Source organism: Herpailurus yagouaroundi, unplaced genomic scaffold (genome assembly GCF_014898765.1).
Source record: "Herpailurus yagouaroundi ecotype Mexico unplaced genomic scaffold, PumYag 322, whole genome shotgun sequence".
Classification (NCBI taxonomy): Eukaryota; Metazoa; Chordata; class Mammalia; order Carnivora; family Felidae; genus Herpailurus; species Herpailurus yagouaroundi.
The window spans coordinates 818,324-890,412 of NW_024412539.1; the positions used below are offsets into that span (position 1 = coordinate 818,324).

The window sequence follows — 72,089 nt, forward strand, 5'->3', positions numbered from 1 at the left end:
TGTCTCCCTCTCTCTCTGACCCTCCCCCATTCATGCTCTGTCTTTCTCTGTCTCAAAAATAAATAAACATTAAAAAAAAAAGAAAAACTTTCTTGCCTTTCTTAATGCCATTTTCCTTTCAGCGGCACCCCATTTCTTTGCTTCCCTTTATAGCAAATGCTTCAATCAGCTAATTGTTAATGCTTCCAGTTCCTCTCTTCCCATTCTCTCATAAACCAACTCCAATCAGGCTTTCACCCCCCACTATGCTACTCAGACTGCCCTTGTCAAGGTCACCAGCTGCCACATGGCTGAATCCAATAGGCACATCTTAGTCTTCTCCCCTGACCTATCTACAGCATTTGCAACGATTGGTCATTTCCTCCTCCTGGGAACACCTTCTGCACTTGGCTTCCTGGTCACATACTCTTAGCTTTCTTCTTTCCTCAATGGCTGCTCCTTCTCCATTATTTTGGCTGGTTCCTCTACTTCCTCTCAGACTTCTTCACTGGAAGTGCTCCAAGGTCCAGGTTTTGAACTACTTATTTTCTAATACCTCTGGTCATCTCACCTAGTGTTACAGTTTTAGAATGTCATCTAAATGCTGTTGACTCCAAATTTGTCTCTGGCCCACACCATTCTCTTGAGCTCCAAGCTCTTATACCCCACTGGCTGCTTGATATCTCCACTTGAATGTCATATAGACATCTCAAATGTTAACAACACTAAGCTTCAGATCTTTTGCAATGAATGAGATGATGCACTCCCCTTTCAGGACTGAGGCTCCCATTCCACTAGCTCACAGCAAAGCCCCTGCCTAGGAATTGCTTTCAGCTGAAAGCTGAAAGGAGCTGTCTTGCCTGATTGGAGTTTCCTTCCAATGCTCCCTTCCAGCTTCCTTCCAATGCCTGCTTGATGTGGGAGGTACACACAAGGGTACCTGGTCCCCTTGCCTCAATTTGAGACAGCTTTTTTTTTTTTTTTTTGAGAGACAGAGACAGAGCGTGAGTGGGGGAGGGGCAGAGAGAGAAGGAGACACAGAATCTGAAGCAGGCTCCAGACTCTGAGCTGTCAGCACAGAGCCCCATGCGGGGTTCGAACCCATGAACCCGCAAGGTCATAACCTGAGCTGAAGTCGGACAGCTAACCAACTGAGCCACCCAGGTGCCCCTGAGACAACTCTTAAGAGTCATCCAGCTCCACATGGGATCAACTGAGGCCTCTGTCAAACCTGGATCATTTCTCCCTCTGTCCAACCCACTTCTACTCCTGTTACAGGTGGGGTCTTGCAAAGCTAATCCCTGTCTCAGATCTCTTTCCCAGGGAATATGCATAAAAGAGTAAATATTGAGACTGTTCCTAGGAAACAGACTCTAAAAACGGATTTCAGAACTGGATTACCAGCCCTTTGGCTGGGTATGAAAGCCTTATTACTGGTGGTTGGTGGAGTCTGTGGTATAGTGGTTTTTAAAGCTATCATCATTAATTGTTCTACCAGCAATTGAGAGGGGTGTTGATGTCTGCTATACTTGTGGATTTATCTACTCCTCCATTCAGTTCTATCAGTTTTTTATGTTCTGTTATTAAACGAATACAGTTAGGCTTGTTATATCTTCTTGAGATATGATAGCCTTCTATCATTACAAATATCCCTCTTTAATCCTGGTTATGTATCTTATTCCGAAGTATACTTTGTTTCCCTTAGTCTTGTTTAGTGATGTGAGTCAGTAAGTTTCACTTTTAGTCTCAGTCATAGTTCCATATGCTTCTTTTCTTCTTCCTTGTTCAGGGCCCCCATTTAGATATACCTACCCTGAGAAGCTTCTGAAGACAGAATTTGTTATTACCTCCATTCATGTTGAGCATGGAATTTATTGAGCACAGATTGCATGTGTTTGTTTTAATTGTATTGAGCATGGAATTTGTATGTATTAGTTTTAATTATTGGTTGGCTGCTCATGGGTCAGACATATATCTATTGTCCAAAATATGTGTGTGGGAGTGCAGTGGAAGGGATGATATAACATGGCTACTCCTTAGTTAGGGGCCTATGGATGTCTCCCTCCCTTAATGAAAAGTAGACAACATATATATCATTGATGACTAAATATATGATGAACCTAAAATATAAGATGATTCCCCTATAAGATTTACCCATGTTGCTTTTTCCCCAGTTGCTGTTAAGGTGCTCGATCCTTCCAGGGAAGCGAAGGACGCACTGGGGTGAGGCACTCACTTGATTCTGCTCAGCCCTCACCCGCACCATGGCCTCCCTCTCAGAGCTCACCTGCACCTACTTGACCCTCATCGTGCACGGCTATGAGGTGATGGTCACAGAGGCCAAGATCAATGCCCTCATTAAGGCAGCAGGTGTAAATGTTGAACCTTTCTGGCCAGGCTTGCTTGCAAAGGCCCTGGCCAGTATCAACACTGGGGCCTCATCCTCAATGTAGGGGCTGGTCGACCTGCCCCAGCAGCTGATGCTGCACCAGCAAAAGGTCCTGCTCCCTCCACCAGGGCTGCCCTGCTGCCACCTAGGAGAAGAAAGTGGAAGCAAAGAAAGAAGAATCAGAGGAGTCTGATGATGACATATGCTTTGGTTTCTCTGACCAAGCCTCTTCTGTAACCTGTTCAATAAAAAGTCGAACTATTTTTTAAAAAGCCTTATCCATGTTGACGCATGTAGCTCTAGCTTGTGCACATCCTGTTTAATAGTGCATTATATGAATACACTCTAATTTATCCATATTTTGGTAGATATTCACATAGAATATGCCTTTCAAACTGGTATTTAAAATGCTTGTTTATTCTGCCATACAACAAATAAAATAGTGAGGTCATACTTTTAGAAAGAAGTACTAAATGTATGAATTTTTCTCTCTTCTCTCACCATTTCCATCAGGGATAGCTCTTGCATATCTAAATATTATAATTTGTTTGATACCATTTAAAGCTAAGTAGTCTTCCCCCACCTGAAGTGCTTGGTAGTTCAGAATAAAATAATTAAGAGTGGGCTGTAACATGAGACTTTGCAGATATCCTTCTTTTCTGAGTGGGAGTATTGCAAGAGAAATGAAAAAGATGTCCACGGAATACTTATACACAAATGTTTATAGCAGTTTTTTTCATAGTAGACCCAACTGGAAATGACCCAAGTTTCTATCAACAAAGTAAATGGATAAACATATTGTGGGATATTTATACAATGGAATACTAATTTGAATTAAAAAGTAAAATTATTGTCAACAGAATCTCAAAAACTGTTTTGTTTGTTTCTTTTTTAGAGACAGTGCATGAGCAGGGGAGAGGGGCAGAGAGAGAGAGAGAGAGAGAGAGATAATTGATCCCATGATCCTGGGATCATGACCCGAGCTGCAACCAAGAGTCTGATGTTCAACCAACTGAGCCACTCAAACGTCCCTGGTCGTATTTGGAAGATAACACCTTCACTAGGTTGTGAAAACTAAGCCAAGTGAAAAGGGGAGTGGGTTAGAGTAAGGCGTGGTTATATTAAACCAGCAAGAACAGGTTTTTGAGGAAGGAACATTTGAAGGAAGATCTTTAGAATGAGAATGAGCCAGACATAAAAAGAGCTAGGGGCAAGTACTTTGGGTTAAAGCAGCAGCAAGTGCAAAAGCCTGGCCACAGGAAAGGTCATGCTTTGTTGAAGAAGGGAGACCCCTTGTGGCTGAAGAGAAGACAATGAGCTAGGTGGAGAGCTGGTATGAGATTAGGCTAGAGACAGAGGCAGGAACTAGATTATGTACAGCTCTACAACCCATGGTAAGGCATATACTTTTGAAATCAGCTTCATAGGGGGATAATATGTAATATGATATATATTGTAAATATATATAATTTACTTATGTATTGGGGTAAAATGTATATTATATATCGAGGATAATATGTATTATTTATTTGTTATATATAATTTATTTATATATCATATATTGAGGCATCATATGTACTATATACGATAATACATATGTGTGTGTATGTGTGTGTATGTATACACACACATGTATATATATAAATAAGCTCTAGGCCCAACGTGGGGGTTGAACTCATGACCCAAGATCAAGAGTCACATGCTCTACAAACTAAACCAATGAGGTGCCCCTAGGATATAATGTATATTATATATTCATTTTACATATAATAAAAGCACTCATTTGAAGTATACAGTTTAGTGAGGTTAATTAACAATGTCAAATATGGTTACCTCGTAACCACAATCAAGATCCAAATAAAGAACATTTCCAGTACCCAGAGTGTTCTGTTCTTCCTCATTCTGGCCAACCTTCTCCATCCTCAGTCCTAAGCCAACCATTTTCTTTTTTTTCTTTTCTTTTTTTTTTTTTTTTTTTTTTGCCGTCTACAAAAGACCCATTTTATTTTATTTTATTTTATTTTTTTAATTTACATCCAAGTTAGCATATAGTGCAACAATGATTTCAGGAATAGATTCCCTAATGCCCCTTACCCATGTAGCCTATCTCCCCTCCCATAACCCCTCCATCAACCCTCTGTTCACCATATTTAAGAGTCTCCTATGTTTTGTCCCCCTCCCTGTTTTTTTAATTATTTTTGCTTCCCTTCCCATATGTTCATCTGTTTTGTATCTTAAAGTCCTCATATGAGTGAAGTTATATGATATTTGTCTTTCTCTGACTAATTTCATGTAGCATAATACCCTCTAGTTCCATCCATGTAGTTGCAAATGGCAAGATTTTATTCATTTTGATTGCCGAGTAATACTCCATTGTGTGTGTGTGTGTGTGTGTATATATATATATATGTATATGTATATATATATATATGTATATGTATATATATATACCACATCTTCTTTATCCATTCATCCAGTGATGGACATTTGGGCTTTTTCCATACTTTGGCTATTGTTGATAGTGCTGCTATAAACATTGGGGTGCATGGGCCCCTTCTAAACAGCACACATGTATCCCTTGGATATAGTAGGGCAATTGCTGGATCATAGGGTAGTTCTATCTTTAATTTTTTGAGGAAGCTCCATACTGTTTTCCAGAGTGGCTGCACCAGTTTGCATTCCCACTAGCAGTGCAAAAGAGATCCTCTTTCTCCGCATCCTCGCCAACACCTGTTGTTGCCTGAGTTGTTAGTGTTAGCCATTCTGACACGTGTGAGGTGGTATTTCTTTGTGGTATTGATTTGTATTTCCCTGATGAGGACTTATGTTGAGCATTTTTTCATGTGTCGGTTGGCCATCTGGATGTCTTCTTTGGAGAAGTGTCTATTTGGGTCCTTTGCCCATTTCTTCACTGGATTATTTGTTTTTTGGGTGTTGACTTTGATAAGTTCTTTATAGATTTTGGATACTAACCCTTTATCTGATATGTCGTTTGCAAATATCTTCTCCCATTCCATCAGTTGCTTTTTAGTTTTTCTGATTGTTTCCTTCACGTGCAGAAGCCTTTTATTTTATGAGGTCCCAATAGTTCATTTTTGCTTTTGTTTCCCTTGCCTCTGGAGACGTGTTGAGTAAGAAGTTGCTGCGGCCAAGATCAAAGAGGTTTTTGCCTGCTTTCTCCTCGAGGAGTTTGTTGGCTTCCTGTCTTACATTTAGGTCTTTCATTCATTGTGAGTTTATTTTTGTGTATGGTGTAAGAAAGTGGTCCAGGTTCATTTTTCTGTATGCTGCTTTCCAGTTTTCCCAGCACCACTAGAAGAGACTGTCTTTATTCCACTGGATCTTCTTTCCTGCTTTGCCAAAGATTAGTTGGCCATACGTTTATGGGTCCATTTCTGGGTTCTGTATCCTGCCCCATTGATCTGAGTGTCTGTTCTTGTGCCAGTACCATACTGTCTTGATGATTACAGCTTTGTAGTATAGCTTGAAGTCTGGGATTGTGATGCCTCCAGCTCTGGTTTTCTTTTCCAAGATTTCTTTGGCTATTTGGGGTCTTTTCTTGTTCCATACAAACTTTAGGATGGTTGTTCTAGCTCTGTGAAGAATGCTGGTGTTATTTTGATAGGGATTGCATTGAATATGTAGATTGCTTTGGGTAGTATTGACATTTTAACAATATTTGTTCTTCCTATCCAGGAGCATGGAATCGTTTTCTTTCTTTCTTTCTTCTTCTTCTTCTTCTTTTTTTTGTATCTTCTTCAATTTCTTTTGTAAGCTTTCTATAGTTTTCAGTGTATAGATTTTTCACCTCTTTGGTTACATTTATTCCTAGGTATTTTGTGGGTTTTGGTGCAATTGTAAATGGGATCGATTCCTTGATTTCTCTTTCTGTTGCTTCGTTGTTGATGTATAGGAATGCAACTGAGTTCTGTGCATTGTTTTTATATCTTGTGACTTTGATGAATTCATGAATCAGTTCTAGCAGTTTTTTGGTGGAACCTTCTGGTTTTCCATATAGAGTATCATGTCATCTGCGAAGAGTGAAAGCTTGACCTCCTCCTGGTCGATTTAGATGCTTTTATTTCTTTGTGTTGTCTGATTGCTGAAGCTAAGATAATAGTAGGTTAAATAACAGTGGCGAGAGTGGACAGCCCTATCTTGCTCCTGACCTTAGGTGGAAAGCTCTCCGTTTTTCCCCATTGAGGATGGTATTAGTGTTGGGTCCTTCATATATCGCTTTTATGATCTTGAGGTATGATCCTTCTATCCCTACTTTCTTAGGGTTTTTATCAAGAAAGGAGCTGTATTTTGTCCAATGCTTTCTCTGCATCTATAGAGAGGATCATGTGGTTCTTGTCCTTTCTTTTTTTGATGTGATGTATCACATTGATTGTTTTGTGGATATTGAACCAGCCCTGCATCCCAGGTATAAATCCCACTTGGTCGTGGTGAATAATTTTCTAAAGTATTGTTGGATCTGGTTGGCTAATATTTTGTTGAGGATATTTGCATCCATGTTCATCAGGGAAATTGGTCTATAGTTCTTCTTTTTCGTGAGGTCTTTGTCTGGTTTTGGAATCAAGGTAATGCTGACTTCATAGAAAGCGTTTGGAAGTTTTCCTTCCATTTCTGTTTTTTGGAAGAGCTTCCAAAGAATAGGTGTTAAGTCTTCCTTAAATGTTTGGCAGAATTCTCCTGGAAAGCCATCTGGCCCTGGACTCTTGTTTTTTGGGAGATTTTTGATTACTAATTTGATTTGTTTACTGCTTATGGGTCTGCTCAAATTGTCTGTTTCTTCCTGTTTCAAGTTTTGGTAGTGTATATGTTTCTAGGAATTTGTCCATTTCTTACAGATTGCCCATTTTATTGGCGTATAATTGCTCATAATATTCTCTTATTATTGTTTGTATTTCTGCTGTGTTGGTTGTGATCTCTCCTCTTTCATCCTGATTTTGTTTATATGGGTCCTTTCCTCTTTCTTTTTCATCAGTCTGGCTAGTGGTTTATCAATTTTGTTAATTCTTTCAAAAAACAGCTTCTGGTTTCATTGATTTGTTCTAGTGGGTTTTTTTTTTCTTGTTTCAATAGCATTAATTTCTGCTCTAATCTTTATTATTTCCTGTCTCCTGCTAGTTTGGGGTTTTATTTGCTGTTCTTTTTCCTGCTCTTTAAGGTGTAAGGTTATGTTGTGTGTATCTGAAACCTTTCTTCCTTCTTTAGGAAGGCCTGGATTGCTATGTATGAACTCCTCTTGTGAATTCCTTTGCTGTGTCCCAGAGGTTTTGGGCTGTGGTGTTACCATTTTCATTGGCTTCCATGTACTTTTTAATTTCCTCTTTAACTTCTTTGTTAGCCTATTCATTCTTTAGTAGGATGCTCTTTAGTCTCCAAGTATTTCTTATCTTTCCACATTTTTTCTTGAGCTTGATTTCGAGTTTCATAGCATTGTGGTCTGAAAATATGCACGGTGTGATCTTGATCTTTTAGTACTTGTTGGGGGATGATTTGTGTCCCAGCATGTGGTCTATTCTGGAGAACGTTCCATGTGCATTGGAGAAGAATGTGTATTCCACTGCTTTAGGATCAAATGTTCTGAATCTATCTGTTAAGTCTATCTGGTCCAGTGTGTCATTCAAAGCCATTGTTTCTTTGTTGATTTTCTGTTTAGATGATCTGTCCATTGCTGTAAGTGGGGTGTTGAAGTCCCCTACTATTATGGTATTATGTACCATATGAGTTTCTTTATGTTTGTGATGAATTGATTTATATATTTGGGTGCTGTCACATTTGGAGCATGAATGTTTACAATTGTTAGGTCTTCTTGGTGGTTAGACCCCTGAATTATGATATGCTTTTCTTCATCTCTTGTTACAGTCTTTATTTTATTTTTTTTTAATTTTTTTTTAATGTTTATTTTTGAGACAGAGAGAGACAGAGCATGAATGGGGGAGGGGCAGAGAGAGAGGGAGACACAGAATCGGCAGGTTCCAGGCTCCGAGCCATCAGCCCAGAGCCTGACGTGGGGCTCGAACTCACGAACCATGAGATCGTGACCTGAGCTGAAGTCGGACGCTCAACCAACTGAGCCACCCAGGCTCCCCTACAGTCTTTATTTTAAAGTCTAGATTGCCTGATAGAAGTATGGCTACTCTGGCTTTCTTTTGGGGACAATTAGTATGGTAGATGGTTCTTCATCCCCTTACTTTCAATCTGAAGGTGACTTTAGGTCTAAGTGGGTCTCTTGTAAACAGCATATAGATGTATCTTATTTCTTATCCATTCTGTTAACGTATGTCTTTTGATTGGAGCATTTAGTCCATTGACGTTTAGAGTGAGTACTAAAAGATAGGAATTTATTGCCATTATGTTGCTTGTAGACATGGAGTTTCTGGTGGTGTACTCTGGTCCTCTCTAGTCTTTGTTGCTTTTGGTATTTATTTATTTATTTATTCATTTGCATCTTTTCTCCCCTTAGAAAGTCCCCCTTAATATTTCTTGCAGGGCTGGTTTAGCGTCACGAACTCCTTTAAATGTTTTTTGTCTGGGAAACTTTTTTTTTTTTTAATTCTTTTTAATGTTTATTTATTTTTGAGAGAGACAGAGACAGAATGTTAGTGGGTTAGGGGCAGAGAGAGAGAGGGAGACACAGAATCTGAAGCAGGGTCCAGGCTCCAAGCTGTCAGCACAGACCCCAACGCAGGGCTTGAATTCATGAGCTGTGAGATCATGACCTGACCCAAAGTCGGATGCTCAACCGACTGAGCCACCCAGGCACCCCTGTCTGGGAAATCTTTAATCTCTCCTTCTATTTTAAATGACAGTCTTGCTGGATAAAAAATTCTTGGCTACATATTTTTCTGATTCAGCACGTTGAATATATCCTGCCACTCCTTTCTGGTCTGCCAAGCGTCTGTGGCTAGGTCTGCTACAAAGCTGATCTGTCTTCCCTTGTAGGTGAAGGACTTTTTCTCCATTGCTGCTTTCATGATTCTTTCCTCACCTGAGTTATTTTGTGAATTTTACTATGATATGCCTTGTTGATGGTTGGTTTTTGTTGAATCTAATGGGAGTCATCTGTGCTTCCAGGATTTTGATGTCTGTGTCTTTTCCCAAGTTAGGAAAGCTTTCCACTAAAATTTGCTAACATAATCCTTCCACCTCTTTTTCTCTCTTTTCATCTTCTGGCACCTCTATGATTCTGATGTTGTTCCTTTATAATGAATCACTGATTTCTCTAATTCTTAAATTGTACTATTTTGCCTTAGTCTCCCTCTTTTTTTCTGCCTCATTATTCTCCATAAGTTTGTCCTGTATATCACTGATTCTCTGCTCTGCCCCATCCATCCTTGGGGCCATGGCATCCATTTGAGATTTTAGCTCAGTTATAGCATTTTTTTATTTCATCCGGACTAGATTTTACTTCTTTTATCTTTGCAGAAAGGAATTCTGATCTATTTCCAACTCTAGCTGGTATTCTTATTATCGTGATTCTAAAGTCTGGTTCAGACATGTTGCTTGTATCTGTGTTGGTTAAGTCGCTGGCTGTCGTTTCTTCCTGCTCTTTCTTTTGGGGTGATTTCCTTCATTTCATGATTTTGAAGGGAGAAAAGGAATTAATGACATAAAAAAATTAAAATAAAAAAATTAAAATGAAAAAATTAAAAACAACACACACACAAATCAAATAAATGATGCTAGATCCTAGGTATGTTTTGGTCTGGGTTTTGAAAATGGCTTGATAGATTAGAGAAAAAATGGGAAAGGGAAAAAAAAGGAAATTATTTGAAAATTTGAAAACATGGATACACTGAAATACAATAAAATGAAATGATGGAAGTAAAAGGAACTTGAAAAAAATACACAAAAGTAAAAAATATAGTAGAAAAAAGTAATGAAAAATATGTTTAATAAAAATTGAAAATAAAAATAATTAGTTGCCTTTCTGTATTCAAGAAAAAGAAAGGAAATGAAAAAGAGAAAAAAAATTGAATAGATGGAATAGTGAACAGACTAAAATACGATTGAAATTACTTTGTTTTCCCCTTGAAGTCAAACTATGAAGCACTTTATAGTCCGTAAACTAAGCAGGCGGAGAGACTTGTGTTCCTGAAGAGTAAGGTTGGCCCAGTTGGGTGGGGCTTAGTGTAATGGCTCCATTCTCCACTAAATGGCACTGCTCAGCTTACTGGGATGGATTATTCAGACGCTTGTAGGTGTGTATGCACATGCGCGGGAGCCATGAAAATGGCGTCACCCACCTACCCAGTCTCTAGTATCAGAGCACTGTTATTCCTGATAAGCAATCGTGCACCCGTCCTTTGTCTCTGGCTTCCGTCTGGCTCCCCGCTTTTACACTGTCCGTGACCAAGCCGTCAGGTTGCCAGGTGGCACCTCCCTCCTGAGCTTTATCTCAGATGCAGCTGTTTTTCCTGACTCCTTACTTCTGAAGGACTGTGGCTTTGACTGCTCAGACCTTCTGGGGGAGGGTCTCACCGAGCACTGGCAGGGTGATGGTCGGTCGCGCCCAAGAACATTTGCAAGACCGTGCTGCTGCTGATGCCCAGAGACTGTGGCCAGTGCCAGCCCACCCCAGGAAAAGTTCACGTGATGGTGTAGCAGCAGCGTTTCAGGGATTATGGAAAATTGCAACACACATCTGGTGCCAGGCTTCACCCCCAGGGACCTTGTTCCAGCACCAGCAAATGTGGTTGTTCTCCCAGGTCCACTGGGGCCTTTGCCTGTATGGGGAGGCCATACCGTGTCTACCAGATGTCCTCCCAGCAGGGGAACCACCTCTCCCGGGGTGGCCTGAAGAGCCCCAGATCCCACTCTGCTCCTGGGGATTCACCCTTCCCACCAGAGCACTGCCAGATATCGAACTGTGGAGTTTCAGACTCCGCACTCCCCCTGTTCATAGTCTTAATGGAATTTAAACCTCTCCTTTTTCCTTTCTCCCTTTTTTTCAGTCCCTGCGGCTGTTTCCATTTTTCCATTTTCTCTCCGGATGCTTGGGGGGGAGGGGTGCTTTTCCCATATTCTCCCCCCTCCCCCACTTCGTCCTCTCTCCACAAGCAGAAACAGCTTCCTGCCCTCTGCGGCTTCTCTCTCCCCCAATTCACTTCTCCACGTTGTGTACCTGCTGAGTTCTGTGGTTCAGGCTGTGAAGATTGTTGTGTTAACCCTCAAATGAGTTTTCTAGGTGTGCAGGATGGTTTAGTGTTGATCTGGCTGTATTTCATGGATGCGAGACACACACACACAAAACTTCCATGCTGTTCTGCCAACTTGGCTCCTCCCTAAACCAACCACTTTCTTATTTCTATTATTATTGATTGGTTTTGCCTATTCTAGAATTTCATATAAAGGGAATCATAAGGAAGGTACTCTTTCATGTCTGGGATCCTTATCTCAGCACAAAGATGCCAATACAATTCAATAAGAAAGGGGTAATCTTTTCAACAAAGAGTGCTGGAATGATTTTATATCTGTAAGGAGAAAAACCAACCTTAGCTCTTACCTCACACCATACTCAAGACTTAATTCAAATTTATTTGTGGACCTAAGTAAGCATGGTAAAGCTATAATCTCATAACTCAGTGGCAGGCAAAGATTTCCTAGTTTGGACACTAAACAAGACAAGACCATTTACAATAAAATTGAACTTCATCAAAATTCAAAACCTCTAAAATGTCTGCTCTTCACAAGACACTGAATAAAATGAAAAAGCAAGCCACAGGCTGGGAGATAATATTCACAGTATATATATCCAACAAAGCATGTATAGAATATATAAAGAAGTCTTACAACTAAGTAATAAGACAAAAATCTAATAAAACTGGGCAGGAGATCTGAACAGACCGTTTGCAAAAGAAGATACGTGAATGGCCAGCAGGCACAGGAAAAGATGCTCTATATCTTGAATTCCTAGAAAAGGAAAAAATTAAAACCATAATGAGATATCAACATACACCCAATAGAATCACTAAAATTAAAAAATATTGACAGTAACAAGTATGGGCAAGAATGTGGAGCAACCGGAATGCTCATATATTGCTAGTGGCTGTGCAGACTAGAGCAACTGCTGTGGAAAACAATTTGGTGGTTTCTTATAAAAATATACCTACTGTATGCCCAGGAATTTAATTCCACTTTATCTCTACTATTTATTAGCTATGCTTTGTTGTTGTCGTTGTTAAGTGTTGCTCTAAGGTTTACAACACGCACTGTTACTTTATTATAATCTACCTTAGAATGCTATTATCCTGCTTCACAAATAATGTCTGACCCTTACAACAGAGTGCTTTCCTATCCTTTGTGCTGTTGGCATCACACATTTATTTTATCTCTATGTTTGCTATAGAACCCATAATACATTGTTAATGGTTTTGCTCTCAATATCCATTATCTTTGAAAGAAATAAAACAATGACAAAGAACATTGTTTTAAATTTTTTTTAATGTTTATTTCTGAGATAGAGAGAGAGAGAGAGAGAGAGAGAGAGAGAGAGAGCAGGGGAGGGGCAGAGGCAGAGGGAGATCCAGAATCCGAAGTAGGCTCCTGGCTCCCAGCTGTCAGCATACAGCCTGATGAGGGGCTTAAACTCACAAACTAGGAGATCATGACCTAAGCCAGAGTCAGATGCTTAATTGATTGAGCCACGCAGGTGCCACACAAAGAAAATTGTTTTAATATTTACTCATATATGTACCATTTCCAGCATTTCCATTACATGGATTAATCCGATTTTCACCTGGTGTCCTTTTTTGTTTAACATTTCTTGTTCACACTGGCTGATGATGAATCCTCCTAATTGTTTATCTGTTCACCTTTACTTTTTAAATTACCAATAACTTACTTATATGATTTAATATAATGCTGTCTAGATAGCAGGCTTTTAATAAAGGTATTTGACTTTCACATATGCATTAAATGGGCTTTTAATAATCTTCCATTAGTTAGGAAAAGCAAATTGTTTTTATAATTATTGCAAAGTAGAATCTTATTTTGAGATACTAATTATTTCTGATTATTATTAATTAAGTAACTAAGGGATGGCACCTTGAGAAGAAGATTGGTGAGGCAGAAAAACTGAGAGATTTCTTATTATTTTGTAAACATAAAATATTCGGGAGTGAACTTTTTTTTAAAGATTTTATTTTTTTAAGCAATCTTTACACCCAATGTAAGACTGAAACTCACAACTCTGAGATCAAGAGTCATGTGCTTTCCCGACCAAGCCAGCCAGGCACCCAGGTAGTGAGTTTAGTGATCACCAGATTGATAGACTAGTAGGTGAAACTGATTCTATTATAAATCCCAGAGAAAACAATTGATTCTTTAAAATGTGCATGTTTTGTTCTCAAAAAGGGCACAACTGTAATATATTATACTGCCAGACAGATGTAGATGCTTATCGACCAATTTAGACATGTAGAAATGCTAAGAAGGAATTAGGTAAAAGTTGTCACTTAAACTGAGACTCTTAGACTCCTGCAAAAACTGTATCAGAGGGACTTCCGCATTAATACTCAGGAGTTTTTTTTCTTGAACTAGTTTCACAGTGGAGAGAGGCTTTTTCTTTAAAAGTGCACTTAAAAGATGTTTATTTATTACACTTGTTTTTATTTACACTTCTGTAATAAAAATATATGTATATAAATACAATGTATAAAGTTACTATCATATATAACGTAAAATATATATTAGAATACATATAATATACAAATGTATATTTATATATCTGCTGTATAAATATAGCAAAAAAATGTGCCATGATGAGACCTTTAGACTTTAGAAAGATGACTGTCATTATTGTCAAGAGCAAGGAGTAAAAGCTGTGGGGTGTGGGGAGGAATGGGAAAGAGGATGGTAAAAAAAAAATCAATTGAGCAATTAAATGTAATTTGGGTCAAGAATAAACATTTTCTGAGGGCTTACTCTGTGCCTACAGGAAGATCTGTCTTTCAGGAGTTTATGATTCACTCAGGGAAACACCTAAGTGATAATTATAGTGAAAATATGTTCAGCTTTATTCTTGAAAAATATTTTGGGGCGCCTGGGTGGCTCAGTCGGTTAAGCATCTGACTTCAGTTCAGGTCATGACCTCACAGTTCGTGAGATCGAGCCCCGTGTCAGGCTCTGTGCTGACAGCTCAGAGCCTGGAGCCTGCTTCACGTTCCGTGTCTCCCTCTCTCTCTGCCCCTTCCCTGTTCATGCTCTGTCTCTCTCTGTCTCAAAAATAAATAAACATTAAAAAATTTAAAAAAAAAAAGAAAGAAAAATATTTTTCACTGGATATAAGTTTCTTGGCTGAGAATTTTTCTAGAACTTTAAAGATATTATCCCATTGTCTTCTGGCTTGCACAGTTTTTGAAAAGACATCTATGATAATTCTTATCTTTGTTTCTCTGTATGTGATGTGTCTTTTCCTATTGTTGCTTTCAAACTTTCTGTTTATTGGATTCTCTCTCTTTTTTTTTTTTTTTTTTAGCACCTGGATCATGATGTAAGTGATATGTGTGTGTTTATATCCTGCTTGTAGTTCATTGGATTTCCTTGATATGTGGGTTGATAATTTCACAAAATTTAGAAACTGTTTGCTCATTAGTTTTCCAAATACCTTTTCTGTTCCCCTTCTCTCTCTTCTACAGGGATTCTAATTACCTGTACATTCAACCACTTGATAATTATGTCACAAATTCCTAAAGCTTTGGGTTTTCTTCCAGCCTTTTTCCTTCTGTGCTTCATCTTGCACTGTTTCTATTGGGATGTAAGTTTACTGATCTTTTCTTCTGTAGTTTTTTTTTTTTTAATGTTTATTTATTTTTGAGAGAGACAGAGACAGAGTGCAAGTGGGGGAGGGGCAGATGAGAGAGGGAGACACAGAATCCAAAGCAGGCTCCAGGCTCTGAGCTGTCAGCTCAGAGCCTGATGTGGGGCTCGAACTCATGAACCGGGAGATCATGACCTGAGCTGAAGTCGGATGTTTAACTGACTGAGCCACCCAAGCGCCCCTCTTCTGTAGTTTTTAACTTAATATTAGTCTCACAGTGAACTTTCTCTCAGATATGGTATTTTTATCTTTAGAAGAAGTTTTATTTGGTTCCTTTTTATGTCTTCCATTGCCCTCCTCATTATGTTCATACTTTCTTTTACATTATGGAACATATGGAACATATTTATAATAGCTGCTATAATGTCTTTATTTGCTAAGTATATCATCTCTGTCATTTTTGGATCTGTTTATAGTGACTGTTTTTGTCCTGAAACTGCATTTTTCTCCTTCATCTTACATATGGCAAATTTTTAATTGGATGCTGGAAGTAATGAATATTATATTCTTGAGTTCTATCTTTTGTTACATTTCTTTACAGAATATTTGATTTTTTTCCTGTCGATCAGTTTAGTTAGTTGCAGATCAATTTGATTCTTTCAAGGCCCTTCATGAAGTTCTTTAAGTCAGGTCTAAAGACCTTCAGGGCTAATTTAGTTACACTTCTTCTTCTTCTTCCTTTTTTTTTTTTTTTTAAGTAGGCTCTATGCCCAACGTGGGGTTTGAACTCACAACCCTGAGATTAAGAGTCCCATGCTCTACCAACTGTGTGAGCCAGCACCCCAAATTAAGCTACACTTCTTTTTTTTTTAAGTTTATTTATTTTGAGAGAGAGAGCAAGTGGGGGAGGGGCAGAGAGAGAGAGGGAGAGAGAGAATCCCAAGCAGGCTCCACACTGTCAGTGCAAAGCCCGATGCAGGGCTCAAACTCACAAACCGTGAGACCATGACCTGAGCCAAAACCAAGTGTCAGATACTTAACTGACTGAGCCACCCAGGCGCCCCTGAAGCTACACTTCTAAGGTACGGCCATTCTGGTATCTCTACTGACTGCCCTGTGTATCCATGGATGTCTCTATGTTTCCCATAGTGGAAACTGGAATGATTTCTGGATCTGGGAATAATTTGGCTTCTTGTTGTTTGTATCTACCTGGTAATTGGTCTTCCCCACAGGTTCCTGCTTAAGTTCATGAGGTTTCTCCCTATGCACACACGGATCAGCATTCAGTCAAAGACTCAAGGAGATGCTGATGTAAATTTCTGGAATTCTTTGTCTGCATCACTGCTTCCTTTTAATATCTTGCCCCATGAATTCTAGTGCTCTTAACCTCCCCATACTCCTCTGTCTCCCCAAAAGAATGAGATGGGCTCAAAAGATTGGGCTTTGTTTAGATTCTCCTTCCCTGTACTACAGTTGGGAAATTACCCCTTGGCAGGAAGTCTTGAAATGGTAGAGCCTACTTTGTTTTCCTTTTCTTAGGGACCCCTGTACTGCCTCTTGTCCAATGTCTGAAAATGGTTGTTTCTGATATTTTTACAGGTTTTTTTTTTTTTACTTCTAATTACATACCCTCTTACCCATGCATGACTGGAGGAGTAAACCCAGGAATACTTATATTTCATTCTAAGAGAAATACACATAAAAAGTGTTGTGCTTTTTTGAGTGAAAGCAGAGTATTTGATGTCTTGTTTATATTTTTCAAAGTATCATTTTGATTACCTTGTAGAAAAAAAATTGGAGTGAAGTAAGAGTGGAATCAAAAAAACAAGTGAAAGAATAGTGCTGGAATCTTAGTAAGAGGTGTTAGTGGCTAGGTCCAGGTTTGTGGTGAGATCGATGAGATAGAAACACAGGACTCAGTCATAGATTGATGTTCAGCGTGGTTTGGGAATTGCATGATGGTAGAGGATGAATAGAAGGTCAGATAAAAGGCAGGGAGAATCAAGACCTTTATTTTGAACATAGTATGTTTGTGAGGCCTATTAGACATCTAAGAGGAGATATCAGTAGGCAATCACATCTGTAAGTCACAAGCTCAGGAGCAATGTATAGACCAGAGATACACATTTGAGATTTGTAGGCATGTGGTTTTTATAGTTATGAGAATGGATAAAGCCATACGAAGGAGGTGGGTTGTTAAAGTACTAAAACTTGACAGCCTCTCAGGTAGATCATGCGATAGATTCTTAGTTTATTTGCAAATGTCCATCTCTAGCACAAGAGAGAAGGTCAAGCAGATATCGGCCTTTTTGGGGGAATGTTCAGTGCAGACCAACTCGGTAGTGGACATGCAGCGGATGTTCAAGAAGCTCAGGTTCCTGAGGGAATAATTCATTACAGTGTGGAAGGCACGACTGACTGTTACTATGAGTGTGTTTCCCAGGAGAGTTGTCAGGTAAATAACCAAGAAGACCAGGAAGAACACGCCCTGTAGTTTGGATGGTTGGAAAACGCTAAGAAAATGAATTCATTGACAACTGATTGATCGTTCATTGCCAATGGTGTCACAACTACAAAACAATGAGAAAAAGAAACCATAATAAAATGAACCCCAAATGGGTTTGTCAACATACGGGTTGTGTCAAACTGTTTTGGGTGCAAAGCAGCCTGGCCTGTGGGGGGAAGTGTGCAGGGCTGTCCTCAGGGACACCATCCCAGCTCCTCGCCAGACCCACCTTGCCCGCTCAAGCCCAGGCACCTCCTTCAGGGGCTTCTGTGGCTGCCAGAGGGTAAGAATAAGTGCAGACTTGATCCAAATCTGCATGAGTCTCTGCGTTAGAGTGAGCTCATTTCTCACTAGCTAAGCAAAACCTCCCTCCTGCCATTGTTTTCACTATATTATTTAAATGTATTTATATAAAGGTCTTTTTATTACTATTAATATAATAAATGCTTATGGATAAAAATAATACCAAAAAGATGCTTACCGCCCACAGAATCATTTTTATTTCAATGTATTTCTTTCTCTCTTTTTTTTTTTTTTAAATTCACAGTTGTTCCCTGCTGCTTTATTTTATTTTTTTTTCAACGTTTATTTATTTTGGGGACAGAGAGAGACAGAGCATGAATGGGGGAGGGGCAGAGAGAGAGGGAGACACAGAATCGGAAACAGGCTCCAGGCTCTGAGCCATCAGCCCAGAGCCTGACGCGGGGCTCGAACTCCCGGACCGCGAGATCGTGACCTGGCTGAAGTCGGACGCCTAACCGACTGCGCCACCCAGGCGCCCCTCAATGTATTTCTTTCTATTCTTATTCTCTTTTTTTCCTCCCTTCTCCTCTCAGCCATTCTCTTTCTCTGTGTCTCTGTGTTTATAGCTGTATGTATATACATACATATATGCACCTATAGTTTCACAAAATAGAAATCTTAGTTTATATTCCACTTTGTATCTTTTTTTTTTTTTACTATTGTCATAGCACAAACATTTTCCTATAGCTTTCAGTATATTTGAATGTACAATTTCTAATGGCTGCATAACATTATATTATGTGGAAGTATATATTAAAATGTGTTTAATTAATCTCGTATTGTTGAACATTTACATTGCTTTCATGATTTTGTCATTATAGAAATACTATGATAAGCATCTTTTACATGATTATATTTGATCCTTTGCTAATTTATTCAGGATGAATGTTTAAGTTCTGTGCTTTTTAACAGATTTCTTGAGAATTTTTTTGAGGGGAGCAATTTCTCCTTTGTATGGAGTTTATCTTTCTTAATAAGATCAATTCTGTTTTTAGAGTTCATTATGTATTCCGAATTCTTTTAAATGTCCCCTTTATTTATTTTTCTCTTCTTTTTTAGTTAACATACAGTGTAGTCTTGGCTTCAGAAGTAGAACCCAGTGATTCATCTCTTACATATGACACCCCGTGCTCATCCCAACAAGTGCCCTCCTTAATGCCCGTCACCCATTTAGCCCTTCTCTCACCCCCACCCCTCTAGCAACCCTCAGTTTGTTCTCTGTATTTAAGTGTCTCTGATGGTTTGCCTCCTTCTCTGTTTTTATCTTATTTTTCCTTCCCTTCTCCTGTGTTCATCTGTTGAGTTTCTCAAATTCCACATATGAGTGAAATCATATGATATCTGTCTTTCTCTTGGCTTATTTCGCTTAGCATAATACGCTCTAGTTCCATCCACATTAGTATTCAGAAATTTCAATCAACCCATTAGTTTTAGGACAATTTCTTTGATATATTTCCTCATTGCTAAAACTGTTGTTAAACCAAGACTTCCCCTCTATCAAATATTTTGTATTTCCTAGGGGAAGAATCAAAATGATCACCAACTTTCTATTATTCATTTAAACTTTGAGGCAATGCCGGGTTCTTTCCCAGAGCATCTGTTCTAGATTCGGAGTGAGTGAACTGTAGTGGAAAGAGCAGACTTTGTTACCAGGTAGATTTGAATCCCAGCTTTGCCCCTCTAATCCTAGACAAGTGATTGCTGTAATCTCTCTGTGTAAGTCTCAGTTTATTTATCTAAATGATAAAGATCATTGTATCCGTCCCATAAGTTTTTTTTTTAAGAAGGATTAAATTTGATTATCTATTAGTCCATGTAAAAATCTCTTAATATACACGTGCTCCTCAGATCTATCTTCCAAATGTTTCCCACCTGTGTTCTTATCAGATCTACTGCTAACCCCCTAGTCCAGGCTACCATCACCTGCCTCTGGGACTGTGCAACAGCCTCCTCACTGACCTCCCAGCCTCCACTCTTGCCTCTATTAGTCTATTCTCCTTACTGAAGCCAGAGTGACTCTTTGTTAAAATTTTGTTTTGTTTTTTAATTTATTTGAGAGAGAGAGACAGAGAACACAAAAGGGGGAGAGCGGGGCAGAAGGAGAAAGAGAATCTCAAAGCTCTGTGCTCAGTGTGAAGTCCAATGTAGGGCTCAAAATCCCATGACCCTGGGATGGGCCCCCAACATAACAGTGGTTAAACTTACGATTTTTTGACTCTACAATGGTGTGAAAGCAATAGGCATTCAGCAGAAACTGTACTTCAGGTTGTGAATTTTGGTCTTTTCCAGGGGTAGTGATATGCAGTACTGTTCTCACTCGGGATGCTGAGGGGGGGCCGCAACTCCCAGTCAGCCAGGCAGTGTACAGACAACGATTCTGTACCCATTGAACCATTCTGTTTTTCACTTTCAGTACAGTATTCACTAAATTACATGAGATCTTCAATACTTCATTTTAAACAGGCTTTGTCCAACTGTGGGCTAATGTGTTCTGAGCACACTTAAGGTAGGCTAGGCTAAGCTAGAATGTTCAGTAGTTTGGGAGTGTTAAATGCATTTTGACTTACAATTTTTTCAAGTTACAATGAGTTTATTGGGGTGTAACCCCATCATAAGTCAAGGATGATGTGTAGATACAAATCCTGCTGTCCCACTTCCAGTGCTTTCTCATCACACAAGGAGAAAGCCTCGAATGTCCTGGCCTCTGAGGTCTGTGTGATCTGGCCCCTGACTACTCAGACATTAATTCTTACTCCTTGTCTTAGTCTCACTTGGCTTCATCCCCACTAGGCTTGTTGCTGTTTTCAACTACACCAAGCATGTTCCCACTGTTCTTTTCATATATACAATGCAAATTTATTCAGTCTTTAAAAAGAAAGGCATACTGCCTTTTGCAACAATGCAGATGAACTTTGGGGACAATATGCTAAGTGAAATAACCCAGACACAGAAAGTAAAAAATCAAACAAACAAACTTCATGATATCACTTACATGTGGCATCTTAAAAAGTTTAGTGCATCGAAGCAGAGGGTAGAACAGTGGTTATGAATGTCAGGAAGGTGGGGGAAGCATGGAGATGTTGGTCAATGGGTATGAAGTAACAGTTATATATGATGAGTAAGTCTTGAGATCTAAAGTACAACGTGGTGACTCTGGGTCATAAAACTGTATTGAATAGTACAATTTTTCAAAGAAAGAATATTTCAGATGCTCTTATAAAATGGTAACAATGTAAGGATGTACATAATTATTAGAAATAAAATAAGATAAAGACATATGTATAACATAGGTTTTTAAGAGAGCTACTAAGCATGTTCCCATTTGCTGTCCCCTCTGCCTAGAATTTTTCCCCTAGATATTTGCACAATTTATTCCCCTTTCCCTCTCTCCTCCCTTGTCACCTCCTTGGAGAGGGGTGCCCCACCCTCTCAACTGTAAGAGAATTCCTTGTTATCCCCTTAGTTTATTCATTTCTCTTTATGACACTAACCATTATCTGACATTTAATAAGACATAGAGATGTATATTTAATTTCTGTCTTCCCAACCAGAATATAAACTCTGTGAGGCCATCTCCTTAATTTTGTTCACCCCTCCAGTCTTAATGCCTAGTGTGATATCTGGCATACTGAAAGGTGCTCAATACATTTTCTTGAATAAATGCATGAAGGAACAAGTAAATCAATGTCTGTTTTTAAAATTATTTTGGGATCCAGTACATTTTTGGGGGATAAAACCCTAGATTAATTCATTTCTATTTTATCTAACTCTACCTAGTCTAGTCTTCCTGGGTACCCCTCCTTTATTTTAGCAAAGTTGTCATTTTTCACGTGTATTTTTTCCCCAAATTTTCATTTAAATTTACTTAGTTAATATATTAGTTTCAGGAGTTGGTTTCAGGGGTAGAATTTAGTGATTCATCACTTACATGTAACATCCAGTTCTCAAAATAACAAGTGCCCTTCTTAATATCCATCACCCATTTAGCCCATCCCCCACCCACATTCCTCCATCAACCCTCAGTTTGTTCTCTATTGTTAAGAGTCTCTCTTATGGTTTACCTCCCCCTTTTCCCCCTTTCCATATGTTCATCTGTTTTGTTTCTTAAATTCCACATATTTAGTGAAACCATATGGTATTTGTCTAACTTATTTCACTTAGCATAATACACTCTAGCTCCACCCAAGTCATTGCAAATGGCAAGATCTCATTCTTTTTGATGACTGATTAATATTCCATTGTGTGTGTGTGTGTGTGTGTGTGTGTGTGTGTGTGTGTCACATTTTCTTTATCCACTCATCAGTTGGTGGACATTTGGGCTCTTTCCATAGCTTAGCTATTGTTGATGATGCTACTATAAACACTGGGTAGCATGTACCCCTTTGAATCTGTATTTTTGTTTCCTTTAGGTAAATATCTAGTAGTGCAATTGCTGGGTTTTAAGGTAGTTCTATTTTTTACTTTTTCAGGAACCTTCATACAGTTTTCCAGAAAACTGGCTGTATCAGTTTGTATTCCCACCTACAGTGCAGGAGGGTTCCCCTTTCTCTGCATCCTTGCCAACATCTGTTGTTTCCTGTATTCTTAATTTTAGCCATTCTGACAGGTGTAAGGTGGTAGCTCATCATGGTTTTGATTTGTATTTACCTGATGATGAGTGATGTTGAGCATCTTCTCCTGTGTGTATTAGCCATCTGGATGTCTTCTTTGGAAAAATGTCTATTCATGTCTTCTGCCCATTTCTTAACCTGATTATTTGTTTTTTGGGTGCTGAGTTCGATTAAGTTTTATATATATTTTGGATACTAACCCTTTATCGGATATACCATTTGCAAATATCTTCTCCCATTCTGTAAATCGCCTTTTAAGTTTTGTTGATTGTTTCCTTTGCTGTGCAGAATTTTTTTACCTTGATGAAATCTCAAGAGTTCATTTTTGCTTTTGTTTGCCTTGCTTCTGGCAACATGTCTAGTAAGAAGTTGCTCTGGCTGAGGTCAAAGAGGTTGATGCCCATGCTTTCCTCTAGGATTTTAATGGTTTCCTGTCTCACATTTAGGTCTTTCAACCATTTTGAATTTATTTTTGTGTATGGTGTAAGAAAGTGGTCCAATTCATTCTTTGGCATGTTGCTGCCCAATTTTCCCAACACCATCTGTTGAAGAGACTGTCTTTTTCTATAGGATATTCTTTCCTGGTTTGTCAAGATGAGTTGACCATACTGTTGTGGGTTCATTTCTGGGTTTTCTGTTGTGTTCTATGAGTCAGGTTTATGGTAGTACCATAATATCTTGATTGCTACAGCTTTGTAATACAGCTCGATGTCCAGAATCATGATGCCTCCAACTTTGCTTTGCTTATTCAGGATTGCTTTGGCTATTTGGGGTCTCTGTAGTTCCATACCAGTTTGCGGATTGTTTGTACTAGCTCTGTGAAAAATGCTGGTGGTATTTTGATAGGGATTGCATTAAATGTGTAGATTTCTTTGGTCAGTATAGACATTTTGACAATGTTTTTTCCTCCTAATCCATGAGTATGGAATTTTTTCCCATTTCTTTGTGTCCTCTTCAATTTCTTTCATAAGTTATATAGTTTTCAGAGTACCGATCTTTTACCTCTTTGGTTAGGTTTATTCCTAGATACCTCACTATTTTAGCTGCAGTTGTAAATGGGACCAATTCCTTGATTTCTTTTTCTGCTGCTTCATTATTGGTGTATAGCAATGCAATAGATTTCTGTACATTGATTTTATATCCTGCGACTTTGCTGAATTCATGTATTAGTTGTAATAAGTTTTTGGTAGAGTCTTTTGGGTTTTCCATATAGAGTATCATGTCATCTGCAAATAGTGAAAGTTTGATTTCTCCCTTGCCAATTTGAATGCCTTTTATTTCTTTTTGTTGTCTGATTGTTAAGGTTAAGACTTCCAGTACTATGTTAAATAGTAACGGTGAGAGTGGACATCCCTGTTTTGTTCCTGAACATAGAGGAACAGTTCTCAGTTTTTCCCCATTGAGGATGATATTAGCTATAGGTCTTTTGTATATGGACTATATGATCTTGAGGGATGTTCCATCTATACCTACTTTGTTGAGGGCTTTTATCAAGAATAGATGCTGTATTTTGTATTATGCTTTTTTTGCACCTATTGAGAGTATCATATGGTTCTTATCCTTTCTTTTATTAATGTGGTGTATCACATTGATTGATTTATAATCAATGTGGTGGATAATTCTTTTAATGTACTGTTGGATTCAATTTACTAGTATCTTGTTGAGAATTTTTGCATCCACTTTCATCAGGGTTATTGGCCTGTAATTCTCCTTTTTGGTGGGGGTCTTTGGTTTTGGAATCAAGGTAATGCTGGCCTTGTAGAATGAGTTTGGAAGTTTTCCTTCCATTTCTGTTTTTTGTAACATTTTGAGAAGAATAGATATTCACTCTTCTTTAAATGTCTGGTAGAATTCCCCTGGGAAGCCATCTGGCCCTGCACTTTTGTTTGTTGGGAGATTTTTGATTACTAATTCAATTTCTTTGCTGGCTATGGGCCTGTTAAGATTTTCTATTTCTTCTTGTTTAAGTTTTGGTAGTTTGTATGTTTCTAGGAATTTGTCCCCTTATTCTTCATGTGTATTTTAATCTTTAAACTAGAAAGTATGATGTGTGTTCAGATTTTAGGTATTACCTTCCATATCAGTTGTTTCATCATTACTATTTTTTTTTTTTTGAGAGAGACAGAGAGAGAGAGAGAGAGAGAGCTTGAGCAGAGGAGGGTCAGAGAAAAAGGGGGAAAGAGAATCTTAAGCAAACTCCATGCTCAGTGTGGAGCCAGACGCAGGGCTCTATCCCATGATCCTGGGATCATGACCTGAGCAGAAACCAAGAGTCGGTCATTCAACTGACTGAGCCACACAGGTGCCCCTCACCATTACTATTCTAATTGTTCTTCTTTGGACTGGACCTTTTCTTCCTCTTATAGAGCTGACCAATAGAGTTCACTCTACTCAACATTGACCCCATTTGAGCATTATGTATGTTCATTTAAAATGCCTAAAATTCTTTCTCTGAATAGCAGGAGAAACAAATCAATATATTCAGTTTCTTAATGTAACCTTGCTTGGCAACTGAAGAGTAATACTTATAAACTCTGTCTGATCAACATGAAAAATGGAAGCCATTCTTATGATGCTATCACCCTGCCACCGTGATCTTTTTACAACTCAAAATGAATTCTGTCTTCCTTCAGCTTGAAATACTTCAGGGACTCCTCATCCTTTATAACAGTGGTTATCAAACTTCAGTGCACGTCAAAATCACTTGGAGGACTTGTTAAAAACAGGTTGTTGGGCCCATGCCCAGTTTCTGATCCAGGAGGTCTGGGTATGGACTGAGAATTTGCACTGCTAACAAGTTCCCAAGTGAGGTCTGGGGACCAAACTTTGAGAATTACTGCTTTGTAGAATTAAAACACCTCACACAGTGTGCAAGTCAGGATATCAGAGTGGTTAAGGTAGAAGAAACTCAGGCCAATCCAGGAACACTCTTCTCTAGCTTTGTGACTTTTGAAAGGTTATCTTATCTCTTTTGCCTTAGTTTCTTCATCTGTAAAATGAGGACAAATTTTTGAGACAGAGAGAGAGAAAGCGCGCGCGCGCGCGCGAGAGAGAGAGAGAGAGAGAGAGAGAGAGAGTGTGTGTGCGTGTGTGTGTGTGTAAGTGGGGGCAGAGGAGTAGAGGAAGTGAAAGAGAGAATCCTGAGCAGGCTCCATGCTCAGCATGAAGTCTGACACAGGACTCAATCCCACGACCTTGGGATCATGACCCAAGTCAAAATCAAGACTCACACAAATGACTGAGCCACCCAGGTGCCCCTTAAAACCATCTTTGACTTTGTTCTTTCTATCATACCCAACAGTGAATCCATCAGCAAAACTTGCCTTCTTTAACATAAATACATATTCAGAATATAACTACATTTTACCACCTCTACTACTACCAACCTAGTTCAAGACATTTGAATATATGAGTATGGGGTTCAGAAAAAAGGGGAAAAGGATAAAGATATAAATTTGGAAGTCATCTGTATACAAATATAAAGGCATAGGAATGGATGAGAGTACATAGGGTGTGAGTGTCCATAAGAAAATTAAAAGATTTTGGGGTTCCTGGGTGACTCAGTCAGTTAAGTGTCTGACTCTTGGTTTTGGCTAAGGTCATGATCCCATGGTTTGTGAGATCCAGCCCCGAGTCAGGCTCTGTGCTGACAGCATGGAGCCTGCTTGGGATTTTCTCTCTCTCTTTCTCTTTCTCCCCACTCTCTTTCTCCTTCAAAATAAATAAACATTTAAAAATGTAAAAAAAAGGGGCGCCTGGGTGGCGCAGTCGGTTAAGCATCCGACTTCAGCCAGGTCACGATCTCGCGGTCCGTGAGTTCGAGCCCCGCGTCGGGCTCTGGGCTGATGGCTCAGAGCCTGGAGCCTGTTTCCGATTCTGTGTCTCCCTCTCTCTCTGCCCCTCGCCCGTTCATGCTCTGTCTGTCTCTCTCTGTCCCAAAAATAAATAAACGTTGAAAAAAAAATAAAATAAAAATGTAAAAAAAAGAAAAGATTCTTTTTTTAAAGATTTTTAAAATTCATTTTCGAGAGAGAGACAGTGCGAGTGAAGGAAAGGCAGAGAGTGAGGGAGAGAGATAGAATCCCAAGCGGGCTCTGCACTGGCAGCACAGAGCCCGACTTGGGGCTCAAACTCATGAAACCTTGAGATCATGACTTTATTTGAAACCAAGAGTTGGACGCTGAACTGACTGAGCCAGCCAGGTACCCCAGGAATGATTCTGATAACTGAGCTCAGTGCAGTCCAACACTTACATCCAAGAAGATAAGTGTCTTAGTCCCTTTAGGTTGTTATAACAAAATGCCACTTATTGGGAGAGCTAATAAACAATAGAAATTTATTCCTCACAGCTCCGGAGGCTGTAAGTCCCAGATCAGGGTGACAATATGATCTGGTGAGGGCCCTCTCCCAGGTCACAGACTACTCCTTATAGCCTCATATGGAGAGTCTTTTACAAGAGCACTAATCCCATTCATGAGAAATTCATCTCCCAAAAGCTCTCATCACTTTGGGTGTTCGGATTCCAACATGTGAATTGGGGGCAGGAGGACCCATTCAGACCATAGCAAGAAGCTATCAAAAAGACAGAGAAGAATCAGTCAATATTGTAAGAGGAGAATCTAGAGTATTGTCCCATAGTCAAACAAAACTGAACAATTACTTATGTCAGATAAATCAAGTAAGATAAGCACTTGGAAATGGTAATTGGATTTGGTTATATGGAAGTTATTGGTGACTTGTACAAGGTGTGCTTTGATGAACTGATAGAAATAAAGCTTAAATGACATGTTTTGAAAGACAGTATGTGGACAGAATGTGGAATTAGTGAGTCAGTTTTGGTAGTTCTCTTTAAGGTTTTTGTAAATGGCAGGAAAGGGATGTTGTCCTTCCTCTGAGCTCCCATAATGCCCTAGGAGTTTCTCTATCATTGGCTCCCTTCTTACTATATTTAATTGTTAATGTGTCTGTCTGAATGATAGTCAACTGAGCAGAGTAGAAAAGTTCACCCTCATTGCCATGGGACCATCACCACAAATATACATCACAAATATAAGATACAGAGCAAACTGTCCACGTAGAAGAACACCTATCCCCAACTAAACAGCTCAGGAAATGCTTTCAGATGGATTCATTATTAAAGGAAGAGTAATTAGTTGTTTACCAAGCAAAGTAGAATGAAAGCAAAAGTATCCCAGACAGTGAAGAGCCATGAGCCAAGGGACAAAAGGGTAAAAAGAATTGGTGTATTTTTAAAAAACATTTATTTATTATTTTTGAGAGACAGGGAGAGACAGAGCATGAGTGGGGGAGGGCAGAGAGAGAGGGAGACACAGAATCTGAAGCAGGTTCCAGGCTCTGCACTGTCTGCATAGAGCCCAACGTGGAGCTTGAACCACGAGCCATGATATCATTACCTGAGCCAAAGTCAGATGCTTAACTGACTGAGCCACCCAGGTGCCCCCAGATTGGTGTATTTGAAAGATCCTCATTTACTACTTTGAAGGTGAAGAGGTAGAAGCAGACTCCTGAAGGGCCTTGAAGTACTATTAACATTTTTGGATGTATTATTCCACATGGACCTGTGCTAAGTGCTTTCTAGGTATTATGTGATTTAACTTCACAATAAATCTATGAGGAAAGCACTACTATTAAAGTTTTCTTTGGGACACCTGGGTGGCTCAGTTGGTTTATTTATCTAAAATAAAAGTCAAAAAAATTTTTAAAAAGAATGACTTTAAGATTTTTGACCTGAGAAATTATTAAAATGGAGGTTACAACATATATGTATCTAATAACAGAACCTCAAAATACATAAAACAAAACTTATATAATGGAAGAGAGAAATAAATCATTCTACAGCAATCATTGGAAACTTCAACACCACTTTCCAAAATGAATAGAACACGTAGGCAGATCAACAAGGGAATAGAAGACTTGAACAACACTATAAACTAACAAGAACTAACAGACATCTATAAAATGTTCCACCTGTATTAGTTTGCTCAGGTTGCCATAATAAGGTACCACAGATTGGGTGGCTTAAATAACATACATCAATTTTCTCACAATTCTGGAGGCCAGAAGTCCAAGATCAAGGTGCCAGAAAACTAGGTTTCTGGTGACACCTCTTTCTGGCTTGTATATGCCCACCTTCTTGCTGTATTTTCACATGGCTTTTCTTCCGTGTACACATGAAGCAAAAGAGCTCTGATGTCTTTTCCTCTTGTTATAAGAACACCAGTCAGGTTATAGCTTCATTCTTATAACCTTATCTAAACTCCTTAAAGGCCCGACCTCCAAATACAGTCATATTGGGGGTTATTGCTTCAACATATGAATTTTAGGGGCACACAATGCCCAATAATGGAAAATACATATTACCCAATAATGGAAAATACATATTCTTCTCATGTACACATGAAACATTCTCCAAGATAGATTATATTCTAGGCCAGAAAACACACCTCAGTAAATTTGAAAGGATTGAAATTATATACAAAGTATGTTCTCCAATCACTGTAAAGCAAAATTAGGAATCAATAACAGTAAAACATTTGAGAAATTCACAAATACATGGAAATTAAGCAACACACTCCTAAGTAACATGAATCAAAGAAGAAATCATAAGAGCAATTAGAAAATACCTTGAGATGAATAAAAAGGAAGACACAAAATACTGAAACATAGGATTCAGCAAAAGCAATAACAGAGGGAAATTGATTGATGTAAATGCATATATTAAGAAAGAACAAAGAAGTACAAGACGTACACTTAGAAAACTGCAAACATCAAAAGATATTAAAGAAGGCTAAATAAATGGAAATATATCCCATATTCATGTATCGGGAGATTTAAATGGTTAAGATGGTAGTACATCCCAAATTGATCTACAGAGTCAACGTGATTCCTATTAAAACCCCACCTGAGTTTTTTTTGGAAGTTGATAAACCAATCTTAAAACTAATAGGGAAATGCAAGGGACTCAGTAGCTAAATGTTGAAAAATAAGAATAAAGTTGGAGGACTTAACACTTTTATTTCAAAACTTGCTATATAAAGCTACAACAAAGGCAGTATAATACTGGCAGAAGGAGAGACATATAGATCAATGAAATAGCATTGAACATGTATACAGAAACTCTTACACGGTTGATTTTCAATAAGAGTGAAAGACAATTTAATGGGGAATAAATAGTGTTTTCAACAACTGCTGCTGGGACAACTGAATATCCACATGTAAAAGAATGAAGTTAGATTCATACCTTATACCACACAAAAAATTTAACTCAAAATGGACCATAGATCCATTTTGATCTAAATGTAAGGGCAAAAGTGTGCCTGGATGGCTCAGTTGGCTAAGGTCCAACTCTTGATCTCCACTTGTCAGGATCTCATGGTTCATGAGCTTGAGCCCCACGGCAGGCTGACAGATTTGAGCTTGCTAGGGATTCTGTCTCTCCCTTTCTCTGCCTCTCTCTCTCTCTCTCTCTAAAATAAATAAATAAACTTAAAAAACTGTGAGAGCAAAAATTATAAAAGACTTAGAGAAAATATAGGAATAAATCTTTGTGGCTTTGGGTTAGGCAAAACTTTCTTAGATGTGATAACAAAAGCACATGATGGAAGAAAAATTACATTACTTGGATCTCATTAAAATGAAAAAGTTTTGTGTTTCAAAGGAAACCATCAAGAAACTGAAAAAGTAATCCTGCACACTTGAAACAAATATAATATTGTATGTTAATTAACTGGAATTAAAATTTTAAAAAATTTTTAAAAAGAAAAAGTAATCCATAGAATGTGAAAAAATATTTGCAAACATGTATCTGATAAGGGAAATTATATTTAGAAAACATGAAAACTCTTACAAATCTGCAATAAAAAGATAACACTATTTTAAACTGGGAAAAGGATCTGAATTGACATTTCTCCAAAGAAGATATATAAATGGCCAATCAGCACATGAAATGATGCTCAACATCATCAGACATTAAATAAGTGCAAAACAGGGGTGCCTGGGTGGCTCAGTCATTTAAGCATCCAACTTCAGCTCAGGTCATGGTCTCACAGTTGGTGAGTTCAAGCCCCGCGTTGGGCTATCCACTGTCAGTGCAGAACCTGCTTCGGATCCTCTCTGTCCCCCACTCTCCCCGTGCATTTTCTCTCTCTCTCGCTCCCTCTCTCTCCCTTTCTCTCTCTCTCTCTCTCTCTCAAAAATAAATAAACACAAAAAAGTGCAAATCAAAACCACAATGAGATACTACTTCACACGTGCTAGGATGGTTACCATAAAAAAGACAGATAATAATAAATGTTGGTAAGGATGTGAAGAAATTGGAATGCTCATGCAATGCTGATGGGAATATAAAATAGTACAGCTGTTTTCTAAAACAATCTGGCAGTCTTAAAAAAGATTTGAAAGGGTAAACATAGAGTTACCACATGACCTAGCAATTCCACTCCAGGTATACATCTAGAAAAATGAAAACATTGTGAGGAGCACTGAGTAACATATAGAATTGTTGATTCACTATATTGTCCACCTAAAACTAATATAATACTATAAGAAAAAGAAAGAAAAATGAAAACATGTGCACACACAAACTTTTATTTGTTTTTGTTTTTGTTTTATATTAAATATAATTTATTGTCAAATTGGTTTCCATACAACACCCAGTGCTCATCCCAACAGGTGCGCTCCTCAATGCCCATCACCCACTTTCCCCTCTCCCCCCCCGCCCCCACCCCCGTCAACCCTCAGTTTTTTCTCAGTATTTAAGAGTCTCTTATGGTTTGCCTCCCTCCCTCTCTGTAACTTTTTTCCCCCTTCCCCTCCCCCATGGTCTTCTGTTAAGTTTCTCAGGATCCACATATGACACAAACTTTTTTTTAAGTTTATTTATTTTGAGAGAGAGAGAGGGAGGTGAGGAGAGAGAGAGAGAGAGAGAGAACAGGCATGCGTGTGCATGAGCTGGGGAGGGGCAGAGAGAAATGGAGAAAGAGAATCCCTAGGAGGCTCTATCCTGTCAGTGCAGAGCCCGATGTGAACTGTGAGATCATGGCTTGAGCTGAAATCAAGATTCAGAGGCCCAGCAGACAGAGCCACCCAGGCACCCCCACACAAAAACGTTTACATGAATGTTCAGAGAAGCATACTCATAGTACTCAAAAAGTAGAAAAATAGGTCCATCAACTTCTTAACAGATAAATGAAATGTGGTATATGCGTCCCTCTTTCTCACTCTGCTGCAGCCAGACCAACCCACTTACTGTTCTCAAACAGCATGTCCAGCACACTGAACCCACACACTTAAATCAGATAATGAATTTTTATCCAGGTTAGCATTTGTAAGAGGGGAGACTCAGATTCACCTGTGAGTGATTCACAAAAGAGTCTAGTGAGAGCAAGTTTTAATTAAGGCAGAGAGAAACATGCTGAAACACTACCTCATTCTCTATAAGAAAACTCGTATTCCTTTCTGAAAGGAAGCAATTGCAGATGTCTGGGTGGGAAACTAGAGAATGAGCTGCTGGTAGCAACTGGTGAACCCAAGGAGTACTTAACACATTTATTAACAGGAAGAAGGGAAACTTAAATCCTAAAAAGACTGTTACCTTGTTCACTGTGACAGGCAGAATAATGGCCCCCAAAAGATGTCCTGTCCCCAAAGCCCCAGAATCTGTGAACATGTTATCTATTGTGGCAAAGGGACTTTGCAGATGTGATTAAATTAAGAATTTTGAAATGAGATTATCCTAGATTGTCTGGGTGTATCCAATGTAATCATGAAGGTCTTTAGAAGAGGAAGACAGGTGGATCAAAGTTAGAGGAGATGAGAAGATAGAAGCAGAGGTTAGAATGATTTACAGTTGACCATTGAACAACACAGGTTTGAACTGCACAGGTCCACTTATGTGAAGACTTTTTATAGTACAGTACTCTAGATTTTCTTTTATAATTTCATTAATAACATTTTCTTTTCTGTAGCTTACTTTATTGTAAGAAGACAATATATAATACATATAACATATGTATTCTTCTACTGTCAGTAGGATGGTGTCAGTAGTTAAGTCTGGGGGGAGTCAAACTTACACATGGATTTTTGATTGGGCGTGAGGCCACACTGCCCCTGACCCCCATGTTGTTTAAGGGTCAGTTGTACTTTGAAGATGAAGGAAGAGACCATGAGCTGAGGGATATAGGTGGCCTGTAGAAGTGAAAATGGCAAGGAAACAGATTCTTTCCTAGAGCGTCTGGAAGGAATGCAACTCTGCTGATATCTTGACTATAGAACATCTAACTTCCAGAGCCAGAAGATAATAAGTTTGTGTTGCTCTGAGGCACTAAATTTGTGGTAATTTGTTACAGCAGCAAAAGTAAATGAATAAACACGGAGGCTGCATGGCTAATTACAGTATGCCCAGAATCTCTACCTTGAATTTCTTAAATTCTGCTGCAATTGAGCTGGAGGCGCTTCCAAAATAGGTAATTATGTGCAGCTTGAGGGTCCGTGGGATGTCAGCGTAGGTAAGTATATTAGCATGTTTTATAAACACATCCACAAGGTCGCTGAAAATGCTGTCAATCATGTAAGGACATTGGTTGGAGTATTGCAGAATCCAGAGGACATCATGGTGAACTCACACCAATAAAGACATATCTGAAAGTTTATCTTCCACTCCCTGGATGAAGATGAAGTAAAAGGTATCCCAAACATCTAATTTCACGAAGAATGGTACTCTCTGTAAAGAAGGCCTTGGAGGCTTATTCTCACAGGAGCTGGTAATGGTCCTAGACGATGACTGCACGGTGACCAAGGATTCCCAGCAGATCATTGATCTTCATTACTTTTCTTTATGAAGATCATCAGGGTGTCCATGTGTATGTATGTAAAAACTGACATCTTTCAAAAGCAGGAATCAATGATTTGTTTGGAGCAGTGGGTTTATTTGCTGAATCCATGAGCCACAGATGGATTGTGAAGCCTCAGTGGTATATAAGAGCATGTGTATGAATATATGAGTAGGTGTTTGTGATGCTGATGTGTGCATGTGGAATGTTCTTTAGCCTATGAAGAACACTTCAGAAAACACTTCTCTCCGTGGGCAAAAGGATAAGATCTAAAGTTGAATGATGGACAAGGATCCTTTAGGATATGGTCCGGTCATGAATCATAGCAGGAGTAAAAGATAAACAGGCTCAGAAGGATTCAGTAGAAGAATGACCACAGCCTAAAGGTTCCTAATGTTTCTGGGGCACTGGTGAACATTTCCAAGGGCTGAGGGAAGAAAAGCACTTAGATTCTGAGCTCTGAGGGCAATAATTGACTAGCAGCGACATCTGTATCTTTGGAAGTCCCTGCATCTTTGCAAGGACAACCTGCAACTGGGAGCAATTCTGGGAGGCTGTTCCCACAGGCTCCAAGCTTGTTTCTGGGGTATCAGGTGAGGTGATAGGGAATCGATTGCTTCTGGGGTGCAAAACTTGGCTATGGGGACTGTGTCAACCTGCCTTTCTGGACAAGGTCTTCGAGGAAAAGCAACCAAGTACTTCCACAACAGGGGCTTCAGAGAATATCTTCCTACCCTTTCCGGACCATCAGGAAATCCAGGGGTCTGCATAGAAACCAGACTTAGGTATAGGAGTGGGGCATCTGCAAGGGGATGAAGGAAGACTGGGAAGTAGAGGACCTCTGGAAGAAAATATCCTGGGGCTGTCAACATTTATTGGATCGTGATCTGTTCTGATGACCTGATGAAATCCAAGAACTAAAAAAAATGAATTTACCTACATTCATGGAATTTTGCACATAATTCAAAATCACAAAACCCATTGACTTTTCCTAGTGGTCAGTAGATCCTGACATTCAAAATTTCTCATTTAGACCTGGACAGTGGGATGATGTTGATCTATATTTGAATGGAATGGTCTGTAAGTTGAAGATAGAAGTTTTGGAGACTGGAGAAACCCCTGCAGCAATTGTTCACAGTGTGGGAGCCATTTTTAGAGTATCCTGGACCTACGAATGGCTATGTATTTGTTGAGTCAATTTGGATAGTTCAGGAGTAAGGGGGATGCCATTAACTGATGCACAGTTAGAATGAAGATCATGGGATCATTTTGGAAATTTAAGGTGCTATGGGGCATGAGAAAGTGCTCAGTCAGCAATTGAAAGTATAGGATTGGTACTCAAGAGAAAGGTTGAAGGTAACAGTTTGAGTCATTGGCATAAACATGGATGCTGAAGCCATTGCTATGTGTGAAATGTGCCAGGAAGGGTAGCTAGCATGAGAAAAAGGAGGGACACCTGGGTGGCTCAGTCATTAAGTATCCAACTCTCTTAATCTCAACTCAGGTCTTAATCTCAGGGGCATGAGTTCAAGCCCCACACTGGGCTCTGTGCTGGGCGTGAAGCCTACTTAAATAAATAAATAAATAAATAAGGCAAAAAAGTTAGCGACGGGATCCTCACACATTTAAAAGGGAGAAAAATTTGTTGAGGAAAGACCTTCAAGGGACTTCCAGATGTTCACTTCAAACTCCAGAGTGGCTGCTGGCAGTAACATCCCCAAGTCTCAGGTGTACTTTTTCGGTAAATCCATATGTGAAATGGGTTAGGAATCTGTGTGTACTTGTAACAGATCCGTTTGTAACGAGGGCACTGCTTTTTGTGGTCTTTATCATCTCTGTAGATGAACCTCAAATTCTTCCTACCTTGGAAGCTGGTACATTACTTCATCTGATGTAGAAAATCCCAACTGAGGAGAGGGAAGATGGCGGCGTAGGAGGACGCTGGGCTCACCGCGCGTCCTGCTGATCACTTAGATTCCACCTACACCTGCCTAAATAACCCAGAAAACCGCCAGAGGATTAGCAGAACGGAGTCGCCGGAGCCAAGCGCAGACGAGAGGCCCACGGAAGAGGGTAGGAAGGGCGGTGAGGCGGTGCACGCTCCATGGACTGGCGGGAGGGAGCCGGGGCGGAGGGGCGGCTCGCCGGCCAAGCAGAGCCCCCAAGTCTGGCTTGCAAAAAGCGGAGGGGCCTGACGGACTGTGTTCTGACAGCAAGCGCGATTTAGCATCTGGGAGGTCATAAGTTAACAGCTCTGCTCAGAAAGCGGGAAGGCTGGAGGACAAAGGGAAGGAGAGCTGCTGAGCCCCCGGACGACAGAGCTCAGTTTGGTGGGGAACAAAGGCGCTCGCCAGCGCCATCTCCCCCGCCCATCCCCCAGCCAAAATCCCAAAGAGAACCAGTTCCTGCCAGGGAACTTGCTCGCTCCGCGCAAACACCCAACTCTGCGCTTCTGCGGAACCAAACCTCCGGCAGCGGATCTGACTCCCTCCTGCTGCCACAGGGCCCCTCCTGAAGTGGATCACCTAAGGAGAAGCAAGCTAAGCCTGCCCCTCCTGCCCCTGTGCACCTTGCCTACCCACCCCAGCTAATACGCCAGATCCCCAGCATCACAAGCCTGGCAGTGTGCAAGTAGCCCAGACAGGCCACGCCACCCCACAGTGAATCCCGCCCCTAGGAGAGGGGAAGAGAAGGCACACACTAGTCTGACTGTGGACACAGCGGTGGGCTGGGGGCAGACATCAGGTCTGACTGCGGCTCCGCCCACCAACTCCAGTTATACACCACAGCACAGGGGAAGGGCCCTGCAGGTCCTCACCATGCCAGGGACTATCCAAAATGGCCAAGCGGAAGAATTCCCCTCAGAAGAACCTCCAGGAAATAACAACAGCTAATGAGCTGATCAAAAAGGATTTAAAAAATATAACAGAAAGTGAATTTAGAATAATAGTCATAAAATTAATCGCTGGGCTTGAAAACAGTATAGCTGACAGCAGAGAATCTCTTGCTACAGAGATCAAGGGACTAAGGAACAGTCACGAGGAGCTGAAAAACGCTTTAAACGAAATGCATAACAAAATGGAAACCACCACGGCTCGGATTGAAGAGGCAGAGGAGAGAATAGGTGAACTAGAAGATAAAGTTATGGAAAAAGAGGAAGCTGAGAAAAAGAGACATAAAAAAATCCAGGAGTATGAGGGGAAAATTAGAGAACTAAGTGATACACTAAAAAGAAATAATCTACGCATAATTGGTATCCCAGAGGAGGAAGAGAGAGGGAAAGGTGCTGAAGGGGTACTTGAAGAAATAATAGCTGAGAACTTCCCTGAAGTGGGGAAGGAAAAAGGCATTGAAATCCAAGAGGCACAGAGAACTCCCTTCAGACGTAACTTGAATCGATCTTCTGCATGACATATCATAGTGAAACTGGCAAAATACAAGGATAAAGAGAAAATTCTGAAAGCAGCAAGGGGTAAACGTGCCCTCCAATATAAAGGGAGACCTATAAGACTCGTGACTGATCTCTCTTTTGAAACTTGGCAGGCCAGAAAGAGTTGGCACGAGATTTTCAGTGTGCTAGACAGAAAAAATATGCAGCCGAGAATCCTTTATCCAGCAAGCCTGTCATTTAGAATAGAAGGAGAGATAAAGGTCTTCCCAAACAAACAAAAACTGAAGGAATTTGTCACCACTAAACCAGCCCTACAAGAGATCCTAAGGGGGACCCTGTGAGACAAAGTATCAGAGACATCACTACAAGCATAAAACATACAGACATCACAATGACTCTAAACCCATATCTTTCTATAATAACACTGAATGTAAATGGATTAAATGCGCCAACCAAAAGACATAGGGTATCAGAATGGATAAAAAAACAAGACCCATCTATTTGCTGTCTACAAGAGACTCATTTTAGACCTGAGGACACCTTTAGATTGAGAGTGAGGGGATGGAGAACTATTTATCATGCTACTGGAAGCCAAAAGAAAGCTGGAGTAGCCATACTTAGATCAGACAAACTAGACTTTAAATTAAAGGCTGTAACAAGAGATGAAGAAGGACATTATATAATAGTGACAGGGTCTATCCATCAGGAAGAGCTAACAATTATAAATGTCTATGCGCCGAATACTGGAGCGCCCAAATATATAAAACAATTACTCATAAACATAAGCAACCTTATTGATAAGAATGTGGTAATTGCAGGGGACTTTAACACCCCACTTACAGAAATGGATAGATCATCTAGACACACGGTCAATAAAGAAACAAGGGCCCTGAATGAGACATTGGATCAGATGGACTTGACAGATATATTTAGAACTCTGCATCCCAAAGCAACAGAATATACTTTCTTCTCGAGTGCACATGGAACATTCTCCAAGATTGATCATATACTGGGTCACAAAACAGCCCTTCATAAGTTTACAAGAATTGAAATCATACCATGCATACTTTCAGACCACAATGCTATGAAGCTTGAAATCAACCACAGAAAAAAGTCTGGAAAACCTCCCAAAGCATGGAGGTTAAAGAACACCCTACTAACGAATGAGTGGGTCAACCAGGCAATTAGAGAAGAAATTTAAAAATATATGGAAACAAACGAGAATGAAAATACAACAATCCAAACGCTCTGGGACGCAGGGAAGGCAGTCCTAAGAGGAAAATACATTGCAATCCAGGCCTATCTCAAGAAACAAGAAAAATCCCAAATACAAAATCTAACAGCACACCTAAAGGAACTAGAAGCAGAACAGCAAAGGCAGCCTAAACCCAGCAGAAGAAGAGAAATAATAAAGATCAGAGCAGAAATAAACAATATAGAATCTAAAAAAACTGTAGAGCAGATCAACGAAACCAAGAGTTGGTTTTTTGAAGAAATAAACAAAATTGACAAACCTCTAGCCAGGCTTCTCAAAAAGAAAAGGGAGATGACCCAAATAGATAAAATCATGAATGAAAATAGAATTATTACAACCAATCCCTCAGAGATACAAACAATTATCAGGGAATACTATGAAAAATTATATGCCAACAAATTGGACAACCTGGAAGAAATGGACAAATTCCTGAACACCCACACTCTTCCAAAACTCAATCAGGAGGAAATAGAAAGCTTGAACAGACCCATCACCAGCGAAGAAATTGAATCGGTTATCAAAAATCTCCCAACAAATAAGAGTCCAGGACCAGATGGCTTCCCAGGGGAGTTCTACCAGACGTTTAAAGCAGAGATAATACCTATCCTTCTCAAGCTATTCCAAGAAATAGAAAGGGAAGGAAAACTTCCAGACTCATTCTATGAAGCCAGTATTACTTTGATTCCTAAACCAGACAGAGACCCAGTAAAGAAAGAGAACTACAGGCCAATATCCCTGATGAATATGGATGCAAAAATTCTCAATAAGATACTAGCAAATCGAATTCAACGGCATATAAAAAGAATTATTCACCATGATCAAGTGGGATTCATTCCTGGGATGCAGGGCTGGTTCAACATTCGCAAATCAATCATCGTGATACATAACATTAACAAAAAAAAAAAGAGAAAAACCATATGATCCTGTCAATCGATGCAGAAAAGGCCTTTGACAAAATCCAGCACCCTTTCTTAATAAAAACCCTTGAGAAAGTCGGGATAGAAGGAACATACTTAAAGATCATAAAAGCCATTTATGAAAAGCCCACAGCTAACATCATCCTCAACGGGGAAAAACTGAGAGCTTTTTCCCTGAGATCAGGAACACGACAGGGATGCCCACTCTCACCGCTGTTGTTTAACATAGTGCTGGAAGTTCTAGCATCAGCAATCAGACAACAAAAGGAAATCAAAGGCATCAAAATTGGCAAAGATGAAGTCAAGCTTTCGCTTTTTGCAGATGACATGATATTATACATGGAAAATCCGACAGACTCCACCAAAAGTCTGCTAGAACTGATACATGAATTCAGCAAAGTTGCAGGATACAAAATCAATGTACAGAAATCAGTTGCATTCTTATACACTAACAATGAAGCAACAGAAAGACAAATAAAGAAACTGATCCCATTCACAATTGCACCAAGAAGCATAAAATACCTAGGAATAAATCTAACCAAAGATGTAAAGGATCTGTATGCTGAAAACTATAGAAAGCTTATGAAGGTAATTGAAGAAGATTTAAAGAAATGGAAAGACATTCCCTGCTCATGGATTGGAAGAATAAATATTGTCAAAATGTCAATACTACCCAAAGCTATCTACACATTCAATGCAATCCCAATCAAAATTGCACCAGCATTCTTCTCGAAACTAGAACAAGCAATCCTAAAATTCATATGGAACCACAAAAGGCCCCGAATAGCCAAAGTAATTTTGAAGAAGAAGACCAAAGCAGGAGGCATCACAATCCCAGACTTTAGCCTCTACTACAAAGCTGTCATCATCAAGACAGCATGGTATTGGCACAAAAACAGACACATAGACCAATGGAATACAATAGAAACCCCAGAACTAGACCCACAAACATATGGCCAACTCATCTTTGACAAAGCAGGAAAGAACATCCAATGGAAAAAAGACAGTCTCTTTAACAAATGGTGCTGGGAGAACTGGACAGCAACATGCAGAAGGTTGAAACTAGACCACTTTCTCACACCATTCACAAAAATAAACTCAAAATGGATAAAGGACCTGAATGTGAGACAGGAAACCATCAAAACCTTAGAGGAGAAAGCAGGAAAAGACCTCTCTGACCTCAGCCGTAGCAATCTCTTACTCGACACATCCCCAAAGGCAAGGGAATTAAAAGCAAAAGTGAATTACTGGGACCTTATGAAGATAAAAAGCTTCTGCACAGCAAAGGAAACAACCAACAAAACTAAAAGGTAACCGACGGAATGGGAAAAGATATTTGCAAATGACAGATCAGACAAAGGGCTAGTATCCAAAATCTATAAAGAACTCACCAAACTCCACACCTGAAAAACAAATAATCCAGTGAAGAAATGGGCAGAAAACATGAATAGACACTTCTCTAAAGAAGACATCCGGATGGCCAACAGGCACATGAAAAGATGTTCAGTGTCGCTCCTTATCAGGGAAATACAAATCAAAACCACACTCAGGTATCACCTCACGCCAGTCAGAGTGGCCAAAATGAACAAATCAGGAGACTATAGATGCTGGAGAGGATGTGGAGAAACGGGAACCCTCTTGCACTGTTGGTGGGAATGCAAATTGGTGCAGCCACTCTGGAAAGCAGTGTGGAGGTTCCTCAGAAAATTAAAAATAGACCTACCCTATGACCCAGCAATAGCACTGCTAGGAATTTATCCAAGGGACACAGGAGTACTGATGCATAGGGGCACTTGTACCCCAATGTTCATAGCAGCACTCTCAACAATAGCCAAATTATGGAAAGAGCCTAAATGTCCATCAACTGATGAATGGATAAAGAAATTGTGGTTTATATACACTATGGAATACTACGTGGCAATGAGAAAAAATGAAATATGGCCTTTTGTAGCAACGTGGATGGAACTGGAGAGTGTGATGCTAAGTGAAATAAGCCATACAGAGAAAGACAGATACCATATGGTTTCACTCTTATGTGGATCCTGAGAAACCTAACAGAAACCCATGGGGGAGGGGAAGGAAAAAAAAAAGAGGTTAGAGTGGGAGAGAGCCAAAGCATAAGAGACTGTTGACAATAAATTTCATATATAAAAAAAAAGGAATAAAGCTTCTGTTCTACCTAAAAAAATAAATAAATAAATAAATTATTTCTTTAAAAAAAAAAAAAAAAGAAAATCCCAACTGAATATCCCAAGTTCATCTAGGTATATTTGGTAGGGGGGAAAAAGGTCTCTTATAGAAGGACACTCTTCACAGAGTTACTCTAAGAAACGCTTAGTTATTGAATGACCAGAATAACAAAAAGAACATAAATTTTCAAGGGTCAAAACTGGTTGTCTTTTGGAACTGGTCACATTGCTTATTTTAACTGCCTTGAAATGCAACTTCATCTACATGAAGGTAGGCCCTGGAAAATGAGAGCGCAACTAGAAAGAGTAGTAAGCCCTTATACACAGCTCACTGTTCTAAATACTCTCCACATATTAATTCAGTTATTCTTCACCACAACCCTATGGTATGGATACTTTCATAACCCCCTCTTACAGATGAGAAAAATAAGACACAGAGAGATTAAATAAAGTGCCCAAGTTCACTCAGCTAAAAAGTGTCAGGGCTGGGATACAACCTGGAGTTGTCAGACTCCAGGGTGAATGCTGTGTATGTATCCTCCATTATGACTTGCCACCTCTGGATTGAGTTCATTATAAACCAACAAATCCACAAATAAAACCCATGCTATTAATTTGAAACTATACAACGTTGTCATATGACTGAATTGAAGCCGGATATTGCAAATTATGTTGTGAGTGTGGGCACATATTAGATGGTATAAATAGTATTTAACACTTATAGAGCACTTTCTGGGTGCCAGGATTTGTTCTAATTGCTTTACATGTCCTTACAACAAGCTATGAGTAGTGCTGTTATTTAATTTTTTTTAATGTTTATTTATTTTTGAGAGAGAGAGAGAGAGAGAGAGAGAGAGACAGAGCATGAGTGGGGGAGGAGCAGAGAGAGGGAGACACAGAATCCAAAGCAGGCTCCAGGCTCTGAGCTGTCAGCACAGAGCCTGACGCGGGGCTCGAACCCACGAACCATGAGATCATGACCTGAGTCGAAGTCAGACACCCAACCGACTGAGCCACCCAAGCGCCCCTAGGAGTAGTGCTATTATTATACTCATTGTGTAGATGAGAAATTCAAGACACAAAGGGATTAAGTAGTTATAATAATGTTATGAATAATACTTTATATTATCTGATTATAAAATGATGTTTTTAAAGTACTTTGAGATATTCAAAGCATCTATACAAAACGAGGTGCACTTCTTATTCTTTGTCATAAGAATTCAAGACATGATTAAGAGACAAAGCTTTCATTAAAATTCCCATCTCAAAGCTTCAAGGATCTTAAAGTATTTACAATTCAATAGAAACTTGATACTGAAGTTAAAATTAAACAGTTCTTAAAATTAAAGTAGGGGCGCCTGGGTGGCGCAGTCGGTTAAGCGTCCGACTTCAACCAGGTCACGATCTCGCAGTCCGGGAGTTCGAGCCCCGCGTCAGGCTCTGGGCTGATGGCTCGGAGCCTGGAGCCTGTTTCCGATTCTGTGTCTCCCTCTCTCTCTGCCCCTCCCCCGTTCATGCTCTGTCTCTCTCTGTCCTAAAAATAAATTAAAAAAAAAAAACAAACAACTAAATTAAAGTAGTGGAAACCCAATAAGCCTGGAGGACATAAATAAGAAATAAAAATTTGCTTTGGCAAAATATGAAATCTCTGTTGAATAAGCTGAAGGGGTTAAACTCTCCATATTAACGTCAGTATGTTTGGGTTTTCAGTCACAACTCATTTCGTTTACTTGTAAATCCACACGGTTTTCCAGTGAATCTCTTGTGTGATTAGCACTATTTGGGAAGTTGAAAAATTCTTTAAAACATTTTTTTAATGCTTTTATTCAGTTTTGAGAGAGAGAGAGAGAGAGAGAGAGAGAGTGTGTGTGTGTGTGTGTGTGTGTGAGCAGGGGAGGAGCAGAGAGAGAGAGGGAGACACAGAATTTGAAGCAGACTCCAGGCTCTGAGCTGTCAACACAGAGCCCGACGAAGGCTCAAACCCATGGGCTGCGAGATCATGACCTGAGCTGAAGTCAGACGCTCAACCAAGCGAGAAATTGAGAAATTCTTATTGAATTGTAATACTCTCCTTATCCTCATGTTTAATCAAGGCAAATGTATGTTGGCACAGAGGTTTGATTTTTAAATTTGTTGTTGCTGCTATTATCTTAGTTTTTTGCTTATCAAGTCCTTGTTTCACTAATTTAATCTGAGCAAGCATTTAATAACTTTTAGGGAGGAGTGAGCTCCTCATCACTGGAGATACCCAAGCAGAGGCTGAACTGCCACATCTGCTGAGACAACTCTTACAGTTTCTACCAACTAGTCATTATTGTCATACTTAGATGTTTATACAATGTAAATATGATATTGTGAAGAGTTTAAGAATTTCCTGGTTCCTCTGAGTGGTTCAAATCAATTACTCCTGAGGAACAGTAGACAGCCCTGGGGTCAGGTGTTATCAATACTGGTTTCAAACTATCCTCTGATTTGTTATTTCCAGGATCAAAAGTCCTCTGATAGACCCTTGCGTTTGCAAGTAACACAGGAAGTTTTTAGTTTTGGCCACCCTAAGTAACCGTTGAACAGATGGAGCTCTCCATTTCAGCACCCCTGCAGTTTTCCCGGCCCTAAGAAGAAAGATTGTCAAAATAGCCACTCCTTAATTTTCTTCCTTACTACATTGCTTCTTCACTTTAGCCACCACGTATCTGACTGCTGGGTGCTGACAGTGAGTACTCTTCCATGGAACAAAGCCATCGCACTCCTAGGCTATGGTCTCCAACTTTAGTCATCTGCAGAGTCCTGCATCTCTCTGGAGAACTGTGTTCATCTAACAACCCTTAGATATCCTGGGGTGCCTGACTGGCTTCATTGTAGAGCATGCAACACTTGGTCTCAGGGTCATGAGTTCAATCCCTACGTTGGGTGTTAGAGCTTACTTAAAACATTTTTAAAGTAAACAAAAACCCTTAGACATCCACACACACAAAAAAATGGCTTCAACTAAGCTTATGAGCAAGCAACCTCTATCCTATTATGAACATTTATTCATTCCACAACATGCACTGAGTACCTGTTTTATGCCAGGTGCATTTTAGGCACTGGAGTACTAGAAATAAGAAGACACAGGTGCCCCCCTCAGAAATCTCAGGCATATTGTTGGTTATACTGCTGTGTGGTTCCAAATCCCAAGTTACTATTACTGCTTTTCTGGACTCCTCTCTTTACCTGTTCCCTATTGGTCAGTCTGAGCATCTTCCATGTTCTCCCCATGGCCATCCATGAAAATAAGCCTCTCTTTTGTGTTTATTGAATAAGTAGCTGATTTTGCTGCTCTTCCTGGATTTTAAACAAGCCATAACTGCAGCTCACCTACTTACTTAGATTCCACACAGGGACTTTTTCCTTCACTTGAGCTGGAGTCCGTGTACACAGATCTTGTTCTTAAACTCCATATCATGTCTTTCCTTTTCTTTTGACTCACCAGCTTAGGCTGACCTGTGTTTCGGCACTCAGAGCTACAGTTCTAACAATACATTTTCTCAGTACCAACTATGTCCCAATGGAAACTGCTTTCCCAAAGGCTGTGCCTTCTGTCTGCCCCACAGCCTCTTGTTCATCACTCCCCCAAAATTCTGCTTGACATTGCCCATGTTGTGGTACTAAAACCAAGTGCCTCTGGAATACAAGAAAAAACCCCAGCAGCTCTTCAGGGTAAATTTATGCCTCCAGGTCAAAGGAAAGGCAGTAGGCTTGGATAATCTCACAGTGTTTTACTGCAACAAAATTAGGGCAAAAACATCTGACAGTGTCAGATATAGATGTCAAAAATGCAGACACCATTAATAATTTATGCTATTTCTGCTCACTGAGGAGCAATGATGTTTATTAGAAGACCTCAGAAATGTCATAATGGAGGCATGCAAATTGTATGAAATCTGGGCATAACCAACAGGCATACAAAATAGAAATCTTGTATTGGGATTAAACTTTTGCAGCCAGCTGGATTTTGTGTGTGTGTGTTTGAACCTGAAGAAAAAGTCTCTCTCTCTTTTTTAAAACTCATACAATTACCAGGAGATTTTGTGAAGAACCACCCCCCTTGTTTGGCCCCTAAAACACAAGTGTGGAGGCATTTTGACATATTCCAATGCGTCACAGTTAATGTCAAAGTGAACCTGTGTTGTTCAAAAGATCATGTGTTCCAGGCAGTTTCCAGCTCACAAGGACGTTTTGTTACAGAACATAATTTTTAAGATTTGTGAGTAAGGTACACAAAAATTAACTCAAATTGGATCAAATTCCTAAATATAAGAGCTAAAAGCATACAACTCTTAGAAAAAAAAAAAACCAAAGGAATAGGCAAGTCTTTTATCTTGAGTCGTGCAATAGTTTTATAGATGTGACACCAAAAGTACATGCAACAAAAGAACAAATACATACTTTGAGACATTGTACTTCGTTAAATTAAAACATTTTGTGTTTTGAAGGACATCATCAAGGGGCACCTGGGTAGCTTAGTCAGTTAAGCATCTGAGCCTGCTTGGGATTTTCTCTCTCCCTCTTTCTCTGCCCCTTGCCTGCTCATGTTCTCTCTCTCTCTCTCTCTCTCTCTCTCTCTCTCTCTCTCTCCCTCTCCCTCTCCCTCTCTCTTTCTGTCTCAAAAATAAGTAAACAAACAAACAAACAAACAAACAAACAAAAAGAACATCATCAAGAACGTAAAAGACAATTCACAGAATGGGAGCAAATATTTGCAAACATATATCTAATAAGGATTTTGTATCTAGAATATATAAAGAACTCTTACAACTCACCAATAAAAAGTCAAATAACTTTATTTTTAAAAAATGAGCAAAGTTTCTGAGTAGACTCTCCAAAAGAAGAGATTACAAATCGCTAATAGCACATGTAAAGATGCTCCATCTTTAGCCATCGGAGAAATGCAAAACAAAGCCACAATGAGATACTACTCTTTACTTGCTAGAAATGTTATAACCGTTATAATCAAAAAGCATGATAATAAGTGTTGATGATGAGGTGGAGAAATTGGACCCTTATGCATTGCTGGTGGGAATGTAAAATGGTATAACTGCTTTGGACAGCAGCCCGGGAGTTCCTCAAAAGGATGCAGAAATTCCACTCCTAGATGTATGCCAGAAAGAAATGAAAACATAAGACCAAGAAAAACTTGTACATGAATGTTAATAGCAGTATTATTCATACTGTTTATAAAGTGGAAGCAGTCTGAATGTCCATCAAATGCTAAAGGGATAAATAAAATGTGGTATATCCTTAGAATGGAATATTATTCAGCATTAAAAGGAACAAAGTACCAATATATGCTACAACATGTATGACCCTTGAAAACGCTATTCTAAATGAAAGAATCCAGATACAAAAGGCCACATATTTTATAATTCTGTTTGTGTGAAATATCCAGAATAAACAAATTCATATATACAGCAAGTGGATCAGTGGTTGCATGGGGCTGGAGATGGGAATGGGGACTGACTACAAATGAAATTAGGGATCATTTAGGGGTGATTAAAATGTTGGTAAAATGAGATTTTGGTGATGGATGGTTATCTTAAAAAATGTGTATGCACCTAATAACATAGTTTCAAACTACATGAAGCAAAATTAGCAGAACTATGGGGAGTGAGTGAAGAGGGTGAAGGGGGTCAATTGCAAATGGTTACAAATGACACTAGACTTATTGTGGTAATCACTCTATAGTGTATACAAATTATTATCTTGTACACCTGAAACTAATATAATTTTATACACCAATTTTACTTCAGTTAAGAAATATAACAAACACAAGCCTTATTTAAAAATATTAACTTTGGAAACAAAATTAACAGGATGAAAAGGAGAAATAGACAAGTTAATAATTTTAGTTAAAGATTTAAAGATTTGAACAATGCAATTAACCAACTTCATCTCATTGATATTTCTAGACTACTATACCTAACAACTGTAGAATAAACATTCTTTTTGAGTGCACGTAAAATCCTAGGATACTGTCATAGGACCTAAAAAATTCTAAGAAAATCACAAAAGCCAATGAGAACAAAAATATTTTCAAACTTTCAAAATTTCAAACAAACTTTTGGCCTTCTGGCCTCATTGGTCTGGTTGCTATTCATTGATTTCTGCCAAAATAAACCATATAACTGGGACATAAGTTTTGATAAATTTTAAGTTATTGGAATTATATATAATATATCTGATCACAATGAAAGTAAACTAGAAATCAATAACAAGGTAAATGAAAAATCACAAAATATTAAGAAATTAAATAACATATTTCTCAAAGCCTATAGATCAAATAAGAAATCACAATAGAAATTTAAGATATCATACACAGAATTTTCACTGACTTCTCATAAACAAGTAGGGCCAGAAGACAGTAAACCTATAGTTTTTTTTTTCCTCTTTCATCTATATGCATGTATGTACGTATGTATTTTTGAATTATAATTGACAATATCCTATTAGTTTCAGCTGTGTATCATACTGATTTGATATTTTTATACATCACAAAATGATTTCTACATAAGTTTAGTTATCTCTCACCACACAAAATTATATTACAATATTAATAACTATGTTCCGTTTGCTGTACATTATATCCTCATGACTTACTTATAACTGAAAGTTTGTATCTCTTAAACCCCTTCAACATATTTTGCCTACTCCCCAACCTCTCCCCCATTTGGTAAACAGTTGTTTTCTGTATCTGTGAGTCTGTTGTGTTTTGTTTGTTCCTTTGTTTTGTTCTTTTTTTTTTTTTTTTTTTTGGTTTTTGGTTTTTTGAATTCTTGGTTGGTACTTTTATTTATTTTTTAACAATTTATTTTTTCATTTGCATCCAAGTTAGTTAGCATATACTGCAACAATGATTTCAGGAGAAGATTCCTTAATGCCCCTTACCCATTTAGACAATCCCCCTCCCATAACCCCTCCATCAACCCTCTGTTTGTTCACCATATTTAAGAGTCTCTTATGTTTTGTCCCCCTCCCTGTTTTTTTAATTATTTTTGCTTCCCTTCCCATATGTTCATCTGTTTTGTATCTTAAAGTCCTCATATGAGTGAAGTCATATGATATTTGTCTTTCTCTGACTAATTTCATGTAGCATAATACCCTCTAGTTCCATCCATGTAGTTGCAAATGGCAAGATTTCATTTTGATTGCCGAGTAATACTCCATTGTATATATATATACCACATCTTCTTTATCCATTCATCCAGTAATGGACATTTGGGCTCTTTCCATACTTTGGCTATTGTTGATAGTGCTGCTATAAACACTGGGGTGCATGGGCCCCTTCTAAACAGCACACATGTATCCCTTGGATATAGTAGGGCAATTGCTGGATCATAGGGTAGTTCTATCTTTAATTTTTTGAGGAAGCTCCATACTGTTTTCCAGAGTGGCTGCACCAGTTTGCATTCCCACCAGCAGTGCAAAAGAGATCCTCTTTCTCCGCATCCTCGCCAACACCTGTTGTTGCCTGAGTTGTTAGTGTTAGCCATTCTGACACGTGTGAGGTGGTATTTCTTTGTGGTTTTGATTTGTATTTCCCTGATGAGGAGTGATGTTGAGCATTTTTTCATGTGTCGGTTGGCCATCTGGATGTCTTCTTTGGAGAAGTGTCTATTCGGGTCTTTTGCCCATTTCTTCACTGGATTATTTGTTTTTTGGGTGTTGACTTTGATAAGTTCTTTATAGATTTTGGATACTAACCCTTTATCTGATATGTCATTTGCAAATATCTTCTCCCATTCCATCAGTTGCTTTTTAGTTTTTCTGATTGTTTCCTTCACGTGCAGAAGCCTTTTATTTTATGAGGTCCCAATAGTTCATTTTTGCTTTTGTTTCCCTTGCCTCTGGAGACGTGTTGAGTAAGAAGTTGCTGCGGCCAAGATCAAAGAGGTTTTTGCCTGCTTTCTCCTCGAGGAGTTTGTTGGCTTCCTGTCTTACATTTAGGTCTTTCATTCATTGTGAGTTTATTTTTGTGTATGGTGTAAGAAAGTGGTCCAGGTTCATTTTTCTGTATGCTGCTTTCCAGTTTTCCCAGCACCACTAGAAGAGACTGTCTTTATTCCACTGGATCTTCTTTCCTGCTTTGCCAAAGATTAGTTGGCCATACGTTTATGGGTCCATTTCTGGGTTCTGTATCCTGCCCCATTGATCTGAGTGTCTGTTCTTGTGCCAGTACCATACTGTCTTGATGATTACAGCTTTGTAGTATAGCTTGAAGTCTGGGATTGTGATGCCTCCAGCTCTGGTTTTCTTTTCCAAGATTTCTTTGGCTATTTGGGGTCTTTTCTGGTTCCATACAAACTTTAGGATGGTTGTTCTAGCTCTGTGAAGAATGCTGGTGTTATTTTGATAGGGATTGCATTGAATATGTAGATTGCTTTGGGTAGTATTGACATTTTAACAATATTTGTTCTTCCTATCCAGGAGCATGGAATCGTTTTCTTTCTTTCTTTCTTCTTCTTCTTCTTCTTTTTTTTGTATCTTCTTCAATTTCTTTTGTAAGCTTTCTATAGTTTTCAGTGTATAGATTTTTCACCTCTTTGGTTACATTTATTCCTAGGTATTTTGTGGGTTTTGGTGCAATTGTAAATGGGATCGATTCCTTGATTTCTCTTTCTGTTGCTTCGTTATTGGTGTATAGGAATGCAACTGAGTTCTGTGCATTGTTTTTATATCTTGCAACTTTGATGAATTCATGAATCAGTTCTAGCAGTTTTTTGGTGGAACCTTCTGGTTTTCCATATAGATTATCATGTCATCTGTGAAGAGTGAAAGTTTGACCTCCTCCTGGTCGATTTAGATGCTTTTATTTCTTTGTGTTGTCCGATTGCTGAAGCTAAGACTTCCAATAGTAGGTTAAATAACAGTGGCGAGAGTGGACAGCCCTATCTTGCTCCTGACCTTAGGTGGAAAGCTCTCCGTTTTTCCCCATTGAGGATGGTATTAGTGTTGGGTCCTTCATATATCGCTTTTATGATCTTGAGGTATGATCCTTCTATCCCTACTTTCTTAGGGTTTTTATCAAGAAAGGAGCTGTATTTTGTCCAATGCTTTCTCTGCATCTATAGAGAGGATCATGTGATTCTTGTCCTTTCTTTTTTTGATGTGATGTATCACATTGATTGTTTTGTGGATATTGAACCAGCCCTGCATCCCAGGTATAAATCCCACTTGGCCGTGGTGAATAATTTTCTAAAGTATTGTTGGATCCGGTTGGCTAATATTTTGTTGAGGATATTTGCATCCATGTTCATCAGGGAAATTGGTCTATAGTTCTCCTTTTTCGTGAGGTCTTTGTCTGGTTTTGGAATCAAGGTAATGCTGACTTCATAGAAAGCGTTTGGAAATTTTCCTTCCATTTCTGTTTTTTGGAAGAGCTTCCAAAGAATAGGTGTTAAGTCTTCCTTAAATGTTTGGCAGAATTCTCCTGGAAAGCCATCTGGCCCTGGACTCTTGTTTTTTGGGAGATTTTTGATTACTAATTTGATTTGTTTACTGCTTATGGGTCTGCTCAAATTGTCTGTTTCTTCCTGTTTCAAGTTTTGGTAGTGTATATGTTTCTAGGAATTTGTCCATTTCTTACAGATTGCCCATTTTATTGGCGTATAATTGCTCATAATATTCTCTTATTATTGTTTGTATTTCTGTTGTGTTGGTTGTGATCTCTCCTCTTTCATCCTGATTTTGTTTATATGGGTCCTTTCCTTTTTCTTTTTCATCAGTCTGGCTAGTGGTTTATCAATTTTGTTAATTCTTTCAAAAAACAGCTTCTGGTTTCATTGATCTGTTCCAGTGGGGTTTTTTTGTTTGTTTGTTTCAATAGCATTGATTTCTGCTCTAATCGTTATTATTTCCTGTCTCCTGCTAGCTTGGGGTTTTATTTGCTGTTCTTTTTCCTGCTCTTTAAGGTATAAGGTTATGTTGTGTATCTGAGACCTTTCTTCCTTCTTTAGGAAGGCCTGGATTGCTATATATAAACTCCTCTTATGAACTCCTTTGCTGTGTCCCAGAGGTTTTGGGCTGTTGTGTTACCATTTTCATTGGCTTCCATGTACTTTTTAATTTCCTCTTTAACTTCTTTGTTAGCCCATTCATTCTTTAGTAGGATGCTCTTTAGTCTCCAAGTATTTCTTATCTTTCCACATTTTTTCTTGAGCTTGATTTCGAGTTTCATAGCATTGTGGTCTGAAAATATGCACGGTGTGATCTCGATCTTTTAGTACTTGTTGAGGACTGATTTGTGTCCCAGCATGTGGTCTATTCTGGAGAACGTTCCATGTGCATTGGAGAAGAATGTGTATTCCACTGCTTTAGGATCAAATGTTCTGAATCTATCTGTTAAGTCCATCCGGTCCAGTGTGTCATTCAAAGCCATTGTTTCTTTGTTGATTTTCTGTTTAGATGATCTGTCCATTGCTGTAAGTGGGGTGTTGAAGTCCCCTACTATTATGGTATTATATACCGTATGAGTTTCTTTATGTTTGTGATGAATTGATTTATATATTTGGGTGCTGCCACATTTGGAGCATGAATGTTTACAATTGTTAGGTCTTCTTGGTGGATAGACCCCTTAATTATGATATGCCTTTCTTCATCTCTTGTTACAGTCTTTATTTTAAAGTCTAGATTGTGTGATAGAAGTATGGCTACTCTGGCTTTCTTTTGGAGACCATTAGCGTGATAGATGGTTCTCCATCCCCTAACTTTCAATCCGAAGGTGCCTTAGGTCTAAAGTGGGTCTCTTGTAAACAGCATATAGATGGATCTTGTTTTCTTATCCATTCTGTTATTGTATGTCTTTTGATTGGAGCATTTAGTCCATTGATGTTTAGGGTGAGTACTGAAAGATAGGAATTTGTCGTCATTATGTTGTTTGTAGAGTTGGAGTTTCTGATGGTGTTCTCTGGTCATTTCTAGCCTTTGTTGCTTTTGTTATGTATGTATGTATGTATGTATGTATTTCATCTTTTCTCCCCTCAGCGAGTCCCCATTAATATTTCTTGCAGGGCTGGTTTAGTCATCACAAACTCCTTTAATTTTTGTTTGTGTGGGAAACTTTTAATCTCTCCTTCTATTTTGAATGACAGCGTTGCTGGATAAAGAACTCTTGGCTGAATATTTTTCTGATTCAGCATGTTGAATATATCCTGCCACTCCTTTCTTCCCTGCCAAGTGTCTGTGGATAGGTCTGCTGCAAACCTGATTTGTCTTCCCTTGTAGGTTAAGGACTTTTTTTCCCTTGCTGCTTTCATGATTCTTTCCTTGCCTGAGTATTTTGTGAATTTGACTATGATATGCCTTTCTGATGGTCGGTTTTTGTTGAATCTAATGGGAGTCCTCTGTGCTTCCTGGATTTTGATGTCTATGTCTTTTCTCACGTTAGTTAAGTTTTCTGCTGTGATTTGCTCACATAACACTTTTTCTCTCTCATCCTCTTCTGGGACCCTTATGATTCTGATGTTGCTCGTTTTTAATGAGTCACTGATCTCAAATTCTTAAATTGTACTCTTTTGCATCAGTCTCACTTTTTTTTTCTGCTTCATTATTCTCCAGAAGTTTGTCCTTTATATCACTGATGGGACTCTGCCCCATCCATCCTTGCCACCGTGACATCCATTTGAGATTTTAGCTGAGTTATAGCATTTTTTATTTAATCCTGAGTAGCTTTTACTTCCTTTATCTCCACAGAAAGGGATTCTAATCTATTTTCAACCCCAGCTAGTATTCTTATTATCATGTTTCTAAAGTCTGGTTCAGACATCTTGCTTGTATCTGTGTTGATTAAATTCCCTGGCTGTCATTTTTTTCCCCTGTTCTTTCTTTTGGCATGAATTCTTTCATTTTGTCATTTTGAGGGAAGAAAGGGAGTAAGATAAAAAAATTAAAATTAAAAAACTAAAAACAAAAAAAATCAAATAAATGATGCTAGATTCTAGGTGTGTTTTGGTTTGGTTGTGGAAAGGAGCTTGATAGATTAGTGAAAAAAAGGGAAAGATAAGGGGAAAATGGAAAAAAATGGAAGATGTTTGAAAATTTGAAAAAATGAATACAATGAAATAGAATAAAGTGAAATGATGTAAATAAAATAGAATTTGAAATTTTTACATAAAGGATGGGGCGCCTGGGTGGCGCAGTCGGTTAAGCGTCCGACTTCAGCCAGGTCACGATCTCGCAGTACGTGAGTTCGAGCCCCGTGTCGGGCTCTGGGCTGATGGCTCAGAGCCTGGAGCCTGTTTCCGATTCTGTGTCTCCCTCTCTCTCTGCCCCTCCCCTGTTCATGCTCTGTCTCTCTCTGTCCCAAAAAATAAATAAAAAACGTTGGAAAAAAAATTAAAAAAAAAAAAGAAATTTTTACATAAAGGAAAAAATATTGTAGAAAAAAATAAAGAAAAATATTTTTAATAAAAAATGAAAATAAAAATAAATTTTTTCTCTTTCTGTATTTAAGAATAAGAAAAGAAAAGAAATAGGAAAAAATTGAACAGATGGACCAGCAAGCAGACTGAAATATGATTGAAATTACATCAGTTTCCCCTAGAAGTCAAACTAAGTTTATAGTCTGGAAACTAAACAGGCAGAGAGATTTGTGTTCCTGAAGAGTGAGTTTGGCCCAGTTAGGCAGCACTTAGTATAATGGCTTAATTCTCCACTAGATGGCGCTGCTCAGTTTACTGGGGTGGATTATTGCGCTTGTTGGTGTGTGAGCGCATGTGCGGGAGCAGTGAAAATGGCATCACCCAGTCTCTAGTACTGGAATTCTGTTCTCCCCAACTAGCAATCGCTGGTGTCTCCACCTCCCATGTGCTCCCTGCTTTTATACTGTTCATGACCAAGCTCTCAAGTTGCCAGACAGGACTTCTCTCCTGAGTTTTATATATATATATATATATATATATATATATATATATATATATATCTCAGATGCGGCTGTGTTTCCCAACCCCTCACTTATGAGGGACTGCATGCTGCTTTGACCCACTCAGACCCTCTGGAGGAGGGTCTCACTGAGCAATGGCCAGATGCCAGCCCCCAGGAACGTTTCTGACACCATGCTGCTGCTGTGCAGAGATTGCGGCTGGGTGCAAGTCCGCCCTAGAAAAAGTTCACACGATCTATTGCAGCAGCGTTTCAGGGATTATGGAAAATCACAGGACACATCTGGCACCAGGCTTCACCCTTAATGACCTTGTTCCAGCACCAGTGCATGCAGTTGTTCTCCAGGGTCTGCTGGGAACTTTGCCTGTGGGGTGGTTGCAGGGCCTCTACTGAATGTCCTCCCAGCAGCAGAACTGCCCCTTCCTATGTGTCCTGAGGACCTTGAGGACCTCGCTCTTTGCTCCTGGGGATTCACCTTTCCCACCAGAGCACTGCCAGGTATCAAGCTGTGGAGTTTCAGATTCTGCATTCCCCCTGTTTATGGAGTCTTAATGGAATTTAAACCCTCTCCTTTCTCCTTTCTCCCTTTTTTTCAGTCCCTTTCATATTCTTTCTTTTCTCTCCAGCTGCTTTCAGGCAGGGGGTTGGGGGGGATGCTTTCCCATACTAACCCCCCGCCCCCATCTCCATCCTCTCTCCCCAAACAGAAACAGCTCCCTGCCCTCTGCAGCTTCTCTCTCCCCCAGTTCACCTCTCTGCGCCATGTACCTGCTGAATTCTGTGGTTCAGGTTGTGTAGATTGCTGGGTTAATCCTCAGGTCAGTTTTCTAGGTGTGCAGGATGGCTTAGTGTTGGTCTGGCTGTATTTTGGTGATGAGAGACGCAAAAAAAACTTCCATGCTATTCTGCTATCTTGGCTCCTCCTCCTCTGTTTTATTCTTTATATCCCACATATAAATGAAATCATATGGTACTTGTCTTCTCTGTATGACTTATTTCACTTGACATACACCCTCTAGTTCTATCTCTGTTGTTGCAAATGGTAAGATTTCATTCTTTTTATGGCTAGGTGATATTCCTCTGTGTGTGTGTGTGTGTGTGTGTGTGTGTGTGTGTGTGAATCTCACATCTTCTTTATCCACTCATTTATTGATTAGGTTGCTCCTATATCACTGGCTATTGTAAACAATGTAACAATGAACATAGGGGTGTATATATCTCTTCAGATCCGTGTTTTTGTTTTCTTTGGATAAATTGCCAGAAATGAAACTGCTATATTATATGGTTTTTTTAAAGGATCCTCCATACTGTTTTCTATAGTGGCTGCACCAATTGGTAAATGTGCAATGTAAATTTACATTCCCACCAACAGCATACAAGGGTGCCTTTTTCTCCATATCCTTACCAACACTTGTTGTGTTTGTCTTTTTGATAATAGTCAATCTAATAGGGGTGAGACAATATCTTATTGTGGTTTTGATCTGCATTTCCTTGGTGATTAGTGATGTTGAGCATCTTTTCATGTACCTATTAGTAATCTATATGTCTTTGGAAAAATGTCTATTTAAGTTCTCTGCCAATTTTTTAATCAGGTTTTTTATGTTAAGTTGTGTAAGTTCTTTATATATTTTGGATATTAACTCCTATTGAATGTATTATTTGTGGATATCTTCTCCCTTTCAGTAGGTTTCCTTTTTGCTTTGTTGATGGCTTTTTTTATTATACAAAAGGTTTTTTTTAGTTTTATGCAATCCCAGTTATCTATTTTAGCTTTTGTTACTGTTAACTGAGTAGACTGGTCCAAAAAAATATTGCTAAGATCAATGTCAAAAAGCTTACATAAGCCTATATTTTCTTCTAGGAGTTTGATGGTTACAGGTCTTACACTCAAGTCTTTAATCCATTTTGAATTTATTTTTGTATATGCTATAAAATAGTGGTCCAAGTGCATTCTTTTGTATCTAACTGTCCAATTTTACCAACACCATTTATTGAAGACATTGCCCTTTCCTCATTGTATATTCTTGCCTTCTTTGTCATAGATTAATTGGCCATATATGCATGGACTTTTTCTAGGTTCTCTTTTCAGATTCTATGTCATTTATTTCTGCTCTAATCTTTATTATTTCCCTTCTTCTCCTGAATTTTGGCTTTATTTGCTGCTGCTTTTCTAGCTCCTTTAGGTGTAAGGTTGGTTGTATATTTGGGACCTTTCTTGCTTCTTGAGATAGGCCTGAATTGCAATGGATTAACCTCTTAGGACTGTATTTGCTGCATCTCAAAGGGTCTGAACTGTCATGTTTTCATTTTCATTTGCTTCCATTATTTTCTTTTTTATTTATTTATTTATTTATTTTTCAACGTTTATTTATTTTTGGGACAGAGAGAGACAGAGCATGAACGGGGGAGGGGCAGAGAGAGAGGGAGACACAGAATCAGAAACAGGCTCCAGGCTCTGAGCCATCAGCCCAGAGCCCGACGTGGGGCTCGAACTCACAGACAGTGAGATCGTGACCTGGCTGAAGTCGGACGCTTAACCGACTGCACCACCCAGGCGCCCCATTATTTTCTAATTTCTTCTTTAATTTTCTGGTTAACTCATTCATATTTTAGTAGAATGTTCTTTAACCTCCATATATTTGGGGTCTTTCTAAATATTTTTCCTGTGGTTGGTCTCAAGTTTCATAGCATTGTGATCTGAAAATATGCATGGTATGATCTCAATCTTATACTTGTTGAGGGCTGTTTTGTGACCCAGGATGTGATCTATTTTGGAGAATGTTTCATGTGCACTTGAGAAGAATGTGTATTCTGCTGCTTTAGGATGAAACGTTCTGAATATATCTGTTAAATCCATCTGGTCCAATGTGTCATTTAGAGCCATTGTTTTCTTATTATTCTGCTTAGATGATCTGCCCATTGCTGTAAGTAGAGTATTAAAGTCTCCTACATTTATGGTGCTATTATCAATATGTTTGCTTATGTTTGTGATTAACTGATTTATACATTTGGATCACCACATTGGGGACATAAATATTTACAATTGTTAGCATTTCTTGATGGACAGACCCTTTCTTTAATCATGATATAATGTCATTCTTCATCTCTTGTTACAGTCTTTGTTTCAAATTCTAGTTTGTCTGATATAAGTATGGCTACTCTGGCTTTCTTTTGACGGCCATTAGGATGATAGCTCTCTATCCCCTCACTTTCAATCTTCAGGTGTCTTCAGCTCTAAATGAGTCTTTTGTAGGCAACATATAGATTAATCTTGTTTTTTTTTTTAAATCCATTCTGATACCCTATGTCTTAGTCCATTTACATTCAGAGTGATTATTGAAAGATATGACTTTAGTGCCATTGTGTTATCTGCAGATTTCATGTTTGTGGTGATGTCTCTGGTTCTTTGTAGTCTTTGTTGCTTGCCACTCAGAGAGTCCCCCTTAGGATCTCTTGCAGAGCTGGTTTAGTGGTCATGAACTCCTTTAGTTTTTGTTTGCCTGGGAAAGTCTTTATCTCTGTTTCTATTCTGAATGACAGCCTTGCTGGATAAAGATTTCTTGGCTGCATATTTTTTCCTACTCAGCACATTGAATATTTCCTGCCACTACCTTCTGGCCTGCCAAGTTTCAGTGGACTTCCACTACCCTTATGTGTCTTCCTTTGTAGAGTAAGGACCATTTGTCCCTACCTACTTTCAGACTTCTTTCTTTATCTTTGTATTTTGCCAGTTTCACTATGATATGTTGTGGTGTTGACCTGTTTTTGCTGATTTTGAAGGGAGTTTTCTGTGCCTCTTGGACTTGGATGCCTGTTTCCTTCCTCATATTACAGAAGTTCTCAGCTATAATTTGTTCAAATAAACTTTCTGTCCCTTTTTCTCACTCTTCTTCTGGAACTCCTAGGATACAGATATTGTTTCATTTCATGGAATCACTTAGTTTCCTAATTCTCCCCTTGTGATCTAATAATTTGATTTCCCTCTTTTTTCAGCTTCATTATTTTCAATATTTTAATCTTCTATTTCACCTATTCACTTCCAGCCTCACTGTCACTGTATGTAGTTTATTTCACATCTCAATTACGGCATTTTTAAATTTTTTAAATGTTTATTTATTTATTGTTGAAAGAGAGAGAGAGGACACACAAGAAGTATCAGCACAGAGCCTGATATAGGTCTCAAACTCATCAACAGTGAGATCATGACCTGAGCTGAAGTCGGACACTCAACCTACTGAACCACCCAGGCTCCCCTCAATTATAGCATTTTAAAATTCATCCTGACTAGTTCTTAGGTCTTTGATCTCCGCAGCAAGAATTTCATTGGTGTCTTCTATGTTTTTTCAAGCCCAGCTATTAGCCTTAGTACTGTTATTCTAAATTCTTGTTCAGATACATTGTTTATGTCTGTTTTGAACAATTCTCTGGCTGTCATTTCTTCTTGAACTTTCTTTTGGGGGGAATTGCTCTGTTTTGTCATTTTGGCTAAGGTTCTGTCTTTTGCATATTTTAGAAGCTTGTTAAGTGTCCTGCACCTGAGAGTACTACCATATTAAGAAGGGTCATACACTGTCCAGTGCCTGGCACTTCAGGAAGTTTTTGGTGTATGTTGCATGCACTCTGTTATTGTGTTTTGGATGCTCCTACTGGTTAGTCCTCTGCAGAACTCCTCCTTGCTTATAGTGGTGGATCATTTGGATCTTCAACCAGGTGAGCTTTTTAAAAAATTTTTTTAAATGTTTATTTTAAGAGAGAAAGATAGACAGTGAGCAGGGGAGGGGCAGAGAGAGAGGGAGACACAGGATCCAAAGCAGGCTCTAGGCTCTGAGCTGTCAGCACAGAGCCTGATGCAGGGCTTGAACTCATGAACCATGAGGTCATGACCTGAGCTGAAGTCAGACACTTAACTGACTGAGCCACCCAGGCACCCCCCAACCAGGTTTGCTTTGATTTGTTTGTTGAAGTAACCTTGGGGGGAAAAAAAAGAAAAGGGGGGGGGCGCTGATCCCATAAAAAGAGAAAAATGAAAGTGGAGAAAAGAAGACCAAAGAATTAAAAAGCTATAAAGCTAAATCCAGAGAAAGAGAAAGGAAAATAACAAAGAAGGAGAAAAGGTGGAAAAAGAATAGAATAAAAATGCCTGATTAAACAAACAAAAAATGTATATATACATAATAAGAATTGACCAAAAACAAATCAGAAGCTATGATCCTGATTCCAAAAGAAAAAAAGAAGAGAGTAGAAAGAACAATAAAATAATAAAATGAAATAAACAAAAAACAGTTGTCTGTTGGTGCCTGGGACAGGTGGCTCTGCTGGTCTGGAGGAGAGACACTCTGGTTAAATCAGTGTCAGTCCTGCTCCAGTAGATAAGCAGTTGCCAGGCACGGAGGTTTGGGGTTTGGCGTAAGCAGGTCCTGCCTCCACTGGGGGCCAGTGTGCTGCTCTGAAGTCCCACCATGTTGCTGTTGGGGAGAAAAATGGTGACACTCCAATCTCTTCTTCCTAGAGCTGGTGTCTGAAACCACACTGTTCAGGCAGCCTTCACAGAATAGTGTGGTGGTTGGCTTGCCTTGCTCCACAGTTCTCTAGTGTCTTCTAGGTGCTTGGCTGGGATTCAAAACCCAATGTCTTAAAGGACCCTGTACCACGCAGGCCCTGTTCTGGTGTAGAGACACTCTGCTCTTCTGATAAAAGGCCTTTGGCTGGCTAGCACCTGCAGGGTCTTTTTTTTTTTTTTGTCCTTGGGGAGGCAATAAACCCTCTTCCCAAAGCATTCAAGGAAGGGGACTATTCTTTCTCAGTGCACCCCTGAGATTGCTACCCCAGGCTACACACTCTGGGGTGGCTCTCTTCTCCCAAGGTGCACAAGCCAAAGCTCCTGGCTTCAGTCCAGAGAAGGTCGTGCACTTCCAAACCTCTGAATTTCAGCTCCTAAGGCTGTTGGCAAAAAAAAGAAACTCTTCATATTTCTTGTTCCCCAGCCTGTGGTCTGGAGAGGTTTTCCTCTTGTGCTGACTCGATGCCACACTTTCACAACCTTTCTCTCCTTCTCTCCCTTTTGTCTCTCCACAGAGATGATTCCCTCCCCTCCATGCCTATGCTGTTTTATCTCCTCCAATTCACATACATGCACCTTGATCCTGCCAAGCTGTCTCCCCCCAACTGTGGAGATCCTTCTGCCACTCCACAGATCAATTTCTTGGTGGCAAGAAAGTTATCTGACCTCAATACAGCTGGGTATCAGGGACAAAGAAAATCCCAGTCCCCCTACTTCTCGGCCATCTTTACTCCCTCCCCCTGGGGTTTTCTTTGCTATTCCATTGATCTGTCTGTCTTTGTGCCAATACCATACTGCCTTGATTACTGTACTCTTGCAGTATAGTTTGGAATTCTTTGGCCATTTGAGGCCTTTTGTGGTTATATACAAATTTTAGAGTTCTTTGTTCTAGTTCTATGAAAAATGCCATTGGTATTTTTTTTAATATGAAATTTATTGTCAAATTGGTTTCCATATAACACCCGGTGCTCATCCCAACAGGCGCCCTCCTCAATACCCATCACCCTCCCTCCTTTCCCTCCCACCCCCCCTCAACCCTCAGTTTATTCTCAGTTTTTAATAGTCTCTTATGTTATGGCTCCCTCCCTCTCTAACCATTTTTTTTCCTTCCCCTCCCCCATGGTCTTCTGTTAAGTTTCTCAGGATCCACAAAGAGTGAAAACATATAGTATCTGTTTTTCTCTGTATGACTTATTACACTTAGCATAACACTCTCCAGTTCAGTCCACATTGCTACAAAGGCCATATTTCATTCTTTCTCATTGCCGAGTAGTATTCCATTGTGTATATAAACCACAATTTCTTTATCCATTCATCAGTTGATGGACATTTAGGCTCTTTCCATAATATGGCTATTGTTGAGAGTGCTGCTATGAACATTGGGGTACAAGTGTCCCTATGCGTCAGCACTCCTGTGTCCCTTAGGTAAATTCCTAGCAGCGCTATTGCTGTGTCATAGGGTAGATCTATTTTTAATTTTTTGAGGAATCTTCACCCTGTTTTCCAGAGTGGCTGCACCAATTTGCATTCCCACCAACAGTGCAAGAGGGTTCCCGTTTCTCCACATCCTCTCCAGCATCTATAGTCTCCTGATTTGTTCATTTTGGCCACTCTGACTGGCTTGAGGTGATACCTGAGTGTGGTTTTGATTTGTATTTCCCTGATAAGGAGCGACGCTGAACATCTTTTCATGTGCCTGTTGGCCATCCGGATGTCTTCTTTAGAGAAGTGTCTATTCATGTTTTCTGCCCATTTCTTCACTGGATTATTTGTTTTTCAGGTGTGGAGTTTGGTGAGTTCTTTATAGATTTTGGATACTAGCCCTTTGTCTGATCTGTCATTTGCAAATATCTTTTCCCATTCCGTCGGTTACCTTTTAGTTTTGTTGATTGTTTCCTTTGCTGTGCAGAAGCTTTTTATCTTCATAAGGTCCCAATAGTTCATTTTTGCTTTAAATTCCCTTGCCTTTGGGAATGTGTCAAGTAAGAAATTTCTGCGGCTGAGGTCAGAGAGGTTTTTTCCTGCTTTCTCCTCTAGGGTTTTGATGGTTTCCTGTCTCACATTCAGGTCCTTTATCCATTTTGAGTTTATTGATAGGCATTGCATTGAATCTATAGATTTCTTTGGGTGTTATGGATATCTTAACAATATTAATTCTTCCAATCCATGACCATGAAATATCTTTCCATTTATTTGTGTCTTCTTCAAGTTATTTCATCAATGCCTTACACTTTTTAGGGTAGGGGTTTTTAACCTCCTTTGTTAAATTTACTCCTAGGTATCTTTTTTCTTTGATGCATCTGTAAATGGGATTGTTTTCTAAATTTCTCCTTCTGATAGCTTATTATTCTGTATAGCAATGCAAATAATTTCTGTATTTTAATATTGTGTCCTACAACTTTACTGTATTCATTTATTAGCTCTAAGTTTTTTGATGGAGTCTTAGGGTTTTCTGTATATAACATCATGTCATCTGCAAATAGTGACATGTATCTTTTAAAAAATTTTTTAAGGTTAACAAATTTAAGCTTAAAAAAATTTAAGCTTAACAAAAGTGAAATAGACCTTTCTTTCTCATTTGAATGTTTTTTTTTATTTTTCTTGCCTAATTGCTGTGGTGAGAACATCCAATACTATGTTGAATAAAAGTGGTGAGAGTGGGCATTCCTCATCCTGTTCCTGATCTTAGAGGAAATGCTCTCAGCTTTTTATCACTGAGTATCACGTTAGAAGTGGGTGTTTAGCTGGCAGAATGGCTGGAGCTGGAGTGGAGATGGGCTCTGGACTTCTGGGCTATTCTATACTGGGGTCACCCTAGCAGGATTGCTCGAGCTGGCATGGGAACTGACATAAGGCTGGGGAATCCCGGGGCACTCTGTGCTGCGGCCACCTTGGTGAGATCACTGGAGTTGGAAGTGGACATGGGCTGGGGATCCTAGAGTACACAGCACCAGGGCCACCTAAGTGTGATGGCTGGAACTAAGATGGGCAGGGGTAGGGAGCCACCTTGGTTCGATGGCTGGAGCTGGTATGGGCCAAGAGCCTGGGTCTTGCAAGTGCAGCCCTAGCATGCCAGCTAGAGTGCCTGGACTCTGCTCTCATTTATGCTATCATTGTGGAGAAAGAATGTAAAGAATGGATTTACCAGCATCTCCAATCCCAGAGAGAGTTCCAGCAGTCCCCCACAGTTTGGTGAATGCTCTAGGGTTGGTAAATGGATTTCCTTCACTTATAGCACATTTTCCCCTTAAATTGCTGGGTTTTTTTGCTGTGCCCTAGGGTGAGTGAGCCTACATGGGAGTTTCTCAGTTACATCCCCCACCACTGCAGATGATCACGTTAGGAATGGGATTCTTGTAGTTACCATGTCTCTGTCTCTCCAAATCTTCTCTGTGTGATTCCTGTATCCTTTGCTGTGCAGAAGTTCAAGTAGCATTTAATTCTTCTTCATTAGGAATTGCTCTATATGCAGGTGTAGATTCTGCATGTCTGTGGGAGGAAGTGATTTCAAGGTTTTGCTAGGCTGCCATCTTGGATCATCTCCTGGAGCTACATTTTTTAAATGTCAAATGAAAAAAAGCAGCCAACCCAGAATTCTGTATCTAGTGAAAATATTCTTCTAGAATCAAGGTGATATAATGACAACTTCAAGTAAAAGAAAACAGAATATATTGCTAGAAGAGCTGCATTATTGGAAATGCTAAGGTTCTTCATAACGAAGGGAAATTATACAGAAGGAATCTTGATTCCTCAAGAAATAATGAGCATCAGAAAAGGTAAATGTCTAACAGTAAATGGTAAATGTCTGAGTAAATATAAAAGTGATCTATCAGCTAATTATTGAATTTTGTCCTCCTTTAATTTTGTTGAAAACAAAGAACTAGGAACTACTTAATATCGAGCAAAATACCATGCACCAGTTATCTATCCCAAGGGAGCATAACACCATGCACAGGTTACCAATCCTGGGGAGGACTCTAAACGCTTTGTCCTGTTCCATTTTGGTATTGGAGTATTCCTATGGCATCAAGTAAAATACAAGGTGGCCAAGCACTGAAGCAATACTTACAGAGAGAAGAGAAAAAGCAAGATCAACATCAGTAAGGGGGCATTAATCTCTCATGGCCAATAGACCTTTCCCCACAACTTATGCAGGGAAATTTACCTACATGTATCTATCTCAATGCTTCAGGAAGGACCTCTCCCTCTCTCCATGGAATCCAAAATACTGAAAGCTGGGGGCATGTCTAAAGGCCATTAAGATATACACTTAAGGGGTGCCTAGGCAGTGCAGTCAGTTAAGTTTCTGACTTTAGCTCAGGTCATGAGCTTGCGGTTCATGATTTTGAGCCCCATGTTGGCCTCTGTGCTGACAGCACAGAGTCTGGAGCCTGCTTCAGATTCTGTGTCTCCCTCTCTTTCTGCTCCTCCCCCACTCATGATCTGTCTCTCTCTTTCTCTCAAAAATAAATAAAACATTTAAAAAAATGTTTAAAGATACATACTTAAGCTTAACAAAAGAGCACACACTGAGTTTGAAATAGGGAAAAATATTCACAGGCAAGATGACAAGCCCAGCTCAGGCTGTATGGGCTCTTTATATCTTGGTAAGGAGGCGTTCCAGGCCCAAGACCATACTTATGTGACTGAATGAGAATAAAGGCATGAAAATGCCTTTCTCAATAGTTAACTTCCTAAAAAAAAATTGTTACTCATTTATTTAATGTTTTTATCATTGTTACCAATGAGTCTAATTATTACATTCATTTGGGTCTAAAGAGATTGCCACGGGGGTGCCTGGCTGGCACAGTCCATGTGTGCATGACCCTTGACCTCAGGGTTGTAAATTCAAGATCCACGTTGGGTGTGGAGATTACTTAAAAACAAAATCTTTTTTTAAAAAAGATAGAGATTACCATACCCTGGGGGGTGATGCACCATAGTAAGATTTAGAAAGTGTGAGACTAAGTCTTCTCTATCAGTTAGGATTCAGTCGGGGAAAACGGAAGACACTCTTGATATTTGAAATAGGAAAACATTTAATATGGGGAATTCATTTCTATGAATTTAAGAAACATTGAAGGAGCACACATGGAAGGAAGATGGTACCTCCCAGAGATCAGAGATCAGGAAATGTAATAAGCTGCTACCCTCCATGCTGGAGCTCATTTGATCCCATGTCTGCCTGTAGTTAATACCACAACTGCAAGAAACTATCCTAGTCTATAGTCACCATCACTGCCAGAGTCAGAAGAAAATGTTTTTACTCTCCCTGTGCTTCATAGTGTGTCATCTGTGTTTTCATTGGTTGGACCTAACATAGAACTCCAGTAGTAAGGGAATCTTGGAAATTCTGCTTCCAGACTTTCAGCCCCTGTGACTCAGAAGAGAGCATAGAATGGTGAGGAGGATGCCGGGTGCCAAGACACAACCTGGCATAGTTTATCCCTTTGGTAAGTCATCCACATACACTCTTAAACTTCAATTTAAACTTCTAAACAATAATATAATGATTGTGCCTTACATGAAGCACTAGTCACACAAAGACACACTTCCTCTCGTTTCAGATTACAGTGTCCCAAAGACTCATCAGTCATATTCTCTAGGTGAGTTTTGTTTGTAGTTTAGTCACAATACATTGCAGATATCCTATAACTAAAGGCTAAAAAATCAAGTTAATTATCAACCAATACTCTTCACAAAAATAGCAAGAAAAATAAGGGAGAAAATACCTACTTATATATGCTCATATCGAGAGCAAAAAAGAAACAAATTAAGCATGGCTGCTGTGGGTCTCATATATGTTATGTCCTGTCAAAGGCTTCAGAGAGCATCCCTATCTGCCACTGCCACTTCAAGCACAACCGGATCTGCTGGATCACATAGCCCAACTGTCAGAGAAGCTTGCACAACATCCTGGACATATTGCAGAGCCTTTTCTTTGGGGTCCCACTCAAAAGTAGTATCTTTTCAGATCAATTGGTCAACGGGCCACAGTAAGACATCAAATGAGAAATATGTTGCCACTGAAATCCAAAAAAGTGTACTAGACTTTGTGCCTCCCTCTTTTTTGGTTGGAGGAGGGGCAAGTACGACAGTTTATCCTTCACCTTATGAGATGTTTCACACCACTGGACCCCTGGAAATTTCACTGAGGTAGAAGGCCCCTGAATTTTTGTTGGATTTATTTCCGTATCTCTGACACACAAATGTCTTACCAATAAGTCTAGAGTAGTTTCTTCTTGCTCATTAGGTCCAATCTGCATAATGCCATCAATGTAATGGACCAGAATATTTTGTAGAAGGCAAAGTCAATCAAGATCCTTGTGAACTAAATTATGACAGTGCTAGATAGTTTATATATCTCTGAGGTAGGACAGTGAAGGCATATTGCTGGCCTTGCCTGATGAAAGAAAACTGCTTCTGATGGTCTTTATTAATTGATATCTATATTTAAAAAAAGCATTTGTCAGATCAATAGCAGCATACCAGGTACCAGGGGATGTGTTATTTGTTCGAGCAAGGAAACCACATCTGGTACAACAGCTGCAATTAGAATTACCACCTGGTAGAACTTATGATAATCCACTGTCATTCTCCAAGATCCATCTGTCTTCTGCACAGGCCAAATAGGCAAGTTAAATGGGGGTGTGGGGGGAATTACCACTCCTGCATTTTTTGAGCCGTTGATGATAGCACTAATCTCTGCAATCCATCTAGGAATGTTATGTTACTTTTGCTTTGCTATTTTTCTGCATAGAGGCAGTTCCAGTAACTTCCACTTGGTCTTTCCCACCATAATAGTCCTCACTTCACAGGTTAGGGAACCAATGTGAGAATTCTGACAGCTGTTGTCTATGTCTATTCCAACTGTGCATTCCAGAACTGGGTAAATAAACACAGGATGGGCACGGGAACCCACTGGACCCACTGTGAGACAGACCTAAGCTAAAACCACATTGATCACTTGACCTCCATAAGCCCCTACTCTGACAGGTGTAACACAGTAATGTGTTGGGTCTCTGGAAATTAGTGTCAGTTCAGAGCCAGAGTCCAGTGATCCCTGAAAGGTCTATTTCCTTTTCCTCACTGTACAGTTACATTAGTAAAATTCATGGTTCCTTTTGGGGGAAGACCTGGAGAAAGATTAACAATATAAATTACCAGGCTTCTTCCTCAAGGAGAATTAGACTCCCCTTTATTCAAGGGATTCTGAATCTATAAAGTGGCTCAGGTCTGGGAACTGATTGAGGGGCTGTGACTCTCTGATTTTTATAACGTTAACTTATGTTCCCTTGACCAAGAAATTTTCTGCTTATATAGATCAAGTAATAATTTAATAGGCTTCATCTCTATTTCACTTCTAGGAACATCATGCTCAACTAGCAAACAGCATAAGTCTATGCAAGTCAAACTATTCTCATTGTTGCTTTGTCTCCTCTCTCCATTACCATACACCTTGCCTTTGGTGGTTGAGTGCTGCCACTTGTCTCCTGGGATCCAATTATTCCCATTGCATTCAGGTTTTCCAATTCAGTGACACGGTTCCTCCTGTAAAGTCTGGCCTACAAAGAGAGCAACCATAGAGGTCTTCAAGGAGGCTGAGGCTTCCCTCACAAATTTATTTCTCACAGTCATGGTGACTGTCAGACCCTTCTAGGGTAAATAAGCTGGTGTTAAATGACAAATACACTCTAACATTCCCATTTCCATAAACCCTTGAATCCCTTTCCCTACATTAAACCAAGGTAGGTCTTGCATTTCTAACTCACATACTGTAGGCCACCTTTTGATTTATGTTTTAAGCTAGACAAACAGAGCTCTTTCTAATTTCTGAAGCTGCAGCATTATAATGCAGAATCTTTGCTTATTGAGCCCATATCAATAAATGTGGCCTGATCCACTATTATCCCACATACTTAGTTTCTGTTCCCATATATATTCCCCAGATTTCTGTCTGTATAAGTTAGAAGGCTCAAGTCATTCTTTTATTTGTTTTTTATTTTTTTAAATGTTTATTTTTGAGAGAGAAACATAGCATGAATAGGGAGAAGGCTGAGAGACAGAGAGGGAGACATAGAATCTGAAGCAGGCTCCAGGCTCCAAGCTATCAGCACAGAGCACGACGTGGGGCTCAAACTCACGAACTTGTGAGATCATAACCTGAGCTGAAGTAAGATGCTTAACTGACGGAGCCACCCAGATGCCCCTCAAGTCACTCTTTTAGAATGTAGCACATCTCCACATGAGTCTCATTTTGTACCTTATCTCCAAGGTCCTGCTGGGACTTGAGTCTAGCTATAGATATAGAAGCAAAGAAGGGTGGTGGGGATAAATCCTGAGGAAAATCTTCGTTGTCTTGCAAGGTTTTCTCAGGCAATGCAAGGTTAAGTGAGAGGAGGACATTTCCACTTGGTATAGAGAGGGCTCTTCCACTAGGATTGGAAAGTTTGCTTCCACTGGCAAAGAAGTCTCCTCAGAATTTAGGGGCTCAGTGTCCTAATCAGTTCTCCCACTTAAACAGTAGATGCCCTTTGAGGCTGAAGGTTCAACTTGCATCGTAATCCAGCCAAGCACAGGATGTGATTCTGGGTTTGATTTTTCAGCAGTCTCTCAATCCTATGGCTATAGAAGAAAGGTTCTCCTTCAGGGAACACTTAGACACATTCAGGTTATTTATATAGCGCTTGAGCTGGGAATTCAAATCCCTGAGCTCATCCTTTTCTTTCCTTACTTTATCCAGTGACATTAGGAGCAACCAGACAATTATATTCATTAGCTTGACAAAAATGTTTGAAAGTATCATATACACAGTTGTCTAGATCCTTGTCTCTTAAAAGTGGTTGATTAGGATCATGTCATAGATTATCAGTGCTTTCTTCACTACTAGAGTCATTAGCATCTTTAAATCTACTCAGGTTAGAAAGCCAATTCCAGAAATTTCAGAACCAATTCAGAAAATTCATCCTAAATGTTTTTTTCCTCTATAACCATTATTCCTACCAAAATCTGATTTAGTAAGAGTTCTCCAGAGGAACAGAACCAACAGGATGTATATGTAGAAAGAAAGATTTATTATGAGGAATAGGCTCATGTGATTATTGTGGCTGGCAAGTCCCAAGATCTGCAAGCTAGAAACCCAGGAGAGCTGATGGTTTTAGTTCTAGTTCAAGTCTCAAGTCCTGAGAACCAGAAGAGCCTATGCTATATGATGAGGGAGCATAAGGCAGGCAAAGGGCAAAGTACAAGCTAGCACACTACAGCCCCACAACTCAGGTAGGACATGTATGATATTACTTGGACATTCCTGGCCACTCAAAAACAGGAAAGGACAAAAAAACCAAGTGGTTAAACTGGTAAAAATCTCCACCAGTTTATAAGAAAAAGCCAATCCCATTAATAGCCTAAAGTCCAGGAACTCCCTACTGTCTTAATGTTTTGCTAGAGGGAAAAACAACCTTAGCTTGACTATAGTGAGGCCTCCCATAATCTGTGAGTCTTTAGCATATGAAAATCTTTTTAGGAACTTCCCTTTTGACTTTACCTCCCCCAGTCCCATAGTTTAAAATGAGTCACTCTTCACAACCCCAGTGCAGCTCTTTCTGCCCACAGGTCCTGTCCCCGTGCTTTAATAAAATCACCCTTTGCACCAAAGACATCAAGAACTTTTTCTTGACCATCAGCTCCAAACTCCACAAACCCCACCCTCACCCAAAACCTCATAAGTACAGTTCCAGTGTTAAAGCTGGCAGGTTAGAGATTCTGGGAGAGCTGATGTTTCAATTTGAAAGTAGGAAAAAAAAATCTGATGTCCCAGTTCAGAGGTTCTCTGGAAGGAAGAATTGTACTCAGAGTAGGTCAATCTTTTTGTTCTATTAACTGATAGAAAACTGATTAGATGATGTCAGTTGATTGGATGAGGCCCACCCAAACTGCTTTACTCAGTCTACTGATTTAAATGCTAATCTCACCCAAAAGCACCCTTATAGAAACATCCGGGATACTGTTTGACCAAATATTTGGGCACTCCGTGCCCCAATCAAGTTGATACATAAAATTAACCATCACAACAGGCTAAATATTTAAATTAATCACCCATTAACACTGTTTATAAAGAATAGCAAGAAAAATAAAGGGAGAAAATGCCTAGTCAGTGTATACACATATATAAAGCAAAAAAAAAAAAAAGTAATTATGCATGGTTGCTATAGCCCCCATATCTGTTATATGATGAGACCATTCTTTTTTTTTTTAAGTTTATTTATTTATTTTGTGAGAGAGAGCATGAACAGAGGAGGGGCAGAGAGAGGGGGAGAGAACCTTAAGCAGGTTCCTCACTGTCAGCACAGACCCCCATGTGGCAGCTCGAACTCATGCACCAGTGAGATCATGACCTGAGCTGAAATCAAGTGTCTGATGCTTAGCCGATTAAGCCACCCATATGCCCCATGAAGAGACCATTCTTTGCTCTCTTTCCATTCAGAGTTATTGCCTCAGTTAAAGATGTGATGGAAACCTCTAATTCTAAGAATTATGAGCCCTTATGTTTCTCTCTTTTTGGGCTTCCTGTAGTCTTCCATTAACTAATACTATTGGTCATAGTATTCCTAAAAGCCACCTTTAGGGAGTCCTCTTGGTTTCAGGCTTAATAAGTAACTCCACCATTATTCATTAAAACTATTTCTCTGAGATAATAAATGTCTTATATGGACACATAACATCCTCTGCTGAATGCTTGGCAGCATCTCTTCCTCTAGGAATTTATATAGATGAAAGATATGAAATAAAGTTTATTACTCACATGGTAAACACCAAAAGGATTGCCAGAGAAGTTCATTCTTGAGTGAAGGAAGAGCAAAGCTTTGGCTTTGGCTTTTACTGTGTCTAGGAGGTGAGGCCAGGTTGGGTTTGCATGATTTAAACTTACCACTGGTGGCAAGACTCTTGGGGAAAGGAGGGGAAAAGGGGAAAGTGAAAGAATGGGACCTGGAAACTTCCAGCAGTCATACATGAAAAATAAAATGGAATCTTTCTTTTTATTACAATAGGGAATATTTACCTTAAGCAATATAGCAGCTTCCTACTTTGATTGTTGGTTCAATTACTTCTAGAGCCCAAAATGGCAGTGGAAATCTCAACTTATAGATCAGTGGAATCATCGCTATGTTCCCTAACAGCATTCTTCCTTTGATAACTTGGACAATTATACCACAAAAGCCCAGAAACAAACATCTTATGAATGGATTTTAGATAAATAGTGAAAGGAAAAAATTCCCATTTTCACCACTTGGCTACAGACTCATGATTTCTGACTATGGAAAAAACTGTACCATATGTTGTTCACTGGTTCAAAATATATATTACAAAGAAATTGTGGTTTATATACACAATGGAGTACTACGTGGCAATGAGAAAGAATGAAATATGGCCCTTTGTAGCAACATGGATGGAACTGGAGAGTGTGATGCTAAGTGAAATAAGCCAGACAGAGAAAGACAGATACCATATGTTTTCACTCTTATGTGGATCCTGAGAAACTTAACAGAAACCCATGGGGGGAAAAAAAGAGGTTAGAGTGGGAGAGAGCCAAAGCATAAGAGACTCTTGAAGACTGAGAATAAACTGAGGGTTGATGGGGGGGGGGAGGGGGGGGAGGGTAGGTGATGGGTATTGAAGAGGGCATCTTTTGGGATGAGCATTGGGTGTTGTATGGAAACCAATTTGACAATAAATTTCATTAATATATATATATATATATATATATATATATATATATATATATTACATCTTGTATAAAACATCCAAACTTTGCAGTCTTATTTCCAGGCTGGCACCTTAGCTGAGCATTCAACTGGCTATTCTTACATTCCACAGGGCTATTTGCCTGTAGGTGATATGATACATAGTAAGAGACCTTAACTGCACTTGTTTTGCTGTGAAATGAGTTCCTGGGTCATTAAACATGTTATTTGTGATAATAAAATGAATCTTTGAATGAATGTGTCTCTTTTTTTTTTTTTCCTATATAAATATCTCTGCTCTCTTTCTAAGACTCCTTTGGCTATTTGGGGTCCTTTGTGGTTCCATACAAATTTAAAAGTTGTTTGTTCTAGCTCTGTGAAAACTTTTGATTTTGGTGGTATTTTGATAGGGATTGCATTCGATGTGTAGATTGCTTCAGGGTAGTGTAGACATTCTAATATTTGTTCTTCCAATCCATGAGCATGGAATGTTTTCCCATTTCTTTGTGTCCTCTTCAGTTTCTCTCAGAAGTTTTCTATAGTTTTCAGAGTACAGATCTTTTACCTCTTTGGTGTATCTTACAGTTTTTGGTGCAATTGTAAATGGGATTGATTCCTTGATTTCTCTTTTTGCTGCTTCATTATTGGTGTATATAAACACAACAGATTTCTGTACATTGATTTTGTATCCTGAGACTTTACTGAATTTGTG

General features: G+C 39.3%; 1 long non-coding RNA gene and 1 pseudogene across 1 annotated transcript; one reads left to right on the forward strand and one right to left on the reverse strand.

The window, feature by feature from the left end:
* The first annotated feature begins 2,243 nt into the window (after nucleotides 1-2,243).
* Nucleotides 2,244-2,637, forward strand: LOC121021818 (60S acidic ribosomal protein P1-like; annotated as a pseudogene).
* Nucleotides 2,638-31,077: 28,440 nt separating this feature from the next.
* On the reverse strand, nucleotides 31,078-52,914 carry LOC121021833 (uncharacterized). Its single transcript, XR_005786696.1, has 3 exons — nucleotides 52,783-52,914; nucleotides 35,397-35,400; nucleotides 31,078-31,088 (listed from the first exon to the last, which is right to left on the reverse strand). It is a non-coding gene; the product is annotated as an uncharacterized LOC121021833 (long non-coding RNA).
* Between the last annotated feature and the right edge of the window lie 19,175 nt (nucleotides 52,915-72,089).